Source organism: Asterias rubens, chromosome 13 (genome assembly GCF_902459465.1).
Source record: "Asterias rubens chromosome 13, eAstRub1.3, whole genome shotgun sequence".
NCBI classification, from domain to species: domain Eukaryota; kingdom Metazoa; phylum Echinodermata; class Asteroidea; order Forcipulatida; family Asteriidae; genus Asterias; species Asterias rubens.
In genome coordinates, this window is record NC_047074.1 from 964125 (window position 1) to 1036213 (window position 72089).

The 72089-nt window shown below is 38.1% G+C and overlaps 2 protein-coding genes across 3 annotated transcripts; both read right to left on the reverse strand.

Moving 5' to 3' along the window:
* Window positions 1-15610: 15610 nt before the first annotated feature.
* LOC117298814 (coiled-coil domain-containing protein 39-like) lies at window positions 15611-32627 on the reverse strand. Of its 2 annotated transcripts, XM_033782148.1 has the most exons (21): window positions 32550-32627; window positions 32198-32421; window positions 31359-31478; window positions 30818-30964; window positions 29813-29971; window positions 29063-29155; window positions 28467-28595; window positions 27638-27829; window positions 26757-26860; window positions 25456-25783; window positions 24328-24492; window positions 23510-23647; window positions 22832-22948; window positions 21992-22131; window positions 21643-21718; window positions 20999-21158; window positions 20257-20435; window positions 19236-19367; window positions 18645-18761; window positions 18045-18145; window positions 17098-17332 (listed from the first exon to the last, which is right to left on the reverse strand). In XM_033782148.1, the coding sequence occupies exons 2-21, from the start codon at window positions 32288-32290 to the stop codon at window positions 17098-17100; spliced, it is 2925 nt and encodes a 974-aa protein (XP_033638039.1). In that variant the 5' UTR covers window positions 32291-32421; window positions 32550-32627. The 2 variants fall into 2 exon arrangements, with proteins under 2 accessions (XP_033638040.1, XP_033638039.1); XM_033782149.1 differs by lacking the exon at window positions 32550-32627 and having other exon boundaries at window positions 15611-17332; window positions 32198-32290.
* A 7509-nt stretch (window positions 32628-40136) lies between these two features.
* LOC117298245 (importin subunit alpha-4-like) lies at window positions 40137-48234 on the reverse strand. The gene is made up of 11 exons (XM_033781381.1): window positions 48086-48234; window positions 46246-46365; window positions 45570-45745; window positions 45135-45307; window positions 44386-44600; window positions 43864-43995; window positions 43180-43308; window positions 42599-42703; window positions 42030-42264; window positions 41355-41446; window positions 40137-40904 (listed from the first exon to the last, which is right to left on the reverse strand). The coding sequence occupies exons 1-11, from the start codon at window positions 48161-48163 to the stop codon at window positions 40806-40808; spliced, it is 1554 nt and encodes a 517-aa protein (XP_033637272.1). The 5' UTR covers window positions 48164-48234; the 3' UTR covers window positions 40137-40805.
* Window positions 48235-72089: the final 23855 nt, after the last annotated feature.

The following is a 72089-nucleotide window of genomic DNA, read 5'->3' on the forward strand; positions in this document are numbered from 1 at the left end:
GCTGTGCTTCTTATCCCATATAAGTTTTTATAGCCATTAATATTTTGGAGTATTCAATTCACCCTACTAAAGGTAGTTACAGAATGAAGTATTTCTGTTTTGTGACATTCGAATACGCTCACTTTTGAAGATTGAAATTTAGCTCACATTTTAAAAATCACACAGAGTTGAAACCATAAAGCCAACTCCAAGTTAAGAACAGATAGAAGTAAAATTTTAGAACTTAAATAAATTCAACCTGTGTGATGACAAATGTAAAGAATTTTACACAGGCCACAGAGGCTATATGGTCTCCGTTGCCCCTGGTCTTGGCCTTGGTGCCCCTTCAAAACAAAAGTTTTGGCCTTGCCCTTTTAAAGATGAAATTCCAGGCCTGAAAAGAAGTTGTGAGAGTTAAATCATTGTAGGATTTCGTATGCATATCTTTACAATGACAATCTCTTGTTCACTACAATGATTTTTGTTGTCCCCTTGTTCCTTATTAACGCACCAATTATCGGCTTACACTTCATTACATTGATGATCTCCATAATACACTTTTACTGACAATCAATCAATCCTACGTAATCTCCCTTCAATAGTACCCTTTATTCCAATCTTTCCTTCATCTCAAAAGGTTTGTAATCTCCATTGAAGAGGAAGCAAGTTGCACTCAATATGGCCAAATAAAAAAAATATCAGTTCATCGTCCCCTCCCTCATCCTTTTTTGAGGCCGCATCCCTTTTTCATTTTTTTTTCTTTAATTTTTTTTCCGTGTATTTCTCATTAAACTTACTAATCTTTTAAGAACTTGTAACTGCATAAAGTATGTGGTAACGTTAAACTGAAGAATTGGCGGAATTAAAATGCTTGGTGGCCACCTTTGAAATAAATAAAAAATAAAGTGCCCTCTTCCTCCTCCTTTTGGAAAAATCCAGACGATCAACTGGTATTTGTTTTTACTTGGCCTAATCATTAGGCTGTTATAATAGACAGCCCCAGTAACTCTAAATCAATTGTCCGCCCCAGTGTTTAGATAAAACAGCTGAGTACATCCACAGAAGCCTTGGAAGTGACTGTGCTGGGGGCTCCTTTGAGATCTTGACCATTGTGTCTAATTAAAACATAATCATTCCACTTGGTTACCATGATTGCATTCTTCTCTCTAAACCAATTAAGAGATTTGTGAGCTGGCAGACAAAAGGGTTTTTGTCAGGGTGCCTTCTGACTGCTTTAAGCCATCTACACTTGGCTTTTTGTTTAATTGATGAGGTAATTTAAAAGGAGGTTACCACAAATTGTACATTGTGTGTGCTTTACATATTATTCAAAAAAATATCAATAAACCACAAGGGAATCTGACTGGGTAAATTTGCTAAATGATTTGGGGTTGAACAAAGAAACATTTAGGGCCTATCCTACTAGAGCGCGAATTCAACCAACCCAAAGTCTTATTCAAAAAGGTAGAAAAGTGTTTAGAAGACAATATTAAATAAAACTAAACAAATTTGGAAAAGAATACCTTAAAACTGAGTAAGACTATAAGCTTTAGCTAAAAGCTAAAGATGTCATAAATGCATCTTTCTGATGTAGGCCTATTAATGGTAGCAACGACAACCACTTAAAAGATCAAATGGAATTACATTCACACACTCATAAATAACTTAACACATATTTAAAGTTTATTATTGAAATCTAAAAAGGAATAAATATGAGTATTACAACATGTTCAAGTAGGTTGTGCAAGTTATTGTTCAATAGCCTACAGCAGTTTTGACTGGACAATGTATATTGGGATAGGGTTAATGGTGAACCCTGGTATGTTTGTTTGTTTGTCTGTTTCATTTCTGTACAAGTTTATTCATTTCCACAATTACTTTACACAAAAGTTTCTTTTCTCAATTCATTCCAGCATCATTTCCCCTTCTATCAAATGACATCATTGTGTTAGTGTGAAATTGATCGCGCCAGTGTAAATATAGCTCTCGTCTACTGGTCAAAAACCTCTCACAGTCTATCTAACTAATGAATTATCTATCTGCTTAATTGAACAGGAAATGTATAATGTATTAATTGATTAGCCAGGTGTCACCAGTCAATACATGCATTAGATCGTCCCAGAGAAAACATCAATTGTGTACATGATTCCTCCCTTCCTCTATCCTCATCTGTATATCAACTTAGCGGAGTGTCCATTTCCGCCAGCATTTTGTGACTGACAATGGTGCTTTATAGCATAGGATAATGTAGTCATTATGCAGTGTAATTTGTCTTACTATGGGTTATTCTTTGGGAGTGAGGATTGACTGGAGTCAGTGTCATCTTGGTTGGGCTCCCTGTGTGTTTTCTATAGATTTCTATATAATGCTTATAAGGGACACCAGACTATTTTGCCTTCACACCTTGGTTTTTGTTAAGAGATGAGTTGAATAATGGTAGATGTCTAGTTTGAGTTATGGAAGTAGTATAGAAACAAAAAATTGAGCTGAACATAAGAAACTTGACCAGCAGTTGCCTAAGTTGATGGAGGAGATAAAGTGACTTGAAGACACAACCCTTGACAATTTCACAAACTTCTTATGATCTGGTTTCGTCTCTTTCTTAATTGCTGCCTCCAGATGGATATTTATTTGTCATGGGCCTTTTCTTGAAGATGATGAAGTATTTGCTATGAGAGAAGTCTTTATTCTTTAATCATTGTTAATACAGGTGTCTATGTGATCCCCCCTCAATCGTGTTTTCTTAAAAAGGGACAACAAATCACTCCTCCAAAGCTCCTGTAGGCTTCTATCAAGTCTGACTTAACACTTCTGAAAATGTCTAGACCTAAACCAAGTACAACCCCACTTGTCATCTGCCCCCTTTACTTAAAAAAAAAATTCCCACTATTAATTTAATGTTGTATTGATCATAGTCCACTAGACATCTTATACCACATTACGTCCTATTGATCCCCTAAAGTTCGGAATGACATTCCCATTTGGTAGCGATCTCCGTGTTCATGCCGGCGGTGTTAACTGTCGCCCGCGGAACCACAGCTGCGATGATGGCTGATTTGCTCGGGCGATGCGGGAGCATGCATCCAGCACTGACTATGATAGCATTTCACTGCCCCTACAATTGCTGGATTTATTTTAATTAATTGATTTTTGAATCTGTGTTCCTCTTGCTCTTAGTGATTTGAGTGACTCAATTTCTTGTACTTCATGCTTGATAGAATCAAATAGATTATTCAGACAGTAGTGGTTTCACTCTTTCTCGGCCGAGGCAGGTCTTTGATGCACATTTCTCTGTAATATGAGGTGTCAGTGTGTGTCATGGTTCTATAAAGCTTGTTAAGAACAAGTTCATCCTCAAGTATTGTTTGAAGGTTTGCATGGTGTGGATTAGGAAGAAACTATAAAGAAATAGTAAACTTGCGGGTACAATCGTGTGAAATTATTTTTTTGTGGGAGTGTTGGCTCTGAAAAGAGACAGTGTGGTCTTGACGTTTGGAACAACAAACTCGGCTCGTCTTCAGGAGATAGTTTCTCCCTAAGTGAAACCATATTGTAGAAATATAGAATAGTCTCCTACTTTTAAAACCCTGAAATAAACCACATGAAAAAAACTGACTTGTAAGACGCTGAACAACTTGGGTTTGAACAAGGCCTGGCACTCCTGAACAAAAATTTGACTAATAATAGGGAGATACCAACATAGGGCTGGATAGATCAGTTGGTAGAGAGCCGGTACGTTAATATGGAGGTCTTTGGTTCAAGTCCTGTTCCGGGATTTTTTTCTTTGTTTCAACCCAAACTTTGAAATCCTGTATAGTCTTGAATCTAAAATAACTTTGTCTGGTCAGGTTGTGGATAACCCTGTCCATGTAGGTCTTTTACATTGTATGTGTTAGACACATGGGCTTATTTTTGTTGGATTTGCTTAGGATTTTACTGAGTTGTTGCTATTCCAATTTCTTCAACAACAAAACATATTGAACTATACTTGGTTAAAATCAAACTTATAGGCTTCACTATTCTTAAGAAAGCCACGAAAAACCTCAACTAGTCTGTATGGTTTGTTCATGGATTTGGTACTCATTCATTTATGGGCTAAACTCAAAATTAAAACTGACGTTTGGACAACAGTTTCCTCACACATTTCTTTTTCTAAATAAATACATTCATTTTATATTGTTTGGTCATTCACAGTTCAAAGAAGCTGTACAAATTCTCCCTTTGGTTTTTTTCCTAAAAAGCTGTTGAACTTTGCTAAAAGGAAAATAGAGTAGAGTGAAAAACAACTTGTTCTTAAAGCCATTGGACACTTTCTGAACGGAACAAAAAATAAAATTTCACAGAATTACAAATAACTGACAGGGTTTACAGAAGGTAATGGTGAAAGACTTCCCTTGAAATGCTTTACTTTTTGAGAAAACATTAAAACAATTATCAATTCTCGATATCGAGAATAACGGATTTATTTTAAACACATGTCATGACACGGCGAAACGTGCGCAAACAAGGGTGGGTTTTCCCGTCATTTTCTCCGCACTCCGATGACCGATTGAGCCTTAATTTTCACAGGTTTGTTATTTTATATATAAGTTGTGATACACAAAGTGTGGGCCTTTTTGGACAATACTGTTTACCGATGTTGTGCGATTGCTTTAATAACATACATGAAAAGCAAAAGTTGATTGAATAGTTGAGTGTTTTTTAGAAAGGTTGAGGGGATGATACTGACGAGCCGTGGCGTTTTATATTTCATCATAAACCACTTAAAATTCATAAAGTATAAATGTATTTTTCTCGCTCCCGTCATGTCTGTCAATTATGTAAATAGCCTACATGCAAGTCATATCACAATCAAGACCTTCTCCCTTCACAAACTTCATCTAATCCGTTTTCATTTTGTTCAGTCCTCCGCTAATTCGATTTCCATCCATTTCTCTCGTCTTCCAATTATATGCCATTGATTTGGATGAGAAGAGTTTATTCCTAAAGATTGCTCAACTGGATATGTTTGGCTTTAATATTATTGTAACTTCTAATTTAATTTACAATTTTCCACCCACCGGGAACGGACCACTACACTAACCCCTTCATGATCAAAATCCTGAGATTAACTGTTTCTATCGTAGGGAGGTATAGGAAGGCCCACTTTATAGATTTATCGCCTGTGTGTCTTTTTCTCTCTGCATATTCTTCCCTTATTTGATTTTAGGAGTAACCAAGGTTGGCTAACGCCAATCTACCCCGATCACAATTTATTCTGATTACCGTCCCCGGCAACTACAAGGGTAGAAAGAAGAAGAAGAAAAAAAAAAAAAAATGAATTGAAGTATAGCGGACAGGGTTGTGATATGCAAGTGAAATTATGGTGCTTTTACTAAAAGCGGTCTTGTGCGGAGTCAAGTGAGCGTGGCGTCCGAATGAAAGCCGTAATCGAATTGTGGGAGTGGATCGGTTTCGTTGGATCGACTCGGATTTACACCACATTACAAGCTGTGACTTCTTCGTCTCTAGAGAACAGGCAAGTCGGCTGCTCTGGGTTATTGGCCACTAAAGCGCCCCCGACGAACACCGAACGAGAGACTATAGGAGGGACTAGGGAGAGAAAATAAACTTGGCAAGGAAAGTGGGAATTGATTCTCTCTTGGATAGAAAGGATGGTTTTTAGTTTGGGAAGAGGAGAGCGTTTTGTTGTCTTTTTTAGTTTGAGTTGATTCTGTCTCTCTCAGAGAAAGGATGGTTTTTAGTTCACGAAGAGAACGTTATGTTGTCCTTAAATTGTTGAGATAAAATAAACTTGGCAGGGAAAGTGGAAATTGATTCTTCCTCGGAAAGAAAAGATGGTTTGAAGTTCTAGAAGAGAAGAACGGATTTTTGTCTTTTCAACTTTTGCATTTGGCCGCTGAGGCAACATTGAGGGATAAACTGATGCTCATTGATCTAGTCATGTAGGCACACAATCCATGTGAATGGTTGTTTTCATTTTGTTTGCTTTTTTAAACCTGAAACAACGTGTGAGGTTATGTTTGGTTTTTCTTCAATTGTGGATCTTGTTATTGTTCAATATTTCACTCATAATAAGTGATATCTGCTGTTTGAATTAGGAATGTTGAATTTCCATGGAGGACAGACAAGTTATGTGAACTCTGTCTGAAATGTTTTATTCCATAGTTTATGAATGATTTAAACAAAAAACAAATTCAGGCTTTTTGAGTTGAGACGGGATAGACAATAAAGAGGTTTTCTTAAACCCCTTACCCTGCCCAGTGCCCACCCAATCCTCCCGATCCCAGTGTGCCTGTAGTCAGTTTGCCCACTGTGAAAATGGTTACTTTATAACAATCCATCCCCTCTGAGCCTAGCTCAGTGGCTTATTGTGCAAGCCAAAGTCATTGTAAGTCATTGTAATAACCATTTTGGGATTTGTGTGTGTGTCATTTTCAGTCCACTCCATTTGATTGGCTCACCCCTGACCAATCAGACTCCTCGGTCTCCATGTCATGAATTCTAATTGGATCGTAGATATGAGATGCTGATTAATACAGTCCCAGTGTAGCTAGACAGAAACAGACCATTGTGTTATTGTGATCCCCTTATCGTTGTTTGTTTCCCGGCCGGTAATTACGTTAACGCAAAACAAGGGCAGTCGCGAGGGCGGATACACCGGCCGTAAAAAGGCCTCTCACAATATGAAAATTGTAGGATTAGATTCTGATAATGCTATTAGGGTACTGTGCTGCCTGATTGAAAGATGCACTTGGCTACCCGTTGTATAAACCACTCTGTACTATCCAATAGTCAATCAGAAAAAATATATATCCAGAGGAAAAAAAAAAACCCTCTCTGTAATAAAATTCCACATATGGCTATTTTCATCTCCGGCGTTGCGTGGTGAAATTAAAGCAGGCCTCACTTCCCCAGGAAGAAATATTGGATTGATGAGGAGGAGAAATAGACCTCATGATCAAATCAGTTGGTTTATTGGCGCAGTGGATGTAGGTATAGGGATGGCCCTCATGCTGTGTGAAGACTGTGTAACTTCTATTCAGTCATAAAAGAAATATTATCCATACCAAATGGGATGTGAGCTTCTCACAATACTCTAAACAACCCCCCCCCCCCCTTTCTAAATGCTAATCCTCATTCACACAATCCATGGCAGTTTGTGGTGTGGGGCTTGCTCTTTATTCTATTAACGCTAGCCGTGGCTTTGACTGCTTTTTTTTATTTTCACCGTATTTGTTTCAGCCATGAGATGGTTTTCGGGCGTTCACACTACTGTTGCGTCAATGTGTCCGAATGAAAATCACACCCTTGGGTAGTTTTTGTTACTTCTTAACAAAAACACCTAGACCTATGAAAAGCAATATGGAGTTCTGTTTTTAGTATCGTGGGTTTGGCAGTGTAGTTTTGGCTGTAGGTGAACAATGAGGGCGCTATATTTGGTTTGAAGTGCTTGCAACTATGCAACTACCAAGACTATCATAAACTGATTATCTCAAAAAATGCTTAGTACAGAAATTCAGGCTTAACAGAAACTGGTTACCTGCCAAAGTAACATGTAGTTAATACTGTTTATGACTGGTTCCCTAATCGGTTTTGATGATTACATCAATCACAAGCATCTTGCTTAGCAACTTGTATTTTGAGGGCTGTGTTTACTCATGTAATCTATTGGTTTTCACTTCGTTTACAAATGCATTACTAGCCTAAAAATATCCCAATGCACCCACAGCATCTGCTGTGTGGTGCCCTATGCTTTTGCTGTGGTGCATGCACTTACCAAAGTTCAAATACAAGTTGACATTTTCCCTCATCAAAGTGCCCCTTACCAGAGGAAAACTGCTGTGCCCCTTCAAGAACCAAGTTGAAGGCCTGCTTATAGACTGTAGATAAGGTGTTAGTTGGGAGCTCCTTATCCTCATGCATAAAATAAACCCAGCTTTAAGAAAGTGCCTGCTTTGGGCACGGATAGTTTGTTCCAAACTCAACAAGCTTTGTTTTACTAATTTTGCTTGGTACCGCTAATCACCGTGCAATTAAACCCTTTGGCAGTTAACAGCGCTATGAAGGATACTGTTTTCTGGTTAAAACACAATCATTAGTTTAACAATAAAAAATGTTTCCGTCTGTCGGCATTACAACAGATCTACATGTAATCCTTCTCATTGTTCATCACAAATTAACAATTTCCTGAATGAGCTTATTCTGGATCTTGTTACGTTGTCGGCTTGTCAATTAATGCGAAGGGAATGTACTCATTATTTCTATTTTTATTCTTATTTTGGTAATTAAGTATTTGACTCAATTAACATTAAGGATTTTTGTGTTTTTCTTCCGCAGACTATAGCTACGCAGCTGGGGATGTAAAGACGCAAGTTCTGTTACCATGGCAACTTTGGATCAATAATTGGTTCTTTTTGTTGCGACCATCGTCGTGGCAACAAGAGACTTGGAGATATGTTCCTTTCTGTCGACGTTTCTTCAAATGGTGGGTAAGAGTCTAAATGCTTCAATTATGGAAACTAGACTAACTACCTGCTGCTGTAATTAATTGATAACATTTCATGATGAAGTAACAATGTACAAGATTAACTATAGTTCACTGAATTATTTCTTATGACAGTCTAGCATTGGTTGCAAACACTGTTCACTATTTTCGGCGTTAGTGTGTTATCCCAAACTCTGGATGCATTATTCTGTAAACAATTGACGTATTCTACTGCCCTGTTTGGAAAGGGAGTTTCACTTACTGATAAAATCATAGAAGTTACAAGAATTGTTTGAGTGTGACTCTGTAAGTATTTGACAAAGTTTCTTGAGTTGATGCCAAACACAAGTTAAATTTGTTCCTTGAGTTATTTGTGTTTTATCTCAGGTGTAGCATTTTAAATTCATGTACTACCGAGACAAAAAGAGCCCCCTTTTATTATCAAACTAGCGTACAGGTATCTGCAGATCTCTTATTCAATCACAATGCAAAGCTACGAGACTTTCAAGTAATTTCGGTCAAGATAAATAGGAATAAAAGGACAGATTTTAGTCAAATAGAATTTTGTTGAATGCGGACAATATGACTGATATTTGACATTCACATTCATGTACAGCACAAAGCTCTATCAGTATTGTTCAACAATTCATTACCCTTCATCCTCCTCTCCGCTTCTTTTATTTGGAGGGAATTTAAAACCTTCCCTTTTCCCCTCTATGCTATCTCCCCATTCATGGAAACAGGGCATAGTTCTTTTTACGAAGAAAGCCCACACAACTAAAACGGACATGGTTGTTTGTATTCGGTCCCCTTCCTCTTTCTACTGCCATTGTGGGACTCTGTTACAAGACAAAACGGGACCTGGGAACCTTATATTATACACCTGCACAAACCTTTTATCAACACAAGACAAACGGCCAACTTTTGTCGGAAATGAAATCCATTCTTCTCAGGCAGCATTCGATGTCCCCCTTTCGTTTTTGTCTTTTACTTTGTGTCAAGGCTTTTGTTGAGCATGGCGGGATAAACACTCTCAGGAACGGGGAGATGAATAAAGGAGTTTTCCAAAGCATACAAGATGCAAGAAATTACAACTATCTGGTAAATGTCATCGATGTGATGTGATACGCCAGCTTTCTTCACACCCATGAAAAGACGGATTGTAGGAGAAGACTCAAAATAGCCATTGCCAAGGTGACGAGACTATTGAGGTATTTAAACAAAACCCACTCAGATAATAGAATAGGATTCCTGCTAAATGTCAAAGCAGAGTTTGGGTGTACATTACGACCGATTCAGAAAGGGAGTCCGCTCTTTGTTTTCAGCAGTGAGGAAGTGAGCCAGATTCAAAAGTTAAAAACAGTGTTTTGTGTTTTCAGGTGATTAAAAACTCTTCAAAACTATAAGGCATAACTGTTGAATGGGTAATTGCGATTTTAATATCATCATTTTGTGAGTAAAACTACTGTATCACCACTCCTATAAGTTTCAATATTACCCTAAATAAAGCTTATATCTCGGTCCAAGTTGCATACAAAGGCATCATTAGAGCCTACTGTGTCTTTTTAGAGCATAAAATCGTGACTCAATATTTGGGCCAAATATTTGTATCATTGATTGCCACGTTTCTTTTGCTGTATATCAGCAGGAACCGCTGTGGTCTTGATAAAATGACAGTATATAAAACATTTTTGTACTGTTTTGTATTTACCCCTGCAAGATTATTTTCACATGAAAAACATATTGACTTGCAATTGCATAGAAAATATCTGTTAACTTGATCTTTCAGGGCCAGTAGTTCCTGAAACCAAAGTTTCTGAAACTAAACTATGGATGGACATCTTGAAGGCTGCAGGGTATAAATGAGACCAAACGCGTCTGAAAACAACAGTATCATCAAGATATCAGAGCAGTTCATCTGTGGATCATGAAGGAACGACCCAGCGATTGTTGTCTTCAAACGTTAAAGGCAGTTGACACTATTGGTAATTACTCAAAATTATATTTAGCATACAAACTTACTTGGTATTAACAAGTAATGGAGAGATGTTGATAGTATAAAACCATGTGAGAAACGGCTCCCTCTTAAGTAACATAGTTTTCGAGAAAAAAAAAGTAATTTTCCACGAATTTGATTTCAAGACCTCAGAATTAGATTTGAGGTCCTGAAATCAAGCATCTGAAAGCATGCAACCTCGAGTGACGAGGGTGTTTTGTCTTTCATCATTATCTCGCAACTGCGACAACCAATTGCAATCAAATTTTCACAGGTTTGTTATTTTATGCACTTGTTGAGATACACCAAGTGAGAAGACTGGCTTTGACAATTACTAAAGGTGTCCAGTGTCTTTAAGTAAGATATCCCAGATGTGTTGGTTTGATATTTAAAGTTTTTCTAATCCAGTTGTTCCTGAAATCAAATATGAAAGGAATCACCCCTACTGACATCTTGAAGGCTGCAGGGTGTAGAGGAGCCCAATACGTCTGAAAAGATCAGCATCGTCAAGACGTCCTAGCAAGTCATCTGTGGATCATGTCTTCAAAAGTCAAGTAAGATAAAAATATTCCAGATGTGTTGGTTTGATATGTCCCATGTCACAAGCCCCTCAATCTAGCACCTAGTATGTGTCCACTATATAAGAACCTATTATTATTTGAAATTTGTGTTATCTTCGATTATTATTATTTTTTTTAACAACACTTAAATTGACATCTTGTAAATACACCATTGCAAGCAAGCTAGCATTTACACATTTTTGGGGGGTTAATTTGGTGGTGCCTGCGAACCGGAAATGCGGTGGTACAACACGAATAATTAAAGGGACCTGGACACTTGCACGTGGCTTGTGGGGTCCTACTTCCGGCTCGGGCCACTGGGTGGCTGATCTTAAAGGTGCATTTGGGCTCCTCACCTGAGGATGGTGCCGGTGTTATCACAAATGGTCGGCCAACGGAAGTAGTCCGCTAGTCTTTTCGGCTAGCGGACCGCGTTACTACAGTAGGGGACCACCCTGGATAACTCTGGGGAGGCGGACCTGACCCGCCCGGGAGGACGGTGCAAAGGCCCCGACGACTCTGGAAAGCGTGTGGGGCTGGTATCCTGGGACCTTCACGTGGTAGCCCTGTTTTTGACGAACCTTACCAGGATGAATAGGCCAAATTTGAAACTGAAATTTTTGCTTGCAATGATGTACTACAAGATTATTATTTTGTCAATTTGTTACCCTTTTTTCAAGTTCCAATATTTCCCTAAATAAAGCTTATTTCTCGGTCCAAGTTGCATAAAAAGGCATCAGTAGAGCCTACTGCATCTTTTTAGAGCATAAAATAAAAACTCAAAATTTGGCCCAAAATTGACAAAATGCCTGGACTTACCCCTTGACGTTTTTTTCAATTTTGGCCCTTTTTTCAAGTACCAATATTTCCCTAAATAAAGCTTATTTCTCGGTCCAAGTTGCATAAAAAGGCATCAGTAGAGCCTACTGCATCTTTTTAGAGCATAAAATAAAAACTCAAAATTTGGCCCAAAATTTACAAAATGCCTGGACTTACCCCTTGACGTTTTTTTCAATTTTGGCCCTTTTTTCAAGTTCCAATATTTCCCTAAATAAAGCTTATTGCTCGGTCCAAGTTGCATAAAAAGGCATCAGTAGAGCCTACTGCATCTTTTTAGAGCATAAAATAAAAACTCAAAATTTGGCCCAAATTTTACAAAATGCCTGGACTTACCCCTTGACGTTTTTTTCAATTTTGGCCCTTTTTTCAAGTTCCAATATTTCCCTAAATAAAGCTTATTTGTCGGTGCAAGTTGCATAAAAAGGCATCAGTAGAGCCTACTGCATCTTTTTAGAGCATAAAATAAAAACTCAAAATCTGGCCCAAAATTGACAAAATGCCTGGACTTACCCCTTGACGTTTTTTTCAATTTTGGCCCTTTTTTCAAGTTCCAATATTTCCCTAAATAAAGCTTATTTCTCGGTCCAAGTTGCATAAAAAGGCATCAGTAGAGCCTACTGCATCTTTTTAGAGCATAAAATAAAAACTCAAAATCTGGCCCAAAATTGACAAAATGCCTGGACTTACCCCTTGACGTTTTTTTTCAATTTTGGCCCTTTTTTCAAGTTCCAATATTTCCCTAAATAAAGCTAATTTCTCGGTCCAAGTTGCATAAAAAGGCATCAGTAGAGCCTACTGCATCTTTTTAGAGCATAAAATAAAAACTCAAAATCTGGCCCAAAATTGACAAAATGCCTGGACTTACCCCTTGACGTTTTTTTCAATTTTGGCCCTTTTTTCAAGTACCAATATTTCCCTAAATAAAGCTTATTGCTCGGTCCAAGTTGCATAAAAAGGCATCAGTAGAGCCTACTGCATCTTTTTAGAGCATAAAATAAAAACTCAAAATTTGGCCCAAATTTTACAAAATGCCTGGACTTACCCCTTGACGTTTTTTTCAATTTTGGCCCTTTTTTCAAGTTCCAATATTTCCCTAAATAAAGCTTATTTCTCGGTGCAAGTTGCATAAAAAGGCATCAGTAGAGCCTACTGCATCTTTTTAGAGCATAAAATAAAAACTCAAAATCTGGCCCAAAATTGACAAAATGCCTGGACTTACCCCTTGACGTTTTTTTCAATTTTGGCCCTTTTTTCAAGTTCCAATATTTCCCTAAATAAAGCTAATTTCTCGGTGCAAGTTGCATAAAAAGGCATCAGTAGAGCCTACTGCATCTTTTTAGAGCATAAAATAAAAACTCAAAATCTGGCCCAAAATTGACAAAATGCCTGGACTTACCCCTTGACGTTTTATTCAATTTTGGCCCTTTTTTCAAGTACCAATATTTCCCTAAATAAAGCTTATTTCTCGGTCCAAGTTGCATAAAAAGGCATCAGTAGAGCCTACTGCATCTTTTTAGAGCATAAAATAAAAACTCAAAATTTGGCCCAAAATTTACAAAATGCCTGGACTTACCCCTTGACGTTTTTTTCAATTTTGGCCCTTTTTTCAAGTTCCAATATTTCCCTAAATAAAGCTTATTTCTCGGTCCAAGTTGCATAAAAAGGCATCAGTAGAGCCTACTGCATCTTTTTAGAGCATAAAATAAAAACTCAAAATTTGGCCCAAAATTGACAAAATGCCTGGACTTACCCCTTGACGTTTTTTTCAATTTTGGCCCTTTTTTCAAGTTCCAATATTTCCCTAAATAAAGCTTATTGCTCGGTCCAAGTTGCATAAAAAGGCATCAGTAGAGCCTACTGCATCTTTTTAGAGCATAAAATAAAAACTCAAAATTTGGCCCAAATTTTACAAAATGCCTGGACTTACCCCTTGACGTTTTTTTCAATTTTGGCCCTTATTTCAAGTACCAATATTTCCCTAAATAAAGCTTATTTCTCGGTCCAAGTTGCATAAAAAGGCATCAGTAGAGCCTACTGCATCTTTTTAGAGCATAAAATAAAAACTCAAAATTTGGCCCAAAATTTACAAAATGCCTGGACTTACACCCCTTGACGTTTTTTTCAATTTTGGCCCTTTTTTCAAGTTCCAATATTTCCCTAAATAAAGCTTATTTCTCGGTCCAAGTTGCATAAAAAGGCATCAGTAGAGCCTACTGCATCTTTTTAGAGCATAAAATAAAAACTCAAAATTTGGCCCAAAATTGACAAAATGCCTGGACTTACCCCTTGACGTTTTTCTCAATTTTGGCCCTTTTTTCAAGTACCAATATTTCCCTAAATAAAGCTTATTTCTTGGTCCAAGTTGCATAAAAAGGCATCAGTAGAGCCTACTGCATCTTTTTAGAGCATAAAATAAAAACTCAAAATCTGGCCCAAAATTGACAAAATGCCTGGACTTACCCCTTGACGTTTTTTTCAATTTTGGCCCTTTTTTCAAGTTCCAATATTTCCCTAAATAAAGCTTATTTCTCGGTCCAAGTTGCATAAAAAGGCATCAGTAGAGCCTACTGCATCTTTTTAGAGCATAAAATAAAAACTCAAAATTTGGCCCAAAATTGACAAAATGCCTGGACTTACCCCTTGACGTTTTTTTCAATTTTGGCCCTTTTTTCAAGTTCCAATATTTCCCTAAATAAAGCTTATTTCTCGGTCCAAGTTGCATAAAAAGGCATCAGTAGAGCCTACTGCATCTTTTTAGAGCATAAAATAAAAACTCAAAATTTGGCCCAAAATTGACAAAATGCCTGGACTTACCCCTTGACGTTTTTTTCAATTTTGGCCCTTTTTTCAAGTACCAATATTTACCTGAACTTACCCCTTGACGTTTTTTTTAAATTTTGGCCCTTTTTTCAAGTACCCATATTTCCCTAAATAAAGCTTATTTCTCGGTCCAAGTTGCATAAAAAGGCATCAGTAGAGCCTACTGCATCTTTTTAGATCATAAAATAAAAACTCAAAATTTGGGCCAAAATTGACAAAATGCCTGGACTTACCCCTTGACGTTTTTTTTAAATTTTGGCCCTTTTTTCAAGTACCCATATTTCCCTAAATAAAGCTTATTTCTCGGTCCAAGTTGCATAAAAAGGCATCAGTAGAGCCTACTGCATCTTTTTAGAGCATAAAATAAAAACTCAAAATTTTGCCCAAAATTGACAAAATGCCTGGACTTACCCCTTGACGTTTTTTTCAATTTTGGCCCTTTTTTCAAGTTCCAATATTTCCCTAAATAAAGCTTATTACTCGGTCCAAGTTGCATTAAAAGGCATCAGTAGAGCCTACTGCATCTTTTTAGAGCATAAAATAAAAACTCAAAATCTGGCCCAAAATTTACAAAATGCCTGGACTTACCCCTTGACGTTTTTTTTCAATTTTGGCCCTTTTTTCAAGTACCAATATTTCCCTAACTAAAGCTTATTGCTCGGTGCAAGTTGCATAAAAGGCATCAGTAGAGCCTACTGCATCTTTTTAGAGCATAAAATAAAAACTCAAAATTTGGCCCAAAATTGACAAAATGCCTGAACTTACCCCTTGACGTTTTTTTTTAAATTTTGGCCCTTTTTTCAAGTACCAATATTTCCCTAAATAAAGCTTATTTCTCGGTCCAAGTTGCATAAAAAGGCATCAGTAGAGCCTACTGCATCTTTTTAGATCATAAAATAAAAACTCAAAATTTGGGCCAAAATTGACAAAATGCCTGGACTTACCCCTTGACGTTTTTTTCAATTTTGGCCCTTGTTTCAAGTACCAATATTTACCTAAATAAAGCTTATTTCTTAAATAAAAATAAAAAAATAAATAAAAAAACTTATTCTCCATCAACAGTGTACCAACCACTAATTAATTTTATTCACTAAATATATATACACAAAGTACACTTCTAGTAAATTCCATCGGTGCTCCAAATTTGTCATTGTACAAATATAAAAGGCTACCATTCCAGGTTTACCGTGCTGTACCGATTTTGTCCGTCACAAATTCTGCACGTAAAACAGACACTGTGCAAATGCAGACTGTAAGACAATTTCAAAAGTCAATATCAAATAAGGATTGACTATGCACTGATTTGTGTGTCTCAGCGGCAGTTACAAGTAGTCAAGTCAATACAATTCGAGACAAATAATGTGTGAGCAGGAATAAAATTGTCCAATCTTTACACACAGGGCATCAATTTATAGACAATCTGTAATGTCAATAGCCAGTCAGGGGGGTTGTTTAGTCGAGAATTTTGTCCATGCCAACAACGGAACGTGTCAACAGTGGTAAATAAAAACTCTGTTGACTTGGAATCTTGTCGCAAATTCCCTACACACAGAAACGCTTTTGACCGTTGACAAAATCTGAATATTTTCTGCAAGTGGTCGATAGTGTTGGACCTTTTTTGTTGAAGTGCACTACAAAAAAACTGTACAAATATATCTTACGAATACTCATCTCAACTCTCTATTTACAAATATAAATTAAATTTATTGAAAAGGAACATGGGTGGGGGGGGGGGGGGTTAAAGTAATTTTTACTTGTTTTGCTCAGTAAAGCTTTGTGCAACTTTCTTCATCGGATGATGAATGTATGGTTGGCCATCAATAAAAACTTGTAAAAATTTATTGAACAATAATAAAGTATTGTCGAGTGTCTTTGAATTATGTGGTGAATATTAATGAGCTTTCCAGGGGTTGACAAAGAAAGACTCTTTTAGGTTTATTTTTATCCATTGATTGTTGATTAGTCTGGTGCATGATTACATTCACTGAGACCATGCATACATACTTCATGTAACCAGACATGTATGCTTCGTTGTTGAGAGGGCAAGGGAACCAAGGCATTTTCTTTTTCATAAAGGGCACCAAGGCAATGACCAGTTGCAATTGCCTTTGTTTTCTTTGTGAAGTCTCGGCCCTGTGTTACCCATCACTAAAAACTGTCCAGCAAATCGTTATCACAAGACCAATAAACTTAAGTACATTGCTGAAGATGTAGGGGGATGGGGGCAAGGGTTTCCACCAGGATTTAGTAAAAGGGTGTCCAAATTGTTCACTTACAATACATTTACATGTAAATGACAGATAAAACAGTGTGTCTAAATGAACACTCCTGGCTAACACTATGGGGGTGTGAGTAGTGGAACATAAGCTGTACTCACACAGTGCCCTTTGCCCTTCCACTCTGGTCCGTCTTGACTAGTGCTTGCTACCACGGCCACTCCTTACGCTAGCCTGACTCCCTCCGCTGGGCGGTCGTGATCCAACCCTCCCTGGGGTCCCCTGTTGGGGTGATTGTATCGGTGAGCGGGGTGCTGATTTGGGTGTTCTAGCCCCACTGCCTGAGATACCTAGACCACCAAGATTCACTGTACGAAGGGCTGCAGTGCTGCTAGCTCGGCTGGATGCGGTGCTGCGTACAGATGATGCAGTTCTACACAAAGAAAGAAAAATCGACAAGAATACTGTTTAATAATAAGTAAAGTTCTGTATAGCGCATGTATCTACCGGGCGCGCGTGTCTCCTTGCGGTCCGTCGCATTTGTGCAACAAGCATCACCAGTGCGCCCTCTAGTTCTTATATATAACTCTATGGCTACGCATGACTCTCAGCCAATGATAGCTCTTCACTTGTGCATAATTCATCAATAATTCATCATTGGCGGCCAAAGCAACTATTGCAATCCATCACTCAAGGCGCTTGAACAAACAGAAACATTTTATGACAGGTTATTGAATACTTTGAATTATGACCCCAATTTATGTAGTCACAAGCGTTTACACGGTGCTGCGGCGCATTCAGCAGCCATTGCCAATCACACCAGGGCGAACCCCTTCTTAGCGATAAGTGTAACTCAAATCTTTCAGGTGCATGTTCACACACTACGACTTGACATCCCATCGGAAGCACGCAGCAATATTTATTTGTCTTCCTCATGGACACAAGTGGCAAGACTGGGACTCGAACCCACACTCTGATGATCAGAAACATGAACAAGCCTGAGTCCTGTGGTCTTAACCACTCGGCAACGACACACCACAATTCAAAATTATAACTGTTGATTTGAAACGCATGAGGCAAAGGCTCATCAAACAAGTGGAACAGTAAATGTAACAAGTTGAGTGAATAATTTTAATAGTTCGTACCTTGAGCTAAGACTAGCGCTACTCCTTGCACTGTAAGCTGAACCCGGTCTAGAATGACCCCTAGCACTTCCCGTTGGTGCTGGAGGCACTTGAAGACCAGCCTGAGGACAAACAAAAATCATCATGGTTAAAGACGAAGAAGAAATTTTGTTGAAGGTCCAAGTTGCATAAGAAGGCATCAGTAGAGCCTACTGCATCATTTTAGAGCATAAAATCTAAACTCAAAATTTAGCTGAAATTTGACAAAATGACTGAAGTTTTTTCAATTTTGGGCCCTTCTTTTGAAGTTTCAATATTTCCCTAGTTAAAGCTTATAGCAACCTCTACTTTCAAGACTATTTCGTTTAGACAACTTTTGTGTAATTGTCCTAAAAGGTTTAGTTTCCAGCTCACTGATTATGAAGTTTATGCCGGCACCCCTCCTCCAGAAATGCTATCCAGAAATGCAGAATTACACAAGCAGTAAAGTATGGTTACTCATGAGCTTACCGATTGTGGTTAAACTTTGATGGAATTTGAACCCTGGAAAACCTTGAGGCTAACCCTGAGTTACCGCCTTCCTAATATTTTTTTGCATTCCTTCTTTTGATAAACACTAACCTGAGAGAAGAGCATATGGGTGGTCGGTATGACGTCTGGCTGGGTGTGGATGACATCACCAATCTGCTTAGCGAGGTTCTTGTTGAAGTCTCTCAGCTCACGCAGTGAGAAATCTTTCTGTTTATACATTATGAAATAAAAAACGATTAGAATTGGACAAGAAGAATACGTGTTTGATCGCCAAAAAACCTTTAAAAGTGACCATGGTCGATTTCTAGAAGAGATCAGGGCACATTTTCAATGCTCTGGTTACCGATAAATTCTGCGCTGACGATCACATTTCTGCACTAGTTGCATATATTGCCTAGTAGTAATGTGAAATACACAAGCACACAGGCAAAAATTCCCTGCTTACCTGTATAGTATGCTTGACATAAGCACAGAGTTCCTTGCTTCCATAAGCGCCAATTCTTTGCGATTGTAAGTAGAGCATTGACATTAAGCCCTGATTGGTATGCGTGGCTTCATGCTAAGGGTGGCTTGACATTAAGCCCTGATTGGTATGCTTGGCTTCATGCTAAGGGTGGCTTGGATGTACAGTACCAAATCAAGACAAAAACCAGGATGGAAATTTTTAAATGTCAGTCATACCTCTTCATGTGATTCTCCTTTAATCTTCTTAGCTGTCCTGACTTCTCTAGCATAGCGTGCTATCTGCTTAGACACTCTATCAATCTTAGCTTTCTGCTCATCGTGCTCTCGGATCATCTGGTGCTGCTTATTCTGTTAACATTGAAACAAAGAAATTGAGTTCAAACATCTGTCTGCCTGAACAGATTTCAGCGTGTCATGGCCCAGCAGATAAGAACACTGGACTCTAAGAAGCTCTGGTGTTTCTGATCAGCAAAGTGTGGGTTCGAGTCCCGGTCATGACACCTGTGTCCTTAAGCAAGACACTTTACCATAATTGCTTCATCCTTCGAATGGGACGTAGGCTGTTGGTCCTGTGTGTTATGTAACGCACGTAAAAGAACCCAGTGCACTTTATCAACAAGAGAAGGGGTTCTCCTGGGTGTTCCTGGTTTGATTGGCTCCATATTGCAACACAGCACCTTGTAAACAATTACATGGTGATACATGTATATTAAAAGAGCAGGTCTCACATAACTCAAATGTATTCCCTCATACCTTGCAGCGCCTTGAGCCCAACGGAGCGATATATAAGAAGTCAGTACTATTTATTATTAAAGCCATTGGACACTTTCGGTCAACAGTATTGTCCAAGGCCCACACGTGTATCACAACTTATATATAAAATAACAAACCAGTGAAAATTAAGCCTCAATTGGTCATCGGAGTTGGGAGAAAATAACGGGAAAACCCAACCTTGTTTCCACACGTTGCGCAGTGTCATGACATGTGTTTAAAATAAATCCGTAATTGTCGATATTGAGATGTGATATTGTTTTAATGTTTTCTCAAAAAGTAAAGCATTTCATGGAATAACATTTCAAGAGAAGTCTTTCACCATTACCTTCCGTAAACCCTGTAAGTTATTTGTAAATCTGTGAACTTTAATTTTTTTTTCTGTTCCGAAAGTGTCCAATGGCTTTAAGATGATGCCGTGATGCATCAATGCATAAGATCTATACCAAGAAGTCAGGACACCTACCTCTTTCTCATCAATCATGTCTTCGTAAGCCTCTTTATCTCTCGTTAGGTTCTGCATCGTGTTACTCATGGTCTGTAGATCATCTTGTAGCTCTCGGATCTGACGTCTCTTATATTTGTATTTATCCATCGCGGCCCTCAGCTGCTCATCGAGACGTTGTTTCTCTTCATATTCCTCACCTAAAGAAAATAAAATCATCTTATTATTATCTCCTTACTATCAAGTAATAACCACATGAGATACTGATTGGGTTTGTAACTTAATTTGGGGTTGAACAAAGAAAAATTAACAGATTAACAGGTCGGCAACTCATGACAGAACCCTATGGAAAGTCATCACGGTTCGGGAACATCAACCAAAATTAATTGAACGAAAAACATGCTCTCTACCAACTGATCTAATCTACCCCTATGTTACCGGTCTCACTATTTCTACCAACTGATCTAATCTACCCCTATGTTACCGGTCTCACTATTTCATCAACATTTTGATGGGGTGCTAGGTAGAAGTAACCTGTAAGTGCCGTATAGCAAGGATAAATAAACCATGCCAGCCTGCAATAATATATCATCCATCTACACAGTACACAGTCAACCCTCCTACTGTTTGACCATTCAATATCATCCACTTTGATTTGGAAAGAAAGATGCACTATGCCAGCCTGCACTATGATACCATGTAGTGAAATCGTCTTACAGAATAAACAATATCAGCACATTGATTTGTAAAAGTTTGTACTTACTTGTTTCGGTCACTCTGTTGAAGCTTTTACGATACTGCTCATTGCGACCGTTCATCAATCTCAGAGTGTTCTCCAGTGCTTTGATTTCTTTCTCTGCTTTACGGATCTTAGCGTCGAGCTCGTCTCCTCTGCGTTGAAGCTCCTCCTTCTCCTGTGCTGCCTGTCATGTCAAAGATATAAGGTGTATAAAATAAAAAACTAAATAAAGACGCTTGTGGGTTGTACTTTTCTCCTGAAGACGAGCGGAGTGTACTGTTTGAAACTTCAAGACCACACTGGCTCTTTTCAGAGCCAACACACGTCCAAACGAGATTGTACACAATAACTGTTTCGGTTGACTTGGCCATTGATAATCAGTGACTGAAACAGTTATTGCTTACAGCCGCCAAAACGCACCTCTGTTTGTACCAACAAGTTAACTATGTGTACAGGTAGTTAATTCTTATCTGAGTGTTTTGTTCTTAAACAAATAAACCAAAAAAAATGACAATTTTAGGAACAAAGGAGCTACAACTTCTTTCAATTCGTAAAACTTTCTTCTGCTAGCCCTATCAAATATTAAAGCTCAAGTTTGAACTGTTCAATTTATTTTGTAAGGCCCCTGGGCAATGAGGAAACTTTTTGACCGGTTGGTTACCACTTACCCTTATGACATAGTAAGCTTGTGAACGGTCTTCTTCACCCTCTGGTGGTGCCATAGAAACCATCAAGATTTCATACCTAAGAATAAAAAGATTAAAACAATTTGAAGGCTCAAGGAGATTTTGAGAGAATCCTAAAACTAAGAAAAAACCTGAGAAATCCCACGCCTGCAAATGACCAGCAAAATGTTAAAACCTCAATCATGTCAATGATCATGCCATAAGCTCAAAACAACAGGGTTCATTACCATGACACTGCTAACTCAGAATTCTAGGCTGAACTGCATCTTAAAAGAGTAGTTACTTTGACTATAAGCGCACAATCCCTCACAACAATCCCTCGTCTACGAACCTTTTGCGTAGCTTGTCGATCTTGGTGATGCGTTCATGAAGCTCTGAGCTGACCGTGCTTCTCTCTTCCTCAGCTCCCTTGAGCTGTGCTTGGAGCATCTCCTTATGGATCGAGATCTCATGGTGGCGCTCTCTCATCGCCTAAACAGGAATAGACAAATTAGGGTAGTAACCATTGTTTCATTCATTGAATAAAAAGAGTAATGGAGGGTGCAAAGGGCACAGTGTGAGTTTGAATCCCAATCTAGACACTTGTATTCCAAGCAAGACACTTAAAGAGAAGGTACATGTTTGGTAACTATCAAAGACCAGTCTTCCCACTTGGTGTATCCCAACATAAGCATAAAATAACAAGCCTGTGAAAATTTGAGCTAAATTGGTCATCGAAGTTGCGAGAAAATTATGAGAGAAAAAACACCCTTGTTGGACGAGTTTATGTGCTTTCAGATAGGAATATAAGACTTCTAGCTAGAAGTCTTTTATTATTTTAGTGAGAAATTACCTCTTTCTCAAAATCTATGCCACTTCAGAGGGAGCCGTTTCTCACAATGTCTTATACTATCAACAGCTCTCCAATGCTCGTTACCAAGTCAGTTTTTAAGTTAATATTTATTTTGAGTAATCACCAAATGTGTACCTTCCCTTTAACCATTATTGCTTCGTCCTTCGGATTGGGATGTAAAGCTTTTGATACAAAAAAACAAACCAAGAAGATAAAAGCTTCAATCTATATTGATTAAAGAGTCTGAGAACTGCTGATATTATGTTTTTAAAAGTCAGACCTGAGTTGCCTTTCATGAAAACAAATCGTTAGAAATCTATTAAGATTTATTGTTCTTACGGTTTCCAGTTGAAGTCTGCGTTTCTCCAGAGAGAAGACGTCGTCGGCTCTGGAGTTCAACTGATCCCTCAGTCGTTTGATCTCCAATTTGAGAATATTCTCCTCAACCATTTGATCCTGTCAATAAGAAATGGAAACAAAATTAAGATTTTACTTGCGCAGGACATCATAACATAGTTTTATTCATTTATTTTATAATACAGCCAACAGCTCAAGCGCCAATAATGGTACAGGGATTAGGAAACAAGAAGAAACGTTCAGTTTTAGACGTGGAAGGGAAACCTTAAATGGGATTAACCTATGCAATCAGGTAGGGACTGACAACCCAATCTACATGCAAGGCTCCGGTCAGAGGTGGGATTCGAACAGTGCTCCACAAAGGTGAACAATTCTTTGCTAAGCAGCAACTGAGTGGGGCACCTGCAGTTGCAATAATGTAAACTTTAAGGAGTTATGGCTGGTAACCAGTTTCTGTCAAGCAACCTTTTGGTTGTGCTTAGCAAGGTTTTTTGGCTTAATGAAATTGGGTCAGGTTTACTGAGTAGTAACAATCACTTCCTGATAATACTCTGCTGTGTCTTAACAGTTCCTGTTAAGCAATATTTTTCTGCACTTAGTAAGTTTTTATGCTTACTAGTAATAATAATCACGGACTGAGAACATTGTCTGTTACTTTACCTGTTTGTTATAGATGATGCGTTTGAGCTCTCGTTGTGAGCTGTCGTTGTGGAGGTTCAGTTCTTCCATCTTACTGGTCAGGTCAGCTTTCTCCGTCCCACTCTTGTCAAGATCTCTCTTGACACGTCGGATATCATCCTGTAGAGAACATACCATTTACACCAATTTACTCCAAAACACTCAAGATCAAATTGGAAATTACAACAATCGCTTGTGTTACAATGGCCTTTTGAAGAAAAGAAAAAATGATTAAAAACAGATCACTGTTATAAAGACAGGCCTCATAATAACCCTAGGTACTCACAGCAATTGCTTTTCGTGTGGTACCTTTTGCAAAGTTCCAATACAAATTGACAGTTTCCTTCTAGAAGTGCCCCTTATACTAGAGGAAAAACGCTGTCCCCGTTCAAGAGCAGGTACAAGTCCTGCAAACATGACAGCTCCTCAAGAACTCTCAACAGTGCATTTTGAGTTTTTAGCTTCGCAGAGTGAGACACACACGCTATGCTCATTTCCTACTCCAGAGCCTTCGACAGTCAGTTGCTTTGAGGACCTACATGTATTTGAGAACTTCTACCCCTTTTGGAGCCAAAACATGGACAACCAAACAGAGGGAGACCAGTCAAGAACATGGTGAAGATGATGAAGGAAGATAAAAGAATGGCGACTACGGATGATCTCGCTGGCTACATGAGTGATCGTGATGTGTGGCGTGTGTACCATCGCGCTCCTCTCAAGTAACTTGGGTCAACGAAGTGAGTAAGTGAGTGAGTAAGCACTTGTTACATTTTCATTGACACACAATCTGATGTCTTTACCTGGAGTCGTTTCAGCTGAGTGTTGACCAACTGATATGTGTTATTCCTCTCTTCTAAGACGGCTGTCAGTTCCTTGATCTTAGCGTTCAGTTGATCCATCTCCTCTGTGCTTCGCTCACCCTGGATACGAGCAATACGTCTCTCCAACTGCTGCACAGTAAAATCCTACACCAAAAAAAAGCAAAGCAAAATAACAAATTAATCAGACGACTTAATTTTCACTATTCAAAATACACAAAAAAAACTTCTTACAACAAATAAAACCCAAGTACAGTTCTCGTTATTTTTATATATTTTTTATGATTCTAAAGACAAAAACCTGCTCTTGGAATCTCTTCCGGGTTTCTAAAAAGTTATGAAACCTGTCATAGAGGTGTGTTGAACTCACTTCAATTCAGATCAAGTCTATCCATTCAACTCAAAATTATTATTATTAAATTAAGATGTTAACATAAAAAGCATGAAAAAAAAGTGTATAATTTAAAGAAGAACAAATTTAAAAATCCATAAATACTAAACAAACAAAATGTTGTTAAAAACTGTTGTTGACGATTAATTAGACAAAATATAGGTAAACAAAAGAATGGAACAGACGGGGTCCCTCGAACTTAATAGTAGCAGGCAGAGGACGAATTCAAGCTCTGATGCTTCTGTTCAGCAGAGTGTGGGTTCGAATCCCGGTCATGACACTTTTGTCCCTGAGCAAGACACTTAACTATAATTGCTTCTCTCCACCCAGGGGTAAATGGGTACCTGTGAAGGCAGAGATGGTTCTTATGATTGATTTAGCCGAGTAGCGCATATTAATGTTGCACAGGCTGCATACTCCCCACCCGGGAGCTGAGATGGTTTAAGGAGTGCTTTAAGGCCCAGTGACAGGGGTAATAATGTGACGCGCTTTGGGACGCCCTCCGGGTGTGAAAAGCGCTATATATTATTATTGTGGGGTTTGCCCCGATGTAGCAACATTTGTGGTCAAACCAATAATACTTTGTCAGGCAAGGGAACGATGTAGTTCAGTTTAAGCTTGGGCGATATCGATCTATTTTATTCACGATATATCGCCGACAATATATCGCGATATTCGATATTATCGTGATATCGCCCAAGCTTAGTTCAGACAGTTACCTGATTGTAGATAATCTCTTGCTGCTTCAGCGAGTCATGATCCAGTTTATTAATCCTACTGCTCAGGTTCCGACTCGCCGCCCTCGATCCCTGAATCTCGGCCATTGTGTTCTTCTCCATGGTCTTCCCTTCGAACAACTCCTGGGCTTTCTTATACTGGAGATCTCTCAACCTCTTCAGCTCCTGATCCAGAAGGTGTAGATTCTCTTCTTCATCCAAGAGGGCTTTGTCCATCATGGCGGCTCGTTCCTCGGCCGTTAGGGAAGCGTCCGATATCTTCTCAAGCTTGATCATCAGGTCCTGACGATTGGCTTTGGCGTTCTCCACCCTGCAAATAAAAGATTGCACATTTGTGTAATTTCTTGATCGTAAATCAAGTAAGGAATCTTTCAAAGTTCCAACAGCAAATGGAGCTGATACTTTCCCTCTGTTGTGAATCAGTTGGTAAGCCGTTGTTAAATTGGACAAAAATCAGAGAGATGAAAATCAGGGACTTTACACCAACCAGACCACTAAATTATCAGATAATTTACCACTCAGTCAGTTGGGTGATTGTTCAATAAATTAAGGGACAGAGCCTATTAGATTGGCTCAGGTCGGCTCAGTCAGTGATTTCTTTCCCTGCCTTTCACCTCTGTGGACCCCGGTTCGAATCCCACCTCAGACTGGAGCCTTGCATGTGAATTGGGTTTTCAGTCCCTACATGATTGCGTTGGTTGTCCAGATTGGGGTTTTCCTCCCACATCACATGGGGACCCGGGGCCGATTTCACAAAGAGCTAAGACTGATCGTATCAACTGCAAATCAATCGTAGTTGCTAAGTAAAGTGTGATGTCACAATACAAATCACTACGGTGATACTGACAATTTGTCTGGCGATGAATGTTATTGCTATGTGAAATCGTCCCCAGGTTGGCTCAGTGGCTTCTAACCCTGCCTTTCAACTCAGTTCGAATCCCACCTGAGACTGGAGCCTTGCATGTGGATTGGGTTTTCAGTCCCTACATGATTGCGTTGGTTGTCCAGATTGGGGTTTTCCTTCCACATGACATGGGGACAAGGTTGGCTCAGTGGCTTCTAACCCTGCCTTTCAACTCAGTTCGAATCCCACCTGAGACTGGAGCCTTGCATGTGGATTGGGTTTTCAGTCCCTACATGATTGCGTTGGTTTTCTTCCATTGGGGATTTTCCTCCACACATCTAAAACTGAACATTTCTTATCATCTCCCTATTTATCCCGTTATAATGATGCAGTTGTTGTTGTTGTTTATTGTTGTTTATGAAAATAAATAAAAAATCACCTGTTTTTCTTGTCTTCCACATCCCTTTTTAAGTCGCCAACTTGCCGTCTCATTCCCTCTAAATCTGTTGCTGTTCTGGCGACGGTGAACTTCAATGTTTCAAGCTGAAATGAAAATTCATCATAACATTACAATATTTCCAAATGATGCTCAATGGAAAGTAACTTAAAGAAAATATTGTGGTTTAGAGCATGGAATTCAATTTCTGGTGGTTTAGTCATCGGAGTGTGGGTTCGGGTCCAAGCTACACTTGTGTCCTTGAGCAAGATACTTTACTATGATTGCTTCTCTTCACCCAGGGGTATACATTGGTACCTGCGAAGGTAGAGGTTGATATAGTGTATGAAACATCTTTGAAAAACCAAGGCAACTCATGGCTGTATACTTCCCAGGGAGCTGAGAAAGATTACAGGGAAGTTTTTGGCGTAATGACCTGGGTCCCTATGTAAAGCGTATTGGTTCGGTTATTGTAAAATGCGCCATTAAGAACTAGTTATTATTATTAGGCATATTACTACATGACTTAAAGATGCTATGTCAGATTTTTGGCCGATTTGACCCCAAACATTTGATTTAAAATTCAATAGGTATTTTGATGGGGGTCGAGAAAGTTACAAGCTTTCATTTGAGCCATTGCTCGAAAAAGTCTGCCAATTATTAGTAGCAGTGAAATAAAGTGCTCAAAAATGTGTTTTATAAGAAACGTTTTAAATTTTTGTCATGGTTCCTGACCATTAAAAGTTAAAGTTAAACTTTTTTTCGTCAGAGCGGGTGATACTCTTTGAAATACCATTCACTCAAAAAAATATATTTTTTAATGTTTGGGGCCAAAAATCTGACAGCATCTTTAAGAAAGCATCAAGCATCTTCCATTCACATACCTCATCTTGGAACTGGATTCGCTGGGTCTCAGCATCTCTGTAGTCCAGTCGGAGTTTAGCGGCGGCTCGATCCGTGGCCCCAAGCTTCTTCTGCTGCTCTCGGTTATTCTCAACTTCATTATCCAAGAACTGCTGCTTTTCCTTGACGTTGCTCTCATTATTGAAGACTTCTGCCTTCACCTCGGACAGCTCCTGAATCAATTAGAAAATATTAAGCAATTAGAAAACCAGTTTCATGGAGCTGCTGCAAGGGGTTTGATACTTTTGATACGACACTAAACACAAACCTCCACACGTTTACATTAAACTTACACGGTTTAAAGATAATTATGGTAGAAAGCTTCTCTTAAAATATTGCTTGCTGAGGTGCTGTAGTTTTTGACAAACTAGTTAAATAATTTCACAAAAATAATTGTTGTCTCACGTCTCAGATGAAAAACAGTTTAGCATGAACAACGGATTTACATGACTCTCCTGAAAACATTTACTGTGTGATTTCCACTTTTTTCTCTCAAAAATCTGACAACTAATGAAGCTGAAACTTCTACAGGTAAATTATATTACATATCTTTATTCACAGTGAGTAGGGATTCATGTCATGGCAAAAACTTGATCTTCAAAAGGTATCAAAACCTTACTGTTAGATTTCTATTTCAACATTGCTTACCTTAAGCACACGAAAAGGCTCGCTAACCTTCCAGTGCTTACTAACTGTATGAAAGTCAATAATGTAACAATGCAAACCCATGGTTAACGCACAAGTCTGCCACCTTAATTTTGTGCTTTAAGAATTGGCCTAAGAATAACTAAAAAATACAGATGAACTTACGTTAGCGAGCATGTCCATTTCTTTATCTCTCCGTTGCATCTGTTCAATAGTTGATTCCCACTGACTGATCAATTCTTGACGATTGTTATGAGCTTTGCGAAACTCCTCAGCTGTCTTGTCCAACTCCAACTAAGAAATCACAAATAAAGAACTTTAAAACCCAATTCATCTAATCCTCTTAGATCAACAATAAATCTAGCCTTTTGCCAGGGGTTGGACAGCTTCAAAGGGCCCTTTTCGAAACCTTGTCTTCGGCTCCAAATTCGGCTAAGGCTAGCTTGGCCATGCAGTTGGTTTGACAATTGCGCATGCTTTGTGTAGTGCTCAGGGCTTCAGACGAGAGGACGGAGCCCGAGTCCGAATCCAAAGCCTTGGAAAAGGGCCATAGAATATTCTTTATCCCTGCTACAAATTTAACATCTATTAAACCCTTGTAGTACCTGCTGCTAAAACATAGTTGGTATGAATCTAGAATTGCAAAGGTCTTGGGTTTGAATCCCACCCAAGTAATATGCCTATGATTTTTTTTTCAAAGAACTCGGGAAAGTACCAAATTCCAAATTAACAAACTCAAAACTACTCAATGAGTTTCTTACCTGAGCGGTGAGTGTCTCCGTCATCTCATGCTCCAGATGTTTTCTCTTCTTGTGGCTCTCATCTGTCATTCGTTCCATGCGCAGTGAAAGTTCCTGTCAAATCATATAAAATTAAATTTATAATTCAAATGTTTCTTCATAAAATTAGCCTTTGCTTGTCTTGAACCTACACAAACGTACATCGTTCAAACTATTATTGATGTTCCTGATGTAACTTCAAGTCCTAAACCACAAGATAAACTGACTGGGTAAGTTTTAAAGTCTGATTTTGAACAAAGAAAAATTGACTGGAGCAGGACTTGGACTACGACCTACAGAATATTGTACCAGCGCTCTTAACAACTGAGCTATCCAGCCCTATACTGGAGGCCTCCCTAAACATAAACTTGATGGCAGTGAGATATGTTTTTAAACAAAGAGTCTTTTGTGCATGATTTAACAGCAGAACTTGCAATTGTCTTGTCATGCGAGAGGTTTGAGGACATCACTACCTGTCAACTGTGATCCAGTGGTTAGACTGCAGGCTATGCAAACACAAGGTCGTAGGTTCGAATCCTACAAAGCTGAATTCACAATGATTACAAAAAGTATTGTCGTCTAGTTACTGAATCAAAATGTTTTCAATTCATCATCATAGATGATAAACCAGTGTATGTATGAGAGAGATTGGCTGTTGCTAGCTTGGTTATATATCCCCTTGTGGGAGTTTGCCGAGTCCCCTTCACGGGAAGATCATCTAAACAAACATACCTTGATTTTGGCGTCATCCATTTTGGTGTACTTGGTCAGCGTCATTGCGTCTTCATCTTTCCTTGCAGACTCTTCAAGCCACGCCTCTAACGCCTGCTGGTCCCAATTCAGTTGTGACTTCAACTCCTCCAAGGATTGGGTATTCTTGAAGATGATGTTCTATTAAACGGAAACCAAAATTGAATTGATTATTTTTAAACTATATTTTCTTTTTCTTCCAGTTTTTGCGGCAACTTCAAAAGAACTGAAGACTGTGGGGACATTGTCTAACAGCCTCTGTGCTTTTGATAAATTGCATGGAAAACAACAAATAAAGAGGGAAATTTTTTCCTTTTAGAATAAATATGACACAGTTTCATAGAGCTGCTTAGCGGAAGATATTGCTTAAAAAGCTGTACTTGTGACATGGCAGTTAGGCTGCTAACCTTGAGCTGGTAAGCATACTTCTGTTTGTACTTAAAGGCAGTGGACACTATTGGTAACTACTCAAAATAATTATTGGCATAAAACCTTACTTGGTAACGAGTAAAGGGGAGCTGTTGATCGTATAAAACATTGTGAGAAACGGCTCCCTCTGAAGTAAGGTAGTTTTGAGAAAGAAGCAATTTTCCACGAAACTGATTTCAAAACCTCAGATTCAGAACTTGAGGTCTCGAAATCAAGCATCTGAAAGCACAAAACTTTGTGTGACAAGGGTGTTTTTTTTCTTCATTGTTATCAGGCAATTTCGACGACCGATTGAGCTCAACTATTCACAGGTTTGTTATTTTATGCATAGTTGAGATACACCAAGTGATAAGACTGGTCTTTGACAATTACCAATAGTGTCCAGTGTCTCTAAGCAGCTCTATGAAATTGAGCCAAGGTTTCAAACAATGAGTATGAAAGTTGCATACAAAATATGACAGCATATTTGTTTTAATGAAAAAAAACCCAGATTACTGTGGGAAGGAGTTGGAGAAATCTCAAGAATAAAAAGAAGGAAGGAAATTCAAGATAGTTTACCTCATGAATGTTTCGACGCTCTTTGATGTCAGCCAGATCATTCTCAAGACGTTGAATTTCCTGTTTAAGACGTCCGGCCTCCCGTGATGCAACGAGTGACATGTGATTCTCTGTATCCAACTCATTACCACGGGCTCGATTCAAGGCCTACAAGATCAATTATTATTGGTTTTTTTAAAAACATTTTCAAAAGTAACGACCAGAATCACAGCAGAGTTTAAAACTGATGTTTCTTTGATACAATCTAGTATTGTTTGGGGTGTGGGAAGGAACTGTGTTTATTTTTTTTATTTTTTAGAATGCATTGATCTCAAGGAATGGAATTTTAATGTCACAGCTCTGTTTCGGCTGCAAACATTTCGCAGGAGTTGAGCTGTGTTCAAGTCTTCCAAACTATTCCTAGCGAATTTGCGAGGTCAACATTTGTATCGCTTTCGCAGGATGTATAAACCAGGCATTAATCAAAGGTTTATAGGAAACTTTTGAAGGGGCACCAAGGCCAATAACAGGGCAACAGAAGATAGGTTTATTAGTTGGTTACCTGTGTCTGATTCAGCTCTTGTTGTACATTCTTCATATGCTCAGACATCGCAAATACCCGGTCCTCATGCTCTGACAGCTCAGACTGAAACCTGACGATCTCTTGTTGTTTTCTTTGGACCTATTGGAAAAACCAAAACCAGAACAGTTATAAAGTAAGAAATCATCATGCACATCTGCAAACATAAAAGTTTACATATTGCTTCCAATTGTGTGAACTCTTGGTTTCAAATACGCCAGGACAATTAATGGTAAATACAAGCAATAAAGGAAAAAGTCTCAGTAATCGATAAATTCCCTCACATAACAAACGTAGATTATCATCTTTTGGGTTTATAAACTTAATCTATCAAACTCAAAAATCAATGACAGACGAATGGAAATGAAGGAGAGAAATGGTTGTCTCTCAAAACAAAATTGAAAAAATACATTTGTTAAACACAAACTACAATCAAAGTAAAGTACTCCATTTTGTTCCAAAGGTAAACTTTGATTCTTTAACACTTATTTCTGACTGCGACTTGGCACACTTTTTAAATCTAAGTAAAGGCATGTATGAAGTTTGAGTGGTTCCTAGAATCCTAGTTTGAGAGCTGAGTCGTAGACGGTAACAAGTGTTCACAATAACAAAATCTGCACCTTGAACAAGATGTAGAAAGGCATGGAAGTTGATTGACATGATTGAAAACAAACAATAAATAAAAACATAATTAAAATCTTGTCAACATCTTAATTTTTCTCATCAACAAAATAGATTTATAAACACTCCAGACTCCAGAGTCCAAAACATTTTAAAAAGCCAACCCCCCTGCCATGCCTGCCAATCTAGCTAAGGTTTACCTGTTCCTCAAGTTGTTTGTTCTCTTGATTCGCGACAGGGACCTTCATCCCTCCGTCCCACTCCATCTCACCGAGGACACTCCGGACACTCATGTTGGCTAGACCTCCACCGGTCGATCGTGCTGACAACACCGTTGGGGAAACTCTCCTGTATTGGGTCGGTCTTCGGTCACTGCTGTTGCTGTCAAACTAAATTTCGGTGGTCGAAGTTGCAATTCTAATGACTTTTGAAACCAGAAAAATGGGTAAAAAATATAGAAAGGGTCGTTATTTACCATTTCTTGTTAACAATATACAAGAATGTGATAAATTAATAACGTTTTTAAAACAATCTTTCACAAAAGAAAATTACCTTTTATTGCTGTCGTCCGTGAGACTTGTGTACCATGTTTGCAAATTTGCTGTGGTTACGGTATTCGGATGACCTTTCATTGTCCCCTACAATTTACGCGAGAGTTGAACATCAACAGAGCAGCGCACCAGTGACATAATATTTAAGTGGCAACAGAGGGCGCTATCCATGTAAAAATTTACCAAAAATAATGTAGCTGGGTTATGATTCTCCAGACATAAACAAAATAAAAATTGTAATCTTTTAGTAATTTCTTTTTTTAATCAACTTCAACTTCAGGCCTCCCCTGTATGTACTACTTGAATGCCTTCACTCTCTATGAGCAGAACTGGGCAGGAATTGACAAAATAAGTGGAAGTGTTGTGTCCTAGCCGATAAGAGCACTGAATTCAAACTCTGGTGTTTCTTATCAGCAGAGTCTGGGTTTGAATCCCAAGCCGTGACACTTGTGTCCTTAAAGGCATTGACACTATTGGTAACTACTCACAATAATTATTAGCATAAAACCTTTCTTGGTGACGATTAATGGGGAGAAGCTGATGGTATAAAACATTGTGAGAAACGGCTCCTTCTGAAGTGCCATAGTTTTCGAGAAAGAACAAATTTTCCACGAATTTGATTTCGAGACCTCAGATTTAGAACTTGAGGTCTCGAAATCAACAATCTAAACGCACACAACTTTGTGTGACAAAGTTTTTTTTTTTTTTTTCATTATTATCTCGCAACTTCGATGACCGATTGAGCTCAAATTTTTACAGGTTTGTTACTTTATGCATATGTTGAGATACACCAACTGTGAAGGCTAGTCTTTGACAATTACAAATAGTGTCCACTGCCTTTAAGCAAGACACTTCACAATTGCTTCGTTCTTCAAATGGGACGTACAGACATTGGTCCTGTGTGTTGTTTAAAGCACTTATCAAAAAGAGAAGGGGTTCACCCCCGGTGTTCCTAGCTTGATTGGCAGCACATATTGTGCCACATCACCTTGTAAACCATTACATGGTGCAATTAAATTGCCAAACAAACAAAAACCCCAAACAAACAAAAGTAAAAAATAATAACAACTACTCCAACAGTCAAAAGCAAAAAAAAAGAAAGAAAAAAAGACAACAAACAGCAAAACACAAAAACTAAATAAATCAAGTTCTCAAGACACAAAAAAGGTTTTATCATTAGACCGAAAAATTTCCTTTTATTGGGCCATTTGGTGAGACAATATTAAATACAAAACAACTCAAGTTTTGAATATGCATAACTGTCAAATTAATTCAAAATGTAAAGCCTGTTTTCGTTTTTTTTTTATGACTGACTGACCTGAAATCCTGCCATACAATTGAGTTCATTTCAATTCAATTGATGAATCCTTTTGGATTATTGACAAGTTTTACACTTTTTTTTTTAATTAATTGATATTTTTTTTGGTAACGATTTTATTGTATTTTTTTCAGAGTTACGTTTTGTACATATGTAGTTTGCATTACAGGTTAAATCACATAAATAACAGCACCTAGGCCACTTCAATACATGCCAAATGGTATCCACCACAATCTAAAAAAAGGTTGTAAAAACTGGTCTTATTCTGAGGAGAGTTTATGCTCTTTTTATGAGATAACTCAATAATAATGTTTACCTTTAATCCTTTAAGTGATTTACTAGGATCCTTTCACTCAAAATCCAACATTTTACAGCATGAGTTTACTAGTTAAAACTCAGTACAAAACTACAAAGTAACTCAACACCCAAACTGTTAGAGGCTGAATATGATGGTATGCCTGATCCCATGTAAAGTAAAATCAGTTCACTACTGCAGGACATCAGCCAAACTCCATTCAGTACCTCAACAACAAAACTATTGGACTCTGATAATGTTGGTATGCTCGAGCCCAAGAAAAGCAGGCCAACAGAATCAGTAAAAACCAAGCAGAGTTGGATTTTGATGAGTTTAGGACTGCTGGATCTTATGGATAGTCACTACACATGTCTCAAGGTACCCGTGGAGCTATAAAAAGATAGCTCCATGAGGTACCCCACCAGAAAGCCCAAACAGTAAACAAGCCACCAACATTAGGCCAGTTGCTTTGCTTATATATTTCGTGTAGAGCGTTTCCTGCGCAAGAGTGAGAGACCAAAGAATTCATCCAAAATGAGTGCGATTGCTAGTCGCTTTTGATTGCAGGCGGGGCTAAAGAAAAGGTCCGAACCTCTCAGCCCCCCCTCCCCTCTCCTCAGAATCAAGACAGTTCACAACACAAACCAGCAATTTTAACAGTGCAGTTTCACTTTTCTAACGATACTTTGTTTTTACTGGCAAAGCTTCAAATCTTGTCGACTTTCAGCTCTTTTAAAATGAAGCCACTCCCCAAGTGGCCATGTTTGTTTCTATAAACATTATAATTATTCATCAGAAACAAGTCAATTTATAAATAAAGAGTAAAAATATTGCTCATAAAATTTCGGGGAAAGAAGGCATTTTTTTTTCACGTTTTTTTTCTTCTTCGGAAGTAAAACACCATTACATGTATTCAAATAACCAAAGGCAATTAAATCCTCCCACTATAATGAATATGCATAGTTTATGCAAATTCAGTTTCAAGCTAGCCAATGGCATCCAGAACTCAGCTTCCTGCGCTTTGCATATATAGCATGCCACAAGCCAGAATAATATTAAATTTTGTTTCTGTCTTCCACATATATCATTTTTTTATACAATAGTACTTTTTATACAACGTATCAAAACAGCTTGGGTTGAGCTTTGTTTTTAACAGATAAAAAGCAGCAACCCTGATTTTTTTATTAATACACTTTTTGGTTGGTGTCTCTGAAGCAGGTTCGGTTGTATGCCATGGACCGTCTTGTTTTTTTTAATATATACACATAATGGCAACCAACTCCCACAAAATCATCACAAAGCGGTTTTTAAAAATTTTGACCTAAAGTCACAATTCGACCGAATGTATTCTTTTCTTGAATTTTGGCAAATTTTTATATGGCACGCAAACTCAAAACGCTACACACCATAGTGTTTTTTTCCCTATAGAATTAAAAAAATAAAGACAAGAAAATTCAATTTTGGAGTAAAAAACGCTTTCCTTTGATTTTGTGGGCGGGGGTTGTTGACTAGCTACAATCTTACTAAGCAACAGTAGGGATATTATATGAATATTAATAATGACATGAGAACTCTGCTGAGATATGGCCTATGTACAATTAATTAATCAAAAAAAAATGAAAAAATTAATTTGCCATCAAGACAGACTCTAGCCAAATAACTCGACCGCTAGTTTAGATTCAATAAACTTAGCAACACTTTTCGTTTTTAAAAAAATAAATAAAAACACCAGAAATAGATTTAAATTTTCTGTAAATCAAATGCTGTGACACTGCCAAATAACTTAATAATAATGGTAAAAAATAACAGTCTGAAAAAGCATCAACATTAAAACGTAGAAATGACATCCTTCGAAAGCTTTAGAACAAGTTATCAGAATGCAATTATAAAGAAAAGGTCCCAACACAATTTAAAAAATTTAATTCAAAATCATTTAAAGCTGTGAGCCATAAACTCAACTGATATTAAATTCACAATTAGAACCACGACAACATAGTTTTGCCAGCTCACTGTTTGACTTTGAACAAATTGTTTTTGTAGCGCACAAGTTCAGAGTAACTGTTAAAAAATTATTTAATACAATTATGTGGAATCCAAAGCCGCCATTGTTAAATTCAATATACAATGAGGCTCTATACTGGACAGCAACACAGTACTTAATGATGGCAGGACTGATATTTCACAAGTCAATTGCCTCTGTTGTCCAGGGTTATTGCCTTGGTGCCCCTTCCAATGTTCCAAGAATGCTTTGGTGCCCCTGTCCTTTTTAAAAGTGAAGCGTCGGGCCTGGAAAGCACTCGAGGATCAAATTTTGGCGTACAGCACCAATCACACTAAACAGTTGGACTTTAATAAATAAAGATCGAGGGCGTAACATTTGTTAATAAACAGAAAGGGTTTTACCACTGCCAGAAGATCAGGCTGAAGTGGCGTAATCAAATGTTAAGTAAGCAGCATAACTACAAGTTACAACCAGTGCAATTAAATAAAGGTGCAGTTAATGGGGCAACACAAATAAAAATAATGACGGGATATGTTTTGCGGTTTAGAAGTTTCACATATCCTAGCATTGTGTACTGCAGCTACATTTTAGTGATAGCGGGTTGTTGTATAACACAGTATTTAAAAAAATAAATAAATAAAAACATAAAACAATGTTTGTAATTTTAAATTGTAAGTTCTCCATTAAAAACAAATACAAATACTTAGTGTTTAATACCAGCCGTAAATCAATTGGATAAGATTGTAAATAAAGTTAAAAAATTACTTTAAAAAAAACAGTAACAGGGTATAAAGTGCTGGTATTCACAATGAAAAGAAGATGAAGTTACTTAAAAATATGATATTCTTGAACCGTTTATTTGATTCAAAGATCTAAATCAATCCCGAGTGTATTACATAAAAAAAAAAGTGAACTCCTTATATTTCATCAGGAAAACCCCAATTGCAGTTTCCTTTCTCCATTTTGTCTGTACACAGAGTAGAATTCATTGCAAATTATGCATAAATATTATTCACCGGTTTTTAAATCATTTTTGAGGTAGGACAACTTTTTTTTTTTCTCAACTGGGAGGTAAATTCCAGAGGAACAAGTGACTGTTTAACATCGATTTAAAAACTTGTTGTTTCGATTTCAGTTTTGTTATGTCTTTGTTTTTGAGACAATCATGCAACATGCAATTAACAGTTTTTGTATGTGAACGTTGCTCATTAAAGCTTGTTCGCTTTTTTTAATTAGCAGGCTGGTAGAAACTTACTGGTTCCCTATATATCTCCCTTAGGATGTCACAAATATGGTAAGGGATCATATACAATTAGTTAGTCACTTAAGGGGTACCATTTAAACACCAGGGCCAAATTTCATATAGCTGCTTATACACATTAAGTAGCTAGGCACAACAAAATCATGCTTAGCACAATAAGGTACCAGCTAAAATATTAAGTCACATGCCTCAATTGTGACTGGTAAGCTGCTTAATTTTACTCAACAGAGAAGCAACAATTCCTGCTTAAGCAGCTCCATGAAACCAGGCCTGGTAACACTAATGTAATGGTTAATACTCAATTCAACTTCTCATTAATATTCATTAGTTTGAATGCATATTTAACATATTTGAATATTCATAGGCACTCTTTTAAAGGGAACAGTTAATGCAGCTCATTGAATCATGAAAAATTTTTCTGAGTAGGGTTAATTACCAAGAGCTTTTGGGGTGAAGTTTGACTTATATAGAGTTTTCACTCTTAAGTTGTTTACAATAATTGAATAAATAAATGGTTCATGCTTTCTTTCTGAAATACGATTTCACACCATGGATGCATGTTCATAACAATAAAACGAGGAGGGATTTTTCGGAGAACTAATTAAGGTCCATTTTGTAGGCAGTAAAAATCACATAAATTGTTTTCATTTAAAAAGCAATAGTCTTTATTAAGAAAACTTGAGAGCTACATGTATGGCAGGTACCATGGTACAATTGTAGAAGAAGAAAAGTTCAAGCCCGCTGAAAAAGGGGTTGGGTTAAAATCAGGTACATCAAATGCACATTTAAATACGTGGGAAGTGGGACAAAGTTTAACAACTTAATTATAACAAGGTGTTTTGAAGTACCATGATGACTCAGTGGAGCTTAGCAAGTGTTCTAATGTTCCATGTCACCGCTAAAAAAGGTACCACAACTTAGCACTTGATATTCTGGGTGACAAAGTTCGAGCATGTAGGACTACAGGCAAGTTTAGTGCTATCATATTCAAGGTACTAAAATCAATAGAACATAGATGGACCTTATAGCATATTCAGATTCTATGTCAAGAGTCTACCCAGGTTTATCAAACAATTTCTTGCAATAAAAGAGATGTCTTCAGCCAAGAATTATACAGAATTTTTTTCAAGTAATTTTGATTTTTTTTCCAATCAGTCCCATTCTCGATTTTTAAATTTTTAACATTTGTAACATTTTAAGCAAAGAGAGAACAATAGTCTCCAAACTATCTTTTATCATCGAAGATGGGGTTTCAATTTCAATTTCAATACATGAGTGCAATTGGAATCAATTTCATATACCACCTGTCGATGACGATGAAGAGCGATTACTTATTTTTATACAAGCTTACCGAATAAATTAGTCTTTCCACTTTAACAATACTTTATCACAAGAAAATAGTTGTTTCTTTCTCTTTATACAAGTCCAAACACATCCCATCTGCATGAATCAAAGTTTAGTGGCATCACTCTGAAAATTAGCCCTTTTTTTTTTTTTTTTGAAGAACTTTGCTGAATGTTTTTTCTCTCAATGCTTTTACCGAGCAACTTCAGCAAAGGTCCTATAATATAACCACCAAGAAAATGTTCTACTTCTCACAATGCTCTGAAAAAAACTTCACCTTTCTCTGATCCAAGTTTTTTGGGTTGTATGCTGCAGCTGCAGACCACATCAACGTGTAGTTTTTTTTTTTTTTTTTTTTTTTTTTAGATTTATTTTTCGAACCGACTCTCTGGTTACAAGTTTTCGAGTTGTGGTACAACAGATGGCAAACCGCTTTTGCAGAAGTATGTTTACATGTAAAAGGTTCAGACATCTTTCTTCTAAACAGACATCTGAACACTTTGTAAATCACTGCCGAACAAGAAACGGAATTTGTTTCATAATGACACAAAGCTTCCTAGATGTACATTTGAAACTATGCTCTACCCTGGACCTTTTTTTCTCTGGCTCAGTGCTGGGCACAATTTCGATCATGATTCCCCGCTTACATGCAAGCGCTGAATTTCTGCGCTAGCCTTGTAAGCGCAAAATGCCTAGTAACGTAGAGTATGCACGTGCAGAATTCCCTGCTTCTGTAAGTGCCGATTCTGTGCTTACGGTAAGCAGAGCCATGAAATTGGGCCCTGGTTATAGTTTTCAAGAAAGAACTCCTAGTACATTGCATTTTGCATAAAAGCCAAATGGTAGTTATTCTTAAGTCTAGGCAGCAATATGATATGTACAAATGCTCATGTACAAGCCCCCTCTCAATACAAAAAGAATCAAAAACCAAGAAGATTCTATGGGTATTATGCACATTATCCCAAGACCTGTACAAAAATCCTTTGATTATTAAAATATGAAGAATTGATTTGCAAGGTTCAGAATGAACACTCTGACCATTACCATGTGTTTATTATTCTGTTCAAACTGCCGAATTGAAAAAGTCTTGTTTTTTAGCCAAGTGTCGAAAACCGAAACTTTAGTTTAACTCAAAAATCTTAACCATACTCGTGAATTCTGAAAAAATCCTTTCCTCATGGCTTTCAGGTTAACAAAATAGTTTCGACCTTAATTTTGAAAATCTCAGTCCAGCAAACAAGGATGGGGAATTTTGTGGGATTGGGGGGGTAAACAATTCTAGCTAAATACTCCAGATATTGTGCAAGTTTGGGAAGGCAGGTAGGCATTTTGGATTTTTTTTTATATTTTTCTTTTTTTGGGGGGGGGGGGGGGGGGGTCAGGATGTGGCATAAGTTTGTCAAACTTTGTGCAATTTGTTGGAAACCTTTAAAGAGCTACTTATTCACAAATTGTTGGCTATCCACAGAAAACAACTTGCTAAGAATTAACAGGTTACCAGGCAAAATATCATGTTATGTATAACGATTCACGACTAGTTTCCCGCTTGTTTGTACTAAGTTGCTAAATCCGATAAGTAATCAATTCTGCTGAGTAGTGCTTTAATTTTAAGTATGGCCAAGGCTTATTAAAACAACAAGGTTGCGGCAAATGACAAATGCCCATCTTTATAACTCTCATTTAAATTACAATTATTTACTACGTCTGGAAAAAATGAGTGACTTCAATTCCAGAACAGGAAAAGGTAAGAGCATGTTCGTCACAATTTCACCCAGCTAAAACATTAACTCATCTCACCCTATTAATAGTTACACTTGCAAGTTCAACCTGTCTGACCTCTGACCTTTGGAGATGACCGTTGACCTCGGGAGTCGTTCATCGTCCGGCTGTAGGCGAGTTGAACATCTATTTCTACCTTTGCAAGAAGGATGATGTGTCTGAGGAGCTTGAGGGATGGGGGGGGGGGGAATGGTGGTGCTGGGTAATGGTCTCAGGTGTTAAGCTGGTCATGGTAGGGATGGAGGAAGGGGGGGGGGGTTAAAATTTGAAGTCATCTCCAGGGATGTTGGTGTTGGCGTCGAACTCGTAGCCGCCTTGGACTACCTGGGGAGCTAGAGCGGGATCATCTTCATCGATCTGTTGGAATAAAAATAAACAAATTAAAAAAACACAGAAAGAATTTCCCCCGACCGCTTTCGTGATGCTCTTGCTGTGTTAGACCTAAATTCATCGGAAATCATCAAATGTTATAACGACTTTACTTACAGGGAATATTGAATTCATGTATTTTGGTGTCCAAGTATTCTACTCTGGTAGGACCTCTACACTGGAACAATGGCATTGTGGCTCAGAACAGTTGACAAAACCGATTACAGCTGAGCTTAGATATCTCTTTTTCCATTTCTTTCTTTTTAACATTAGCCAAATTTAAGGAGGCACTTCAGATTAGAGATCTTGATTTTACATTAGTCACTTCAAAAGTATTTGTCAGGGGTAAGAGTCATTGCTGAATTTAAGATTCTCCACAGGGTTTTTCAGAAATTCGGTCCTGTCTTTAATCTTAAGACTTAAAATATTTATACTTACGTCGTCTGAAAAGTATTGATCAATGATGTCATATGCAAGTTTGTAAACTTCATCATTTTCATTGCTCTGAAGTTTCTCAATCTTATCAAGTCCTGCAAAAGAAAAATACATACAAATAAGTAAATAAATAAATAAATCACAATTTTTAAGAACTTTTGAGGTTTTACTTGGTTCAGTTTCATTGTGACAACGATATACAACAAAATAATTTTGTGGGTTGAAGGTTGAAGCTGGTCTGAACTGCAGGTCTGATATTGAGAGTTAGGCTGAAGCCAAATTGACAAAGCTGTCAATTTGGTTGAAGTACAATACATCCTTAGCAACAGTCGCAGCCGTAGCTGAAGCTCTACAGCTACGGCTGCGACTGTTGCTAAGGGAAGCTCTACAGCTACGGCTGCGACTGTTGCTAAGGATGTATTGTACTTCAACGCATGACGAGTGGAAATCTAGCCGTAGCCTCAGCTGTAGCTGTAAACTTGAACCCCTCTATAAGTCAGGCTACGACACCCACAGCAATCGCCTTGGTGCCCTGTGCTTTTTGCCTTGTGAATTTGCTGTGGTGCCCTTTGAAAGGTTCCAATACAAACTTACATTTTCCGTATAGAAGTGCCCCTGACCAGAGTAAAAACTGCTGTGCCCCTTCAAAAGTAAAATTCAAAGTCCGTTATATCTTACCTCCGCACATCTCGATCATTGTGGCCACTTCTTGATAGCTATCTCCTGATGCTTTAAGGATATTGTAAACTCCGTCCAGACAAACTTGCACCACTTGGGGATCCTTGACTAGAAGCAGGTTACAGAGTGGTTTGATGACGTTGTGATGGACTAGCGCCATGACCTGGGGCTTGGTGCCGCTTATCGTCAGGTTGCTGATTGCCCAGGCTGCTTCCTTTTGCGTCTGGAAATCCGACTGTTAGCAAACGAGGGACAGATACAAAGGTTAGAGACAGGGTACAATTTCACAAGGTATGTCAGGGCCCAATTTCATAAAGCATGTAAGCATAAAAACTTGTTAAGCACAGACAAATCTTGCTAAACAGAAACTGGTTGCCAGCCAGATTCCATAAAGTTAATAATGTTGCAACTGGTGCCCCGCTCATTTTTAGCTTACGACTGTGAGGTCTGACGACTTGAGTCTGACTCCAGTCCAAGTCAGCGACTCAAGTCGATAACACTGGTAAAAAGTAGTACATTCTCTACGACTTGAATAACTTGAAAACTGTGGATGATCCATAACAACTTACCCCATCTAAATGCCTAATTATTTCTGGGAGTAGATTATACTCGATGACGGCTTGTACTTGCTGCTGATTACCAGCTGTGATGTTCGATAAGAACCACACGGCTTCCTGTGAATCATAACAAAAATAACATTTAATAGCTTCGCTTGACTATGAAAGCATGAGGAAACCTGTAACCTTGATATGTGAACCAGAAACACATGGGTTTTAACTCCTACTCTTCTACAATAAGTGTTTTGTGTTCTTTCAAGTGCACTACCAATCCTAGTACAATCCTTTCGTCCCATCCAGAAAACAAAGCAATGATGGTTACTTTTTCTTGCTTTAAGGACACAACCCAGATTCGAACCTTGAGTGAAGTTCAAGGACTGACATGGGTACCAATATAAACTAAATACCTGTAAGTGTACAAGCACAGGAACAGTTCAAATATGAAACCCTCATACCAAGTATCGCAACAACACAGATTCCCAGAACCACTTTGTTAATATTGGTTGATAATCGAGGAACAATATCTAAAAGAAAATAAACAAAGATTCCTGTCTGTCTTCAATGGAATGATTATGTGATGTGGTCTACCTTACCTTGTTGATTTTTTCTTTGGGGTGTGTGAGTAGCTTGGGGAAGTGTGATAATGCTTTGCAGCTGAGTACGACTTGGGTTTGCTCGTCGGTTCCAGTAACGATGTTCCCTACTGCCCTCAATGCTGCTGTCTGTAGTGTGGAGAAGAAAAACAAATCAGATTTTCAGATATTGCCACTCTCAATAAGAGTTAAACTTAGGCATATGAAATAAATGTGAAGTAAATGGTATATTTGAATTTGTTTGTATTGTTATTATAGTACATTTATGGGAATGACACAAGGATGCCTCATAAGTGAACTTAATCACTGCAACTCAAAAGCCTGAGGAAACCTGTAAACAAGGGTGCATGCTATGACAACCTGAAACACTGGTTAACCTACTCTTACACAAAAAGTGTTGTGTTCTTTTACGAGCATTACCATTTGTAGTACATGGGACCTCCAGCGTAATGTCCCAACCAATGGACAAAGTTTACTGTTCAAGGATCGTGACTGGGACTCAAACCCACACTCTGCTGATCAGAAACACCAGAGCTCGAGTCCGGTGTTCTTAATCACCAGGCAATGACACATCTCGTCATTCTATCAATATGGTAACTCACGATCACTTCACGCACTATTTTCTTTTGAATAACAAAAATATTATCTTCCCACAGATTTGAGGAACTCTTTGTAAGGACTTACCTGAACTTTGACCTCTTTATGGCTGAGGAGAGGTACAAGAAAGGGGACAACTCCGGACGTGATGACAAGTTGAATCTGATCGTTTCCGCCGTCCGTTAGATATGACAATGCCCATACTGTGTCTACAAGGATCTGTAGAGACAAAAACTTGTTTATTTATAACAAATATTTTTTTATTTACTAACAATTTGATTATCTTTTTGTATATACATTTGTTAAACGAAACCTCATAATCCACCAAACTGCGCAGTATTTCAGGCCTAGAATTACACAGATACCATTGCCTCCGTTTCTACTGGTTTTGGCCTGAGTGCAACTTCAAAAGTTTTCTAAACATTAAAGATTTTCCAATGTAAGTGTCCTTAGCAAAATGAACATGGCCTTGTCCACTCAAAGATGAAATTCCAGGCGTTGAGAATGTTTTTTGTTTTTTTTTTAGTTTGCAAATTTGTATGAAAAAAAAAAACTCCCTGAAAAGAAACTGATCGACCAGAGAACATCGCTGTCAAAAGATTAACTTACATTTGTGTCTGTATGATGGATAAGAGCACTGAGTGCTGGCAATAGTTCTCGGATGGTCTCTTCCCTTGGTGGTGGCTCCTTGTTTCGACACAGATTGACTATGACCCAGGTGACATTGCGAAGGAAGGAGAGTGGGATATTGGGCTGGATGAAGCTAAGTAAGGGTCGCACTACGCCCTCTTTGATGCAGAAATCCCGGCAGGCGGGTCCGTCACCTACGATTGGAGAAATTAAGAATCAAACGTCTGTTAAACCTGATAGAGTTTGGCAAACAAGGAGTAATTTGCAAGTGTTTTAGTGACTTTATTCAGTGTCTTGCCAGTAGGACCAGTAAGCTCAACATTACACTTTTCATTGGTCCTTACTTCAAATGAACTGAATGGAAGGGTTTCAAACTGTACTAGCCAGCCAGACCACTTGGAGTGAATTCTGATTGGTCCTCATGTGTTGTAACTTGTGTCTGGCTAGCTGTTACTATTAAGCTTTTGCCTATAAACCATTATACCAGACATCATACAAATCAAACTTGCATTGGTTTAATGAGAGCTTAAATGGTTGTTCTTCATCCTAACTAATGAATTATTATCTTAACCATACAAGAATCCTACCAACAGTGGCATGTTTGCGGTTAAGAAAACTCCACCATTTTAATGACGAAAACTGCGCAAGGAGTATACAGGGTATGGGGGTACACTAGTATTTCTGCCAATCAAGACGGGGATTTGGAGGGGGGGGGGGGGTGAACTTACCAATGATGTTTCCTAGCGCCCACACTGCTTGCTCACAGACATTGGGTTGATCGGAATTTAACAAATTAACAAATTTCGGTACGGCGCATGCCTCAACGACTGCCATCGTCTGCTTCGACGTACCCGAGGCTATGTTCGTTAGAGCCCATGCCGCTTCAAATTGCAATGCGGAACTGGAAACAGAGAAAAGGAGAAAAATCAAAATATAGCAATTTCATATCAGTAAAGCAACGAGTCACAGCTCTATTTCCATTCCTACTACTCATCAAAACTATAGAGGATGGAACTTCTCCCACTTCCCCAATTCAAACAGAACATGATATTTGAAAACTATATTTTTAACCTTCTTCATCTTCCTGTCACCGAGTGATGGGTATGAACGCTATATAAGAACCACTATTATTATAACTTATATTATCTTGAAAGTTACAATACCTTGAACTATCTAAACATTCGACCAGCACTGGCAGTATTCCGGATGCTATAAGATCATCTATCGGAGGGTTACGGTCACTGGACAGTAGCTTACGGGCTGACTGAACGGCAGGGAGTTGTACAGCGGGTTGGTTACTGGCTGCTTTTTGCACGAGTTCTAAGTAAGAGATTTGGCTCTGCAAAAGAAAACAATGTCATTCACTGATAACATCAAATGCTGAAGAGTAAGCAAGGTTTTAGTCAGGATTTGATACAAGGGTGTCCAAATTTGCTGGAAACTTACAACTTGGTGCCCAATTTGGTCACTAACATGTACAGCCGTCGATTTCACCAAACTCTTCCTAACTTAGGATTAATCTTAGGACTTGGGACGGGTTCAGTTCCATATCAAAATACATAGGACGCATTGAACCCATCCTAAGTTAGGACGGGGTACTCGTCCTAACTCGAGTTAGGATTAATCTTAGCGTTTCGTGAAATCGGCTGCAGTACATTTACATCTAAAGTACAGATAAAACAGGGTGTCCAAATTTAAAACAGATTGTCCAAAAGACACCCAGACACCCTCAAGCCTTCGAGAACAACTCTGCTAGGGTCGTAACATTAAGCCTTTAACTATTTTTTGCACTTTGTAAACAGGCAATGAACTGTGATGACGAAATATATCATCTCTTACCACAGGTTCTTCGTCTGATTCTCCTTCAAGGATGGGAACGTTTCTTCTCTTCAACAAACTTTCGTCTCTCTTGTTTTTCCGTAATTCAACTGTTACCTCATTTCTCCTCCTTCTCATCTCCTGTGAATAAAGGAAAAGTCCAAGAAAAAATGTTTGATTCAATGGGGTGGATTGGTCATGTGCAGGAGCAGGACTTGGCTGACACCCCTACCCAACAAAAATATTGACAAAATAGAGAGACTGCCAACATTAAAGCTAGTTAGCTGTTGGTAGAGCACCGGTAATTAATCAGGAGGTCCGAGGTTGAAACCCACTCTAATCATTTTTTTTCTGTATTCAACTCAAAGTAACCAGTGCTTTATTTGGTTGCCAAAATCCATATTAGAAATGTTAGAAAGAAAGTACACAAACTGCCCGACAAACACTGAATGTTTTCCTGATTTTAATAAAACGGGACCACTCAAGTTGATGCAACTGTTTTAACTTTTTAAAATTTTCATTCAGTGTTCAATATTCATCAAATTCTGTTAAATTAGTAACTATTATAAACATAAAAACAAACTAGGCTGCAGTATTTGTGTTAAATATATTTCAAACATTTGTTATGTTATTTCAAATTTACACATTTAAATAAACAATAGGCCTAGCCTATTTTTGTTTTCTTGTTCTCAACTCAACCCTCCCCCCCCCCCCTCAAAACAATAGAACAAAATAAAATAAATCTCCCCCTTTTACACGCCGGAAAAGTAACGACCTCCAAACAACAGATAGAAAAATAAAAAAAATAACTTAAAACAACGATGATTTTCTAATCTCTGCTGAGGGCTGAGTGCAATATTTGATATTCTTGTCATGACTACTGCTGGTCAAGTTGCCAAGTGAAATGAAATAAAAGCTGGCTGACATAAACATGCCAACAATGTCAACATGAAATCAAAATCAGGCCTTCCTTATGTTGAATCAAATGCTGGTCAACTCGATCGTATTACAACTTGTACGCCGACCAACCCTTACACCGACCAACTTGTACACCGACCGAATCGTAAGATAATTCACGAGTGTGCAGGCATATACGAGTTGGCGTGCGTACACAAGATGACCTGTTTCCTGTTGAATCTCCCCCGTTGTGCCAAATTGTGTTGTTTAATGAAATATAAGAATCGTGTAAATGTCACATTTGAAATAAACAAAACAAAGCATCACGGTTACTGGCAGATTCAATATCCATGGCACATATTAGTTAAGTATCGTACAAGGGTCTGTTGATAATGAAACTTTGAAAATGAAAGGACTTAATTTTAATTTTAGGTCAGCAGGTCAGACAATCTTTTCGATTTCATCAGTATGAAATTGGAAATAACACAGACGTTTGGTTCAAAACTTCTTGTACTTTGTAGTTGTACTTCAACATTTATGTTTAGGAACAAAGGGGATATATTGTTAACTTATTTTATCTCTTCTATATCTTTAATAATAAAAGTTAATGTAGCAAACATATTTTTATTTTAATTTACTGTTTTTTTTTCACAAGTTAACTTGTTGAAAACAAGGAAGTTTATTGAATCAAGTTTACATTACAGTCACACAAATTACCATACATTATTACATGAGTCATGTGAACTTGCGACATCATTCACACAAAGAAAAGATTCACTACACTATTATGCATCACCCGAATGACAAAATAGCACACTGCGTCATACGAAAACATGCATGTAAAACGGTGTGCTACGTTTGTTAAATGTTAGTCATCGCATCATCATTCACTGCACACTGAACAAAATGTCAAACGATTCCAAGTCATAATTAAAACTAAAAATACATTTGTTTATGAACTTACCTCTGTGTCTCTTCCCTTATTTTTGAAACTCTTGATTCTGTGGGTCACCGGCCCCTCAAATTGTTGTTCGATAGACATTTTTATTGGCAAAAACACAAAGAAATTGTCGAAAGATTGCAGATACGGCACCACTTCCAAAATGCCGGCGAGACAATGACGTCACGTTTGTCTGGATAAAGGCCCCCTAAAACGTCAGTTTTGATTGGTCGAAATAAAATTTGACAACCGAAACGTAAAATTATAACTTGCAAATTACATACTTAAAATTGTTTTTATTTTTAATGATTTGAAATGAAAACGCTATAAATGATAGAATGAAGCTATGAATTAAAGCTTTTCTTCCCAAACTTACTAAAAACTAAAAGATTGAAGCCTCCAAAAGCAACTTTATGTTGACCAATAGAACGCAATGTTACAAAGCAGCGCAAGTTTCCTTGAAGTCGCTGGTTGACGTGCGTAAAACCACAACTAGAAATTTAACCCGCGTGGTACCACTTGATTTTTCCGCAAAAAATTGTCACGGTGTTTTTATTCGCGCGTGGAAAACATTGCGCGCGGGTTTTGGAAGTGTATGACGGGAATGGATCTTGGATGGGTGGGGCTAAGGGGGTGGGGGGGGGGGGGGGGGGGGGTCGGCTGCAAGGGTGTGTCTGGGGTACAGTTAAAACACGTCACGAGGGACAGTCATGGATTCAAGCACTGTCAGATGGGAGTGGGCCAGCACAATGTCTACTTGCTCATTTTGCTCAGTAGTTGAACCATCTTACGTCTTACATGCGGCGAAGCCAGCGGCCCGCCCCCGATGTTTACAATGACCACCCACCCCGGTTCCCCCATGACAAAACAAAACTACCAATATTATGTCGTGCCCTTTATACGAAAAAAAGGAAAGCTCGAACAAATAAACACGACTTAAATGCACCTTCCATATTAAAACTTGACATGGCCCCCATTTTTGCCCCCCCCCCCCCGGGGAGCCCGCAACACCCCAGGTGAAAGAATTCCACGCCGCTGAATGCAACAGAATGGGCGATATTTCACGAATATTAATGTGTGTTTTTTTTTAATGAAAAACCTCGACACCGAAAATTCCAAAAAGCCGTACCCAATCAGCGACACGTAGGCCCCCTACTGTATACAAAGTATCATAGACTAAATTTATGTATTTTTAACGATTTTTGTAAACATTAGGTACAATAAGTGAAAATCTACAAACATATTTTATGCGAAAGTACAAAGCAGTGTGTAGAAGACCAATGTTTTGAGTTTAGTTTTTGGAACAACATTAAAAAAATAAAAATAATAATATTTAATGGTCTTGTTCAACTGTAACAGCGCCCTCACACGATCAAAACCTTAAATCTCGAAAGGTGACGTCACAGTGTGGACATATCGGTCAATCCATGCTCATGATCATCCTGCCACAATAAATCGGGCATGTTCATTTACAAAAGGTATAAACATTAAAACATGTGTGGTGACATTTCCTTTTCATATACACATAAATTATAATTAATTTGGGAAACGAAAAGTCGTGCAAAAACAATCAGCAAACGCCCTCTATAGCTGACTAAGTCGATAAACCGGTTCGGAATTGATTGCTGTTCTGCAAAATCTTTCTTGCGTCTTTTATCAAATTTCCTTCCCATACAGCCACTGACAATGGGAAACAATCTTTCTAACAATTATAGAAAGGTGTGTGTGTGGGGGGGGGGGGGGAGGTTCAACCTGAAATAGAGCGGTTTAACAATGTATTTCCCACATGAAAATATAATTCACGATTGACCCCCAAAGGTAATGAAAGTGCAGGCAAACAGATGACGCGCACTGTTTAAAGCAGTAATTATCATCCCGCTATGTTAGAAGGCGTGTGTGTATTCAACATAATATGGCGGTATATAAACGTTGGGTTCGTAGGTAATAAATGACAGCAACATTAACATTTCTTTGGAGCGTGTATGAGATTGGTTTGGGGACCGACTCTAGATGAGCACATTTTATTCAGTCATTGAGAAATTGTCAGTGTCTCTTTGCTAGTCTTTGCCCGAAACGGCAGTGATCAAGTGGTCAGTGCGAGACAGTCAAGTTCGTTAAATCATGCCGTGAGGAGAGGGCGCGCTGTAGCGATTTAGGAGCTCGGTCAACTATCCACTATCGAGTGGCAGGATATTTTGCCCCGGAGTTTCGGTGCCCCCTCCCCATAATGGCGAACTGCGTGCATACATTTCTTCTGATAACGCCCTCTTTTAAAACATCCTCCTCCAGCCCACGTAAATTTCCAAGCGAGTTGGATGAACAGAATCTTCCGGCAGACACTGGGAAGGGGCACCTGCCTGCCATCCATCTGGCTAATATTCTTGAAAGCACAGGGCAAGGTCGATTGTGGCGTGTACGACGGGCGTGTAAGCAAAAAGGATTTGTAAATTAATATTCATCAAACATGACATAATTCCTCCTAGTTGTAAATGGTCACGTTATTCCACTTTACATATTCATGATTTTTATGACAATGAATATTTAATGGCTTCAAACGTTCCAAAGGCCTCAAGGCTTTCTCAACAGCTTTTAAATTAAGAATATGACATTTTAATGCATAAATACCCCTCAACTACGAATTCATGGTGGGCGGACAATTTTCACACAACGCTTGGTGGCAGCAGACTTACTGGGTATTAAGTTTTAATCGTTTATTTAGCACTGAGCATGCCCATGTCTGCAAGCACGGAATAGGCTTTCCATAAGACTATTTGTGTATTGTTTATGACTTCTTGTTAATTTTTACAAATTTTGCAAACGGGAATAATTGTGACAGTTATTGGTTCTTCTTTCAGTGGTAATCAAGATTTAACACTTTAATTTTGTTTTATAAATGGCGATGTCTCCCGCCCACCACCGCCAAAGCTCCCGCCATGCACTCCTCCAAACCCGGCGAGGGGAGACAACAACACGATCCCAAAAATGTAGCCAGCCCAATGTTGTCAATATGACGTTTAAAACATGTCGTTTTTTAGTTATAAAAAATGTTGTCAAAACCGATCAACGTCTGACCTGTTTTGTGATTAGATTAGGTGCTTACTAGCTGGGTGCGAGCAGCGGGTAATGTTGTTACAATGCCCACGGCAGAATGATCTACTAATCATTTACAAGTAGGGGCCATACACAACGCCGCATTAATAGTTACCACACCCCCTGTCTTGCTTGGTGATCACGTCATACACGCGCACACTCCGGTCGCACACCCAGACTTATTGCTACTAAATCTGGCATCGCAACCGAGTGTGTGTGCAAACTTACCTTCCTCGAATCAAACATACAAAATCAGAACAACACAGTTTGTTCAGAAAACTAAACAAAGCAAAGCTAAGTGCCTTTCCAATCGGCTTATAATTATAGGAGTTCTGGTAGTACAAAGTAGGTGTGCCTTATGAAGGAATTACGTCACCAATTATGTGCCTTGGTTTTAAAACGAGGATACCACGTACAGTTGTTGCATAAATAATACACACACACAAAACTTCGAAACTCACTGTGTCACGTTAATGATATCTTCTCAAACCCCAACATGTAACTTTTTTTCTGACTGCACCATGTTTTTCAAAACAACGGTACCCGACTATAATTCAGAGGTTTATGGTTTCTTTCGCACCCTAGTGGCGCCGACCAGGGAAACACGACCACCAAGAGCCTACTGATGATATTTAGTCATTACGGTGTTTAGTGTCAAATGCACCAGGTGTAACCTACGTCATCGGTTTCCAGAATTCCATTTCAACAGTTAGAGAAGCTTGATGTTTACCTTTTGGGTTCATTTTTGAAGCCGTTTTCAAAAAATCCCATCACAAAGGGATGGTCAATTTTCTTTGGTAACTACTCTACGTCTTGATATGAATCCGTTCATCATCCCCAGTAATCAGCCACAGTAACCCCGATCAACATGTTACTATATTGTGAACAACAGGAAGCGATAACACTGCGTATTGTTTTTAGATATAAATGGACGCCCCTATATCCCTTTTAAACAGGCATTACTTACACATTACTTACCAACAAATAACTTAATGGTCTTTATTATCACAAAAAGATCAACAAAACGTCTGCCCCCCAAAAAAAAAAAATAAAAAAAAAATGCGTAATCCGGCTCGTTGGTATTACTAATAATAATTAATTACAAATTATGAGATTAAGTTTTTTAATTTTATTTATTTTTAATCTTGATAAATATTGTTTCATTATTTACTATTTATTTATTCATCATGTTGTATTGTTTACTCAAGTTTATAATGTTTGTTAATGCTATTACATAACTATAAGTCTGACACACTGATTATTTTGGAAACATAGTTTTTCAATCAATATATCATTTGATGACATTTCAATTGTGTTATTGACTATGTTATCAAGTCAGTCTACTTATTTTTTACATAATGCTCTATTGTGGTCGACTATTTCCATCCAACCAGTTATATCCAGTTCCAGACTTCATCAATACATTACCTTATCTCCTTACCCGGTCCATTTTGTGATCCGGACAACTATGTTCTCCCTACCCTGCATCCGGTCTGAAAGTAACGTTCGGCATACCCGCCAAAATATCAAAGGTGTTTGGTTACCTTTTAGATGTGCCGTCCTATAGAAGGTAATTGGAGGTCGGTCGTCTTAGCTGTTGAAGATGTCACGAACGCGGTATACCTTTGACTCTCCTGCCGAAGACTTATCTTTCTAAAACCAAAGACCTTCTCGGTTTAGACTTGGGGCCTTCTTTACACGAGGCAACTTCTTGCAGGCAACTTGGAGGCATCTACAATAATATGCAGTGCATGCTATACGGGACCACTTTGGTAGCACACAAACACCTTTTTAAACAAGATCGTGGGATGACAAAGTTATTATGTGGGCATATAAAAATGCTTCATGTGACATGACCCTACATGTAGACATCTTCTGTCCAATGACGTATCACACGTAAACAAAACACATACCTTATAATAACCGTTTTTTTATATGTATATATCGCATATGGATAGTTGATATTTCAAGTGGTACCCGTAACTGTTACGGAATATTTTTACGTAGGGCAAACATAACCGTATTTTAGGAAAAGCCGCACCGCGTCCGCTGGACTAATGTCCTCCTTCATGTGTTTGTTTTACTCAGTACGGCCAATACATTTACCGCTGCATGACAATGCTGAACATAGGTCTTCAGAACTAAATTGGCGACAAAATATTACAAAACACGATTGTGCCAACATCCATCTGTAATAAAATCACTCACAAAATTGGTTCCAAATCCTATAACATACCGTTTCATGCCTCACGGCGAAATGACTGTATAGTCCAATTCAACGCACACAAAATGGGACACATGGAAACATACTATGGTTGTAATGCTTCAGCGTACTGTTTTGGCTTCCGTCCGAACGCCACAAAGAGTGAAATTGTATTACGGCACCAAATCGTGCCCGATAAGGTAGGCTTTCTATTAACCCGTTAAAACGCGGCGCACCTTCAACGAATCTGACAAAAGCTCACCGTGCTTTCTCCAACAAAATGACTTATTGCAAGTTTCTGTTTAAAGCCGAGTGTACAGCCGACAGCGTTAAATAAAAACCATTGCCAGTAGCAAACGAGTCGCGCATAATCCTTTTAAAAATGAGAGGAGCTCTTTTTGGGGGAATAAGTTCTTGTTTAAAATAATGCATTATGCCCGTAAGATAGTTGAACAAAGAAGGCCAAGTAACAGTAAAGACAATACCACAAGGAGGGGGGGGGGGGGTGCACGAACGTACGTATAACATTAAAAACCACAAGTAAAAAGCTTCAACGCTCTTAGGGAAACGTAATTGCAAGATGAATTAGACAGAAATCGAGAAAGGTTTAACAAATAAATTTACTTGTGTTAATATAAGCAAGCGTTGAATGACGTAATCAGGTTCATGACGTAGTTGTGAAGTGGCGACAATGTATAATTCGACAATAGTTATTTGCTGCAAACATTTTTCCACTTTTCTCTGTTATACAGGTACTGCACGAACACAGTCTACCATTTTGTAGAGTCAAAACTGCGGGAAAATAAATGGCAGACCGTGTAGTTCACGAACCTTAGTGACAGGAAAAACCACACAATTTCGAGGTACATTTTTGTGGGTCTAACTGTTAAACTATCTTTGTAACCGTAAATTAATTTCACAATATACAGGTAGTGGGTTTTTACAGCTCAAATTCCAAGGCAACGGGACCATTCAGAAGAGGCAAAACACTTGTACATCAATGGCTGCATACTCACCTAAAACCGCTTCAAATAAATTAGATTGTTCTGACATCCTTGACCCTCCAGCCTCGAGTGCCAAGAGGGTTGGTAAAATGAATCTAAATATTCACAATAATAAAAAACTACCCCCACTTTTCTTCTTGAGTCGAAGACATCATGAGAATTATCAGATTTTGTCTGAAATTTTTTTCTTTATTGGAAAATGAAATAAGTCGCATGGCATGAGGCAAAACAACGCTCTGGTTGGTTTGTTAGCGAAGGATTTCAGTGTTTACAAAATAGAGCGCTCAGCTTGATGCATATATGCTTCCTGCAAGCGAGAAGACAGCTCTTGTACGGTAGTGAAAACAAAGTGCGTAACGTACGCGTAATTCACTGGTTTGCCTTGGAGTCCCGATTGAAGATGGTTTAGTCATATTTAAACATTCCTTTGTTCGTTTAACTTGGTCTTCTTGGTGAAAGAATACTGAGTTTGAATAAGGAAATGATGCTACATCGTTCACCAAAAATGATTTATCGCATCTGGGGATGCAAAACTGAAATAATTGAAACAATTGCTGTTATGTGTAACCGGTATGAAAACGCCATTCTAAAAATTGTGACTGCATTCGTCCATGTAGCCTTACGTCTTGCCTTACACTTGCAGTGGCAGATTTTCGACTAAATAATACAACACTACATAGTACATACAACAAGCTTAGCCCCCATTTCCTAAGTTTATTCTGACCTAAAACAAACAAGGGCCACATTGCGTTGATATCTCCAAAACTTCACCCTTTATGGCGTAAGTACCACGTGGTGTTAACTTGGCCACATATCCCTAACTACACCACCTGAGCGCCTTCTAACGCTGAGACATTATAACCACGTCATTATAGCCACTCATTAAAATTGCAGATTGTATTTCAAATAACTCACTGTGGGCAACACCAAAATAGAAAATAAATATTGAAATAAACTTCAGGTGTGTTCTTTCTCTCTCGACAAACCAACAACGTGTTTCAATTGATTCCCAAGACTTATTTTCGAATTACATTGTATGTGAGTGTAGTTCAGTGCCCATTGCTTTGTTTTATGATTTTCCTTTTGCGTTTTTAAACAATTTGAAAGATTTATTTTTCACTTGATAATTATATATTAAGCTGGTTTGCAAGGTTGTAGGTAATTCATGTTTATTCTTGTACGATCATCAATGCAATCTGTTTTGTTATACTCATTGGAGTTAACACAGACAAGGAATGGGCACAGAATTTCTGTACCACTTACTTCACACAGTCGGTTACAAATTGCTTGTTTGTCTATAGATGATCTTCCCGTCAAGGGAACTCGACAACATACCCAAGGGTATAGCATCAAGCTGGCAACAGCCAATATTTCCCAAGCAAACATTGGTTTAACGTATGAATTGCACAACAACGAGAAGTTGTGATTTAACATAGACGACAATACTTATTCTATAGTCATTGTAAAATTAGCAAGTATCTTGTAGGAATCGAACCCACAACGTTGTTACTGCAAGTCATGCAGTCTAACCACTTTATCACAGCAACACAACCTCTTATGGCATGAAAGAATTACAGACACTAAAACAAACAGTGGTTATATTTTGTAAGAAGTATTGTAAACCGGCATGTAGACGCACTATTTCAGTGAAATCTGCCGTACTTGCGACATGACACGTTTCTCATTCACTCTGCGTCCTTTGTGGTTGTATTTAGCTAAGGATTTAATTTAATAACACTTCTAGATAATTTAATAATTCTGCACACCGATGGTCAAACGGGAAGTATGTTAAATCTGATAAAAAAAAGTCAGAGGAGATGTTTCTTTTCATGCAGTAGTGTGTTCATTTGTGGTTTTAGTTCTTCATAAGTACAAAAATTCTCTTAGGGGAATAATGGGGTAGTAAACAATACATCGTTTCAATGTTATTTTCATTTGGCATGTTGAGTTTCAATTGGAAAAAATATTAATCAATGCAGGCTCGAAACGTAATTAAATTCAAAGAGCATACCATTGTTACATAAAACGTATAGAATTATTTAGTCTATACCCTCTGCACCGTTTATGCAGTTTCAAGACGCAGAGTTTCAACATCTACCCACTGTACCCTCTGTAGAGTTTGTACCCTCTGCAAATATTTATCTTCTGTACCCTCTACAGGGTTTTCATAATATCTTCTGTACCAAAAGTTTTTATTTTTACATTCTGTCCCTCTGCAGAGTTTTACTAATTACCCTCTGTATGCTCTGCAGAGGTTCATTATAATACCCTCTGCAGAGTTTGAATGACAGCTTTTGTTTCACTCTGTACCCTCTACAGAGTTTCAATAAATATTGTCTGTACCTAGAGTTGCCATGTTTACCTTCTGTCCCTCGGCAGAGTTTTACTTATTACCCTCTGTATGCTCTGCAGAGGTTCATTATAATACCCTTTGTATTGCAGAGTTTGAATGATAGCTTTTGTTTCACTCTGTACCCTCTACAGAGTTTCAATTAATATTGTCTGTACCTAGAGTTGCCATGTTTACCTTCTGTCCCTCGGCAGAGTTTTACTTATTACCCTCTGTATGCTCTGCAGAGGTTCATTATAATACCCTCTGTATTGCAGAGTTTGAATGACAGCTTTTGTTTCCGTCTGCAGAGTTTTACTAATTACCCTCTGTTTACCCTCTGCAGAGTTTCAATATCAACCCTTTGTATCTGCAGAGTTTGAATGCTTACTTTTTACATTCTGTACCCTCTGCAGAATTTCAATAACAGCTTCTGTACCCGCTGTCGAAATGTTACCCTTTGTATAGGCATACCCTCTGCATGTTACCAAGAAGCAATTTGTCACATGTTAAGAAAGCTAAAGTTTTGTTCGATTTGTTTCTTAGCTCGGCAGATTTCAATCAGCTTTTCAGATTTCTTAAACCCATGTCTAGACACTGAGGAAGACTTTTATTTCTAGAAATGTTCTGAAGCGGCACAGAAATCCTGAGAAACCTTTCATCAATCTGAATGATCTTTATCATGCCAATTGGTTTAAATGTCCTGGGTATAGACTGAATTGAAATTGCCGTGATGTTTCCAGTGCTTTTGAGTGCAGTACGCACTTGGTTAATGACTGTCTCGCACGCAGCAGGCGCAAAGCGCTGATCAACAAAATGTATTCAATTCAAACCAGCGTAAAGTGTCAGTTTTCTGAACATTTTTTAGAGAAGGCCAAATATCTATAACGGAAGCGTATCAATGCCACATGAATTAAAACAATTCTCTCTTATCGTATACGTACACGACAAGTTTGATTTATTATGTACGTACACGATAAGTTTTCGTGTACGTACTATATATAAGAGAGGGTCTTTGTTTTTTATTTATGTTGCGGCTTCCGTATATACAAAGCACCACCGTAGAAAACACATTGACTAACGATCGAATGGACTCTGAACAATAACCACAGCTTCAAACACTCCAAAAACCAGCACACTAAAAACTCACGGGTCAGGAGTCCGGGTCGCAGGAGCTTGACCCATTTCTGAGTCAGGCTGACCCCCAAAATGGTAAAACATTGGGATTTTAACTAGGATTACGTGTAAGTGTGAAAAATTTCCGAGTCAAACTGACCTGGATCAGCCCCAACGTTACCCGGAACCGGGTCAATGCTGACACAGAAAGGGGGTCCGGCCCACGGGACCCGGATCGGGATCAATTCGGATGAAATATGTTTTAGAGTGAACAGTTTTCACATAATTTACTGCCACCTGAAGAACAAGCGTGGGAGCAACCGAAAAAAAAAACATCTTCAGATATGCACCAACTTTGGGCAAGGTCGAAAGGGTTTTTATACACGTAGTTTTTTTCTAGGTATTTTATAAATTGAATCTCCAATCAAAGTGAAGTTTTTACTTTTTAATCAAATAAAATCCATCAAGCTACTTTACTTCAAAGTTTGACGCTTGTTCAGTCACCCCACAGCTGATTTCCCCAGAGTTTTGTGCATTTTATTTGCAGGAATTGTGAGAACAAAATGAGCAGCAATTTGAGCAACAAATTGGGAAAACAGATCAACATCAATGTTAAATTTGCATCTGGGATAAAGAATATTATTTGGTTTCCCTCTTCACACCGATGTGTGTGTAACCTGCTCAGTATACGTCAAGGAAAACCATTCAACACAAAACAAAATATATTTATTTCACTGATTTATACCAGAGGATGTGGGAGTATTGGGCCCAAGAAATTTAGTTTTAAATATGAAAATGAACTCAGTTTTCCCGGATATATTGAAGCGCTTTTGTTCTCTCTTCTTCATCAAAACCAAGGCGACCAATTTAGGCTCGTAGGAAATAGACATGTCCCTTTTGATATAACGAGAACAAACTATAGGCACCATTGTTGCACATTTGGAGCTAGACAGGTTACCAATAGAGCTAGACGGGTTACCAATAGAGCTAGACAGGTTACCAATATAGGCTTGAAGGAAAATATAGACGGGTCCTTTTTGACATTGCCAGAACACGTTATTCAACACTTGGAGCTAGACACCGGAACCACGAGAAAAAGAGTTGCAGGGGGTGTTGAACCCGTTGAAAGTTAATATTAAAACCAGTTTGAGATTCGTTTGACGCAGACCGCCGAAGGAGTACAAATAACCATGGGGTTCTTTTACCCAATGAAGCTATGCAACATTATGAAAACAGCCATTTGGGCAAAATGAGTTAATAAGGCAGTGGTTATAGATTGGGGAACATGATGCATATAAAATAGGGCCAGAAAATGGTATTATTACAAAGCTGTTGTCTGGAAGGATTAATTAATTTCACGCTCCAGTTTTTAGTAAACGAATAATTTGGCAACAATGTTGGTGAAAAAAAAAAAAAAAAAAAAAATTAAAATGAAACCTTCATCAAAAGGCTTTGGGCACTTTTGGTGATTGTCAATGACAAGTATTCTCACATTGATATGCTTACAATAAAGAATCTATGACAATTTGGGCCTCAATATTGGTTATTGAAGTATGACAGAAAAAAACACTATTGTTGCACAAATTTGTGTGATTTCAGATGCCCGAGAAAGGCTTCAGATTCTCGGATTCAATTATTTCAGTGAGAAATTCCTCTTTATGGAAAACTACGTTACTTCAGAGAGAGCCGTTTCAAACATAGTGTCCACTGCCTTTAAGCAAATTAAATGTGTCAATAATACTGAAAGAAAGAATTCAACATGATCCCTTATTTGCTAATCCTCTCAAGAATATGAAACATGTATTTGGGGGACGCCATATTAGTCAAGTCCCTAGGTCAAATATAGTACACAGAGACGCGACGATTCAACCCCAAGGCTAGGAACGAGGTAGCAACCAAATTGATTTCCTTTTCCCGCGTTTTTCTGAAGAGAGAACTAAGACTAGCTAATAACCCTGGCTTGTAAAGCTTCCTTAACTTCAAAATCAACCTCGGAGCTGTTCGAGGCCCTTAGGATAAAAACAGGGATATCAGTTTAATGAGCTTTCAGTCTCGGGAAGAGGTTGTGTGGGAACCGAGTCGGGGGCCCGACCCGTGAGTCAGGGGACAAGCGTGATTGATAGTCCGGGGCTCAGATTGAAACAATCTCTTCAGAGAAATACACTTTGTTTCAATGAAGCCAGTTTTGCATTTTCCCATTTTGTTTGTGGATTTGTTCGAATTGAGTTGAGATTCAAACGGCGCTTTGTGGCTGCATGAGATGATTGCTGAAGTTGTTTTTTAACACAGAACCCTTCCGCAAATGATGTGTCTTTAACAATGCTTTAACGCACGAACCTGGTCACATTATAAGCACAAGATTGGTCTGAAGGATTTTTGCCGAAACCTACTGAAACATAACCGACTAATATATGATTGATAGCATCCCATCACTCGGGCCACGAAGCTTGATTCTGAACACCCCGATATAGATGGCAAGATCCAATTTCGTTTAGGGGTTGCTTTCCCATGATGTATCGTCAATTTATTCACGTTCAATTGGATAACCATTGAACAGCACGCAAGAAACCTACGTCCATATTTCATGCAAAACAAGGTGCATGACATATCCCTATTAGGGTTAGATTTCGAATCTAGATATCAATTTAAGGTTGCCGTGAAGCTATCTACTTTGATATCGCCAGTGATAAGATAAAGGGGTAAGCCTCGCCAGATGCCTCGAATTGGAAATACAGACACCTACAGAGTGTCAGTTAATTAAGGATAGCGTGTTTTGTTTCCAGACTTTTAACATGTCTTGGAAAACACTGGATTTCGAATAAATGGACCAAGCTTCCTTGCTCTTGAAAGTGGGTTGATGTTTCGAAGGAAATGAATGTTGTCGTTGTTGTTAACTGCATTATATTTTCTAACTTTTTGACCACTAATTCTCAAGTCAATACTATGTGGATGTTCACTATACCAATTTGTTTTTTATATGGACCAGATTCTTGCGTTGATGTACACTCTGTTTTTCTCGGAATTACAAAAACAGATACAAAACTCAAGAAAAACAATTCAAGGACTATATTATAAAACCTCTTATGTCTTTCTTATTACGATTGCAACCTTTCCGACCTGGTTTGTGATCCCAAAGTGATCTCAGAAGTACAGCAATATTCCATCGTCAATTGCAAAAATAACCGCACAGGTTCATCATCATAGCATTCGGGTCACCTGACACTTATTTCCCCATGCTTTCTCAAATCCGCGCAAACAACACAAAGTTGAACAAGTCAAAAGAAAAACCACACAAAACAAACTTAAAAAACATAGAAGCTATAACCTGTTTTCCATGCACGCCGACAACTTGTTCGATAATTTATTCATTATATTTCCAGCCAACTCTACAAAACAAAATCCACGGGGCTAAAGAACCTGATGGACTTTCGAGAAAGCTTTGAAATATTCCGTCGTCGGAAAGTGTTAAAATTGTCGCAATCTCGACTCTTAAAGCTTCAAAATAAGCGGAGGTTAAAACTGACAGACAACATTAATATGTGTTTACGATAGCCAGAGGCATTGATCCTGCGGCACCTATATGTAAAAGTCATTCAACATATTTATATGGGGCCTAAAGAATTATCAGTTTTATCCATTTCCGAGACTTCCCATGAATTGAGAAGCTAATTAGAAATAAAACATTCTCCAAACGATTATTTTTGGAGAAATTAAGTCTTCACTTTAACAAGTTTTATAAAAAATATGTTGTCTTTAACCGAATATCGGGGAGGGGTGTCTTATGGTCTTAAGTCCGAATTTAAAGTCTTTTTTCTACGGACATGTTAAAGCTTTTAAAGGTCATCTGAATCTGAATTACTGTCGGCGCAACATCACACCAACTTTTTGTAAAGAAGACATTAATACATTTTAGTTTATGACGTGGGAGGAATTCCCAATAGGGAAACCTACACAGTCATATTATGTTAGGACTACAAAAAAAGATTCCTCTAGCAAGGCTCCAGTTTGGGCTCGAACCGGAGTCCACACAGAGGTAAAAGTCAGTGACAGAATCCACTGGGGCCAACCTGGCGGTAACAACGGTCGATAGCCGGCAAATCGCAGCCAAATCAATGCTGCGGAATATACTTTTTCTTTGTCATTTATCTCAGTGGAATCCGACATTTTTAGCTAAACAAAAACTCTCTGAATAAACCCTGATCCAGATGAAAGAAAAGAAGAACATGATCACTTACAGTTTGGGTTGGTATTTTCCGAGGATAAATGTGAAACAGAACAAAGACAGAACGTTTTTCAGTAGCATTCCCTTGGTCTAGATAAAGAAACACTTCACAATTAATTGGCATTCTTAAAGCGAGCAACCTTCACATATCCACAAATTCACTTCTTATAATTCTTAAAAAATCCTTCGCAGTTTTTGAGTTTTCCGAAATACAGGTCACAATATTTTACTCGCAAAGAGTAACTAGTTCCAAGACAGATACGTGAAATTTAAATAAAAAACAAGAAAATGCGACCGTGTGTTTTATATTCACAACCAAGAATTATGCATTTTTTTTAGCACATGTCATATAATATGTTGGCAATATTAAGAGCAAAGTAGCCTTTGATGTTGCCGCAGTTTTAAGTGACTCAAACCCAGATAAAAAGCTCCCGAGCTGGGCATTAAATCTAAAGGTGTTTAATAACCATTGAAATAAAACAAAAATCAGCAACATTTGTTGGAGAAATCTAGAAAGAAGCTGCTTTGTGGCGTTCGATTGTTGAGCAATTACGCATTTTTTAACACCTTGTGCGTCAGTAATTATGCTGTTAAGTATTTGTTGTTCTAAAATGTTCTAAAGTGCAGTAACCAGTGTCAGGTGTTTTAATTGAAAACAAATCTCGACGAAAACAGCTGGATCGGAACAGCTAATGAACAGAAGGATTTAATTGTCGCTGGAGTAAATTTATTCCAGGACGAGATGTAGCTTAGTCAAATCGGGCTTGCTGTCGACTTATGGTCGACAAGGCAAGAGCAAGGACCGTCGAACACGGTGGCTTGTCGTGGCCGAATGTTTAACAAAACCTTACTCAAGCTATATAGAGTGTGGGTCCCGGTCGTGGCACTTGTCTTTTTGAGTACAACACTTTTCCACAATATTGTTTTGCACTTCTATCGGATTGGACTTTAAGCTAAAATAACAACCTCATGATGTCGAACTTGTTCTAAATCGAATCTATTGACGACTGAACAAGATTTATTTCCACAGAGTCTAACCAAACACAAACAGAATTAAGTAGACCAAGTTGGTCACACTACGTCACAAGTACCCCATAACCTTGACTCACATAAATACAAATTTATCAGCCGTTATTCAATTGCCATATCAGGTGCAAACAACGCTCTGCATAGGAGAATGGACGTCGATTTGAAAGAATAACACAGGAACGAAAGGCTACAAGAGAGGAGACTTGAGCTGCGTGACCTCCAACTGTAAAGATACGGGGGGGGGGACTTTGCTTTAAGAAACATCAACTCAAACCAGTGGCGTAAGCAATGCGGTTTATCTATACGCTGGTTTTTAAGTGACGTCATAACTCGTTGGTTCACATTGGAGGTCGAGTTGTCTTACTAACCTACACCATCTGCGCAACAATATTGTAGTAATCTGATTTATTTGAACTTGAGAATGAGTTGATGCATTAGTCGTGTTTTTATCACCAAGTTCACACACGAAGTGTTCCCAAAATAATTATGCGCAGCACGCGCTTTGTTTCCCACACATAAGCTTTCGTAACTCGGGAGGTTTCTGCAGTTTCTGCTGCTCAACTTGATTGTGCAATATCGTCATTCTGAACAAACAAACTCTCTCCCATTGTACCATATAAAATGACACCACAGATGTTGAATTGTGGTTATAAACCGATGCATCGGAAGCACTCAAACGTAATTACGTCTCCGGAGACAAGATTAAGGATTTGCACTAACTGGGATGATGATTCAATCTTCTAGCTCGCTCATTCATCGTACAAACCATGTACTAGAATTTCATGGAGCAGAAATATTGCTTGACAAACTTCTGCTAAGCGTAGTTTAGCAAGAAGCAATACATTGTAAAGGTGAAGTTGATTTTTGGCCGGGAGCCTATTTGTTTGTTGCCCAAAATGGTTTGTGCTTTGTGCTCTGCAGCACTTTGAAATCGGGCCCGGTTTTAATTTTACAGAGTTATAGTACATAAGATGGAGCAAGATTAATCAGTGCTCTAAAACACGTGAAACGAATCTTGAAAAGCCGTTTTCAAACGGCAACCAGTGTAGATTCTTGAGAAGGGAATTGATGGAATCTCTTGAATGAGCACTCAATATCAACCTAGCAGCTGTATTTTGAATTCTTTGAACTAGATGTAATTCCTTTTCGGAAGGCCACACAACAATGAGTTCCAGATATCAACATGGGACATTATTAAATCATGTACGAGTATATCAGTAGATCTTCTATTTAGATATTGCCGGATCTTCCATTTAGATATTGAGAATCTTCCTCAATATTTGTAGTATAATGAAAATAGGTTGATGGAGTAAACTTAACTGAATTCCATCAAGGACATTGTGCGAAAATAGATCTTGGTGAAAATGACATTGCATTATCAGGGTTACAAAGTCCAATGATAAGTAGCGTTGTATTTAGCGTTAAGGATAATTCAATAGCAGGAACGCATTACACGTTATACACGTCTAGTAAGGTCGGGTACCTATTGACGTAACTTTGCAGTCCACAGAAGCAGTAGTTGTAAGCCGGTAGCATGTGTCCATGGTACCCTAATGTGACTCTTTTACATCTTAACACTAATTGCACATATGCCAAAAGCTTTTAGATCAGTGTGATGCATATTCCTAACTCACACTTCATCTTTTGTTTCTCGTTACAAAATGTTTTTCGAATCAAATTACACTTGAATAGCAATGTGTTTTTATGTAAGGACAAAATATGAGTTGTATAAGACTTAGCAAATGGAATGTTTTATAATTGGAAAGCGGAAGTGGAAAGCTGTAGAGGTACTTTTGACAAGGTATAGTTTTTTTTTCGATAATCAGGAGGAACAATGAAGTTAATTAGATTTTAATCCAAAACTACCTTCAAATTACATGGCTATTGTTTGTTTAACCAATATGCATAAACCGTACGGACATATTTTGAAAGAACTTGTATGCATAATACTTCGTCCTGATAGACCGAAACAAAATAACTTACAGGAATTAAAGGGTTGAATTTAACCCTGAAGCTTATTCAAACAAACTATAAACTTGACATTATGACCAAGAATCATGAGTAATGAAAATTATTCTGTCTCATATTTTTCCAAAATAATTAATCAACATCTATAGCAAACAACGACACATGTTTACAGTGCCTTCGACAAAAACAAACCTTGTTGTTCAAAAGAACTGAATGTTATTGATGGGTGGGCCAGAATAGCATTGTGAGTTGTTTAAATATTAAAGATTGAAATGTATGTGGAACAAAATTAAAAGTGAAATGGCTGATATAAAACGGCATTTTTAGGCCAAGGAAACATCTCAGAATCTGACGATGTTTTCTCCAACCTACCTGGTCATGAAAGTCCTGGTTAAAGGCACTGGACACAATCGGATATTACTCAAAATAATTGATAGCATCAAAACTTACTTGATAACGAGCAATGGAGAGCTGGTTGATAGTATAAAACATCGTGGGAAACGGCTCCCTCTGAAGTGACGTAGTTTATGAGAAAGAAGTAATGTCTAACTAAAATATTTGAAGGGTGTTTTTTTCTTCCATTATTCTCTCGCACATTCGACGAACAATTGAGTTCAAATTTTACATGTTTGTTATTTAATGCATAATGTTAAGATACACCAAGTGAGAAGACTGATCTTTGACAATTACCAGGTGTCCAGTGTCTTTAAGTTGATTTAATTTACTTGAACACGAGAAGGTCAGAGGAAACTTTCAAACTACAAGTGCTGCATCTTGTAAGAATACCATTGCATTTCATTTCAATTATTTTTCATTGTGTGCTCTTTATATTAAATGATTGAAATTGAATGTTGAACTGAAAAGCAAATCTTGTGGAATTTGAAGGCCAAGAAAACATTTCAGAACAATTTTCTCCAACCGTCCTGAAGATGAAAGAAGGTCCCAGTTAATTTGACTCAATTTTCTAGAAAACCAGATAGTCGGAGTAAAATTGACTCGTCCAAACTAAAAGTGCTGTATCACTAAGTGCTGCGTTGCTCTAACAGCCCATTTTCACGCGGATAAAGGGCGAGAAAATCGAGGAAAGAAATCAGATAAAATAGGAGTTAGCCGCGGCTAATTTTTTATTCACGATCCATTCTGATGGCGATTTGTGGAATTCTACAAATAATGGAGAAGAGCAGGCAGGGATTCATGTACGCTTAAAGGGATGTACACCTTTGTTTTGGGGACCCTTCGAATATTTCAATGCTATATTGTAGATTTATTTATACGAGGACCCTTACAAATGAATGGTTGTTTTGGCAGAGTTTTGGAGATAACGCCGAAAATCCGGAGTGAATAATAACGTCCACGTATGAAATATAATCCATAATAACATATTTACATAACCTTAGAAGCGTCACCGTGACGCTCCTTATTCAAATTTTGAAGGAATAAATTTAAACGCAGTTCGAAGTAAATATATTTCTGAAACACTCACTAAAGCTCTGTACTTCTTTTCACGTAAGTTTTTGACATTAAATCCAATGACCAAACGTATACAGAACCTTTAAACACCTACTACTATACCATTCGTAGGTGTTCGTATAATTGCTTTGTATGTTATATGTATGAGACACATACATTCTACAGCCGGTTATCACTTGTTATAATGAATTCAGATCGTAAAATCCTTTGATACCTCAAAAGCAGTGTTAAGTCCAATTGACCGGTACAGGGATATTTTAATAAATATTTATTGATCTTTGATGAAACCATTAAATTTAATCAAATTGATGTATCGTGTTGAATTGGATTTCGGAGATTTGAGTTGTTCAGTTTCTGAGAAGTGAGTAAACTTTCGGGAACATTTAAAACAAAAAAAATTAATGTAAACTTCAGTTAATTTAATTTATGCATGACACAGAATGGTGCAAAACCCGATCATACTAAACCAAAGAAACCACTGGTTAGTGTTACAACACAAGGCATCACATAATAGAGTGGTTTGGAATGAAAGATTTACAAACATCTGTTTCTTTCCGAGCGTTAATTATCAACCAAGCAACTATTGGTCAATATAATAAGTGTTCAACCGATGACAAAAATTACAAAATGAAAAAAGGTCCGTCTGAACAATTTTTTTTTAATCACTGACAGAAAAAATGGGTACAACCTTCGAACTTAAAAAAATGGCTTTATTATACAAATATAATGTAATAATAATGGAGATAAAAGACTGCCGAGAGTCGTTTACTTATTTTGTACAAGGCAAAGAGGTATTGCATTAAGGAATATGTTAACAGTTACAGTACTAAGATTTGTGTTTTGCCAGCTCAAAGACAACACTTTGCTCGGCGCTTAAATACAATTTGATATTCTTCTTAGAATAATGTGGTGTTTACTCTTGTAGATCATTCGATTAAATTATTGTTTTTTTCGTCATTGCTGCCAAATGAAATGAAAAACATGAATACAAAAAAAACTCTTGTCCAACAACAAAAACAATGTTTTTTGCGTTCATTTGTATTCTTCAATAAAAGATTGAATTTGATTGTTGATTTGTAATTCGTCAATGTTTTAAAACTTTTTCTTTTTCTGCTGGCAAATGAATATTAAAAGGACATTAAAATACACCTCCCTCACAACAAAAAAAGTGGGTGAACATCAGAGATGCACAAAACTAAGCCGGTTCAGCTTTTATTTTACTAGCGCAGCGTTTTCTCTCTTTATTTTTCCTTTTGTTTTGTTTTTTTTCCCCTCCGTGTTCCTATTTTTGCGCCTCTCCTCCTCTAGAGTTACCCCGACGTTAGTTCAATATTAACGGTTGGCCCATATCGACCGGACTGCTTGACTCATCCCGGAGTTTCTCGGAGTCAAGTGTAATTGAGATGCAACGGTGTGATGCGTTCAGTAAACCATAAGATCTGGGAATTGTCTGTCGCGGATTAAAGGAAACTTGTACATTCAGTTTATTGTTTCTGGATTGTATTGTACCATCAACAATTATCATCAGAAACAAAAGCAGATAAAGATATTAAAAAATAACAAAGCATGGTTTCATGCGTGTATTCAGTGATTTTCTATACCGTGAGTTTATCTCATACTATTAAAACATTGAGCAGTTTTGAAGAGAGGTTATTGAAATGAGTCATCAAGATATTAAACAAAAAGGCCATGATAATCAATAAAAATAAATAAACAAACAATACACATAACAAAAAATGTTGAATAAACGGAGAAATAAAGAAAAAAAAATCAACAAAAAATCTTAAACAACGTTTAGAATGTTGATCACACATACTTAACTAACTGGAATTTTTAGAAAATATAATTATTGAAATTGTTCAAATATTACTTTTTTGTCACATTTTAAGGGCTTAAAAAAAGAAGCTATCTAAGGTGATTTTCGTTAGCGATATCTCCATTAGTAGAGAGAGAGAGGTGTTCCCAATGATCACCTAGTTGTCATTACCCTTTAATCATGCTTTAAAGACGCCGATCGGAAACGTCTCTAGTAGGGGGTTCTCTGTTCCTTTCCCGCCCTTTATGATGGCGCGAATCGTGTCAAATTGGACCGTAGAACCGGAAGTTCAGTCCCGTCATTCCAATGTAACTTCCGGTTCTCCTGCTACCATGACAGACAATAATGTTTTCGTCAGTGCACTTAGGAAAGGCTAGACCCATCGGGAAATGTTGACTTATGTCACTATTAATCAAAGCAAGGAATGTAGTAATTGGTTTTTCAACGATCAAGTGACTTGACAGCAGAACAGGGAGTCAGTGGTTGTTGGACCAAAATCTAAACATTGCAGCGGAACATGGGGCTAGGGAAAAGGTTAAATAAACTGTCACATGGGGTTTGCGGTTTTGAAGTAGGGCAACCAGATAAAATGTACCGGGTATCACTTTTTCTGCATGAAATTGAATCAAACGATACACCGAGACATGGCGGGGGGGGGGGGTCGGTGGGGGTATGACAGAACTACACAAATTGTAGCCTTGCTCAAGGCAGTCGAATTATTCACTCCAAAAAAAGACCGCCGCAGTATAAAAACCCACCCGTGTTCACTGTGCGTGACATTGCACGACACGATGCCCCCGTACCCTATCCGCATGCGTCGGCCGTGAGGCCGACACGGCCTCCGCATGCGGTTAGTGGTACGAGTGCGGATGACTTGTGTGCATGCAGTAGTCGTACGATGTGACAGTGTGTTTACGGGTGGGTCATGCGGTGTGATCGCACGCACCAAGCGCAGGGTATACGGGTGGGTTTACAGCGGCGTCTTTTCGGAGCGAATAATGCGACTGCCTTGAGCAAGGCTACACAAATTGATAATTATGTATCTTTCTGAGTAGGTGAGGCTGTATAGTATCGACAGTCGAGTCATATACTCTTCCGAGAACCAATGGACCCCTTCAGTATGATATCGCAAGCTTAAACAGCGCCCGCACTATACAGGGCATTGAAGACGTGCCATTGGCTGCTAGACCTAAACTCAAATCCATGACCCCTGACCAAAATTTTGTGAAACCGTTAAGCTAAAAACGTTGTTGTGTAGGCCGAGGGCGGGGACCAGTTACACTAATTTGAAATGTAGGTTATGTGACTGTGAACCAGTTTCTTGTGATGCATGATTGTTTTGACATCAAAACAACATCCTATTAATTAAATCACTGACAAACGTCTTGTCAGAGGACTATCTCTTGAAACCCATAGCCTAAGGGCTACAGTATGAGATGGATGTTACAATAAAGAGGGATCCTTTATCTAAAACCCACCTGCTCAATAGCAATTTCTAAGAACTAAAAATTTAAACATGGTTGATATGAAAAATGGAATAGAAATCAATTAAATGTAAAATTATGCCATTTCAATTCCAAAGAATTATTACCCAACTTAAATTTGAAAGCAGATTTTGAAAGGGTAAATGATCGTTTGTCTGCAAAGCATTTTGCAAACAGTGTGCCCTGTTTCAGTGTTTAGGTGTAGGTCACATTTAATGGCAACCGTCGTATATACATTCTGAAGAAAAAAAATATATATATTGGACCAAAGAGAATTTAGTTTATCAAATTAACATAGATGTAAATAACTCTTATTGCATTTCTATAAACTACACCTTTTTAAAATTAAAGCAATTAATGCCCCTAACGATTGGCCAGCCAAAATACATTAATAGCACAAACTCAATATTTCCCGTAAATGATGTTAATGTTATGAATTGTTCATTGTAGAAAGGTCGTTTGTTGTCTACTATAGACAGCCAAAATTACAAAATAATTTCATCCAACACTAACGACAAAAGACAACACCGTGGGGCTCAAAAAATCATAATAAAAAAAAACAAATAACAGAAGAACGTTGATGGTTAAGTTAGCTGTGGTTGGCAAGGCGGAACGAATGTCTTCCCCACAAACAATTGAGTTCATGCTTTTGACGCACAGGCATCTTAATGCATTTTGACACGCGGTACGCCGCAACGACTTCCCTTTTTTAATAAAAAGTTAATTTACTATATTGTCAAAAAACTTGACACGTTTATTAAAGGAACACGTTGCCTTGGATCGATCGAGTTGGTATTTGAAAAGCGTTTGTAACCGTTTGTTATAAAATGCATATGGTTGGAAAGATGCTTTAAAAGTAGAATACAATGATCCACACAAACACGCCTCGAAATTGCACGGTTTTCACTTTACCTCGTCGACGAACACGGTCGGCCATTTATTTTATGGGAGTCAATAAATGGCCGACCGTGTTAGTTCGCAAAGTAAAATGAAAACCACGCAATTTCGAGGCAAGCTTGTGTGGATCATTGTATTCTACTTTTAAAACATCTTTCCAACCATATGCAATTTATAACAAACGGTTATAAACGCTTTTTATAAACGAACTCGTCCGATCCAAGGCAACGTGTTCCTTTAATGAGATTGTAGTATGATTGACGGAGGGAAATTAACGATAGTAAACAATTGTGAAATAAATGTATGACTGTTTCCTTTGAGGCGAATTCGTGTTTTATTGTGCATTATATTGCGCCACTTGGGGGATGATTCTTCATAATCGATAACTCTTTCACTGTAAGGCCATCGGAGGCGAAGAGTCAAGTGGTTGTATCTCCAGCCTTTAATTATATCTTAAAAGGCAATCTTCCTATGAAACCTTCTGTAAAAACACCCGGTTGTTATTTTTGTAATGTTACGTCTTCATAACTCAGGCATGTGAGTAACTAGCCATGAAAAAAGGAGGAAAAGAGAAAACCAGGCAAGCAAAAAAAGAGGAAAAGAAAAATTTTCTATACTGTACACAGGAAAAAAGTTAAGGAGAAAAGAGGGAAAAAAATATATAAAAAATAGAGGAAATCAGCTGAAAAGAGGAAGTCTCACATGCCTGATAACTGCAAATATAACACTGTGTGGACATGTGTGAATCTACATAATGCTTCAAGTTGTCTCTCCAGCCTTTAATGTTTAATGAAACCTTATGGCTGTCATCTAAGATCTGTATTTTTAAATGATACATCTTCAACACTGTAAATAAACAGTGTGGAACTGTCCACATAGTGTCCAGGTTGATACATTATGTGGACACACATACACATTCAAAAGAAGAAGAAGAACAACAATAACATTAACAAACTAGTTTATAGGTAATATTTGCAACATATGCGGTTAGTGTATTAAGCGACGTATCATTGCCCATCGACGCAACTTTACTGCGATGGTCGAAAGATGTTCTAAGAAACGAAACAAGTGCAAGCTTTCATCTCGTTTTTTTCTAAACTTTTGGCGGGAATAAGCAGCCGAAACTGCGATCATCTTTGTTTTGTACACGTTCCAATATAGAAACAAATCACCGGCTTGTCGCAGCATGTCAGGTTGAGCCCCCGCTGCTTAAAGCATCAAGTCAATCGGCATGCAATGCCAATTTTGAATGACAAACATTTTCGGCGCTGCCCTTTATTGCAATCTTGCTCACAAATAAATTGAACAAAGTAATCGACGACACCCGGGCACAAGTCCACAAATTATATATAAGAAACAAATACAGAACAAACACTCAAGGTGCCACGGGAAGCGGAATA

What these genes read in the sequence shown, in the direction of transcription:
- LOC117298245 (XM_033781381.1), bottom strand. Translation starts at nt 48,163, where the DNA reads ATGTCTATCGAACAACAATTTGAGGGGCCGGTGACCCACAGAATCAAG. An exon ending in AATCAGACGAAGAACCTGTG is followed by an intron (nt 45,746 to 46,245) that starts GTAAGAGATGAT and finishes TTTCTTTTGCAG; the next exon opens with AGCCAAATCTCTTACTTAGA. An exon ending in GAATGTTTAGATAGTTCAAG is followed by an intron (nt 45,308 to 45,569) that starts GTATTGTAACTT and finishes CTCTGTTTCCAG; the next exon opens with TTCCGCATTGCAATTTGAAG.
- LOC117298814 (XM_033782149.1), bottom strand. Translation starts at nt 32,290, where the DNA reads ATGAGTGTCCGGAGTGTCCTCGGTGAGATGGAGTGGGACGGAGGGATG. An exon ending in CGGAGACACTCACCGCTCAG is followed by an intron (nt 28,596 to 29,062) that starts GTAAGAAACTCA and finishes GTGATTTCTTAG; the next exon opens with TTGGAGTTGGACAAGACAGC. An exon ending in AAGCTTACTATGTCATAAGG is followed by an intron (nt 21,159 to 21,642) that starts GTAAGTGGTAAC and finishes TTGACATGACAG; the next exon opens with GCAGCACAGGAGAAGGAGGA.